The sequence below is a fragment of the Pristiophorus japonicus genome, unplaced genomic scaffold (genome assembly GCF_044704955.1).
Source record: "Pristiophorus japonicus isolate sPriJap1 unplaced genomic scaffold, sPriJap1.hap1 HAP1_SCAFFOLD_321, whole genome shotgun sequence".
Lineage (NCBI taxonomy): Eukaryota > Metazoa > Chordata > Chondrichthyes > Pristiophoridae > Pristiophorus > Pristiophorus japonicus.
Genome location: NW_027253008.1, coordinates 251 through 71,999, shown reverse-complemented (window position 1 = coordinate 71,999; position 71,749 = coordinate 251). Strand labels below are relative to the sequence as shown.

General features: G+C 48.9%; 3 protein-coding genes across 3 annotated transcripts in view; 2 read left to right on the top strand and 1 right to left on the bottom strand.

The window, feature by feature from the left end:
• Positions 1-9,875, top strand: part of LOC139249549 (shootin-1-like) — an 84,583-nt gene extending 74,708 nt beyond the window's left edge. The window contains exons 16-18 of the mRNA XM_070872490.1: positions 4,591-4,659; positions 8,500-8,641; positions 9,386-9,875. Coding sequence (XP_070728591.1) covers positions 4,591-4,659; positions 8,500-8,641; positions 9,386-9,585 — 411 coding nt within the window. The 3' untranslated portion in view covers positions 9,586-9,875. The remainder of the gene's footprint in view (positions 1-4,590; positions 4,660-8,499; positions 8,642-9,385) is intronic.
• Positions 9,876-39,970: 30,095 nt separating this feature from the next.
• Positions 39,971-60,754, top strand: LOC139249550 (ankyrin repeat domain-containing protein 53-like). The gene is made up of 5 exons (XM_070872491.1): positions 39,971-40,108; positions 41,624-41,823; positions 49,215-49,379; positions 57,749-57,869; positions 59,792-60,754. Exons 1-5 carry the CDS (start codon positions 39,971-39,973, stop codon positions 60,752-60,754), a joined length of 1,587 nt encoding a protein of 528 aa, XP_070728592.1.
• A 2,071-nt stretch (positions 60,755-62,825) lies between these two features.
• LOC139249548 (protein TEX261-like) lies at positions 62,826-69,085 on the bottom strand (the record flags this gene model as incomplete). Its single annotated transcript, XM_070872488.1, has 3 exons — positions 62,826-63,346; positions 63,928-64,030; positions 69,018-69,085. Coding segments are annotated over 3 exons (287 nt in total), but the record flags the coding sequence as incomplete, so codon positions are not given.
• Between the last annotated feature and the right edge of the window lie 2,664 nt (positions 69,086-71,749).

Here is a 71,749-nt window from a genome sequence, read left to right as displayed (position 1 = left end):
TGGCCACCTTATACGCATTGGTTTTTAATTTGATACTCTCCTTTATTTCCTTGTTTATCCACGGCTGGTTATCCCTTCTCTTGCTGCCTTTCTTTTTAACTAGAATATATTTTTGTTGAGCACTATGAAAGAGCTCCTTAAAAGTCCTCCACTGTTCCTCAATTGTGCCACCATTTAGTCTGTCTTTCCAGTCTACTTTGGCCAACTCTGCCCTCATCCCACTGTAGTCCCCTTTGTTTAAGCATAGTACGCTCGTTTGAGACACTACTTCCTCACCCTCAATCTGTATTACAAATTCAACCATACTGTGATCACTCACTCCGAGAGGATCTTTTACTCGGACATCGTTTATTATTCCTGTCTCATTACACAGGACCAGATCTAAGATAGCTTGCTTCCTTGTAGGTTCTGTAACATACTGTTCTAAGAAACAATCCCATATGCATTCTATGAATTCCTCCTCAAGGCTACTCCGTGCGATTTGATTTGACCAATCGATATGTAGGTTAAATCCCCCATGATTACTGCCATTCCTTTTTCACATGCCTCTATTATTCTCTTGATTATTGCCCGCCCCACTGCCTCAGGAATCAACCTAGTGAACCTTCAGTGAACTGCCTCCAATGCAAGTATATCCCTCCTTAAATACAGAGACCAAAAAGCAGTACTCCAGGTGTGGCCTCACCAATACCCTGTACAGTTGTAGCAGGACTTCTCTGCTTTTATACTCTATCCCCCTTGCAATAAAGGCCAACATTCCATTTGCCTTCCTGATCACTTGCTGTACCTGCATATTAACTTTTTGTGTTTCATGCACATCGACCCCCAGGTCCCTCTGTACTGCAGCATTTTGCAATTTTTCTCCATTTAAATTATAATTTGTTTTTTTTTTCCAGACACTTTTCCACAATATACTCCGTCTGCCAAATGTTTGCCCACTCACTTAGCCTGTCTATATCCCTTTGCGGATTATTTTTGTCCTCCTCACAATTTGCTTTCCCACCCATCTTTGTATCATCAGCAAACTTGGCTACATTACACTCGTCCAAGTCATTAATATAGATTGTAAATAGTTGAGGACCCAGCACCGATCCCTGTGGAACCCCACTAGTTACCATTTGCCAACCGGAAAATGACCCATTTATCCGACTCTCTGTTTTCTGTTAGTTAGCCAATCCTCTATCCATGCTAATATATTACCCCCAACCCCATGAACTTTTGTCTTGTGCAGTAACCTTTTATGTGGCACTTTAGCAAATGCCTTCTGGAAATCCAAATACACCACATCCACTGGTTCCCCCTTATCCACCCTGCTCGTTACATCCTCAAAGAACTCCAACAAATTTGTCAAACATGATTTATTTTTCATAAAACCATGCTGACTCTGCTTGACTGCATTATGATTTTCCAAATGTCCTGCTACTGCTTCTTTAATAATAGACTCCCAACGACAGATATGAGGCTAACTGGTCTATAGTTTCCTGCTTTCTGTCTCCCTCCTTTTTTAAATAGGGATATTACATTTGAGGTTTTCCAATACGCTGTGACCTCTCCAGAATCCAGGGAATTTTGATAGATTACAACCAATGCATCCATTATCTCTGCAGCAACTTCTTTTAAAACCCTAGGATGCAGGCTATCCGGTTCAAGTGACTTGTCCACCTTTAGTCCCATTATTATATCGAGTACTTTTTCTTTAGTGATAGTGATTGTTTTAAGTTCCCCCCTCCCTATTGCCCCTTGATTATCAATTATTGGGAAGCTTTTTTGTGTCTTTTACTGTGAAGACCGATACAAAATATTTGTTCAATGTCTCTGCCATTTCCCCATTCCCCATTATTAATTCCCCAGCCTCATCCTCTAAGGGACCAACATTTACTTTAGTTGCTCTCTTCCTTTTTATGTACCTGTAGAAACTCTCACTATCTGTTTTTATATTTCTTACTAGTTCACTTTCATAATCCGTCTTCTCTTTCTATTATCTTTTAGTCGTCCTTTGCTGATTTTCCCAATCCTCTGCCCCCCCACTAGTCTTGGCCGCATTCTATGCCTTTGTTTTCAATTTGATACCATCCTTTACTTCCTTAGTTAGCCACGGATGGTTATCCCTTCTCTTAAAGTCTTTCCTTCTCACTGGAATATATTTTTGTTGAGAGTTACGAAATATCTCCTTAAATGTCTGCCACTGCTCATCAACCGTCTTACACTTTAATCTATTTTCCCAGTCCATTTAGCCAACTCTGCCTTCATACCTTTGTAATCACCTTTATTTAAGATCAGGACATTGGTTTGAGACCCAACCATGCTATGATCACTCTTTCCAAGAGGATCCTTTACTATGAGATCATTTATTAATCCTGTCTCATTACACAGTACCAGATCTAAGATAGCCTGCTCCCTGGTTGGTTCCGCAATGTAGTGTTCAAGGAAACTATCCCGGATACACTCTATGAACTCCTCCTCAAGGCTATCCTGGCCAATTTGATTTCTCCAATCAATATGAAGATTAAAATCACCCATGATTATTGCCGTAACTTTCTTACAAGCCTCCATTATTATTTGATTTATACTCCATCCAACAGTCTAGCTACTGTCAGGGGGGGGGGGCCTATAGACTACGCCCACCACTGACTTCTTCCCCTTATTATTCCTTATCTCCACCCAAACTGATTCTACATCTTGATCTTCTGAACCAATATCGTTTCTTACTACTGCCCTGATCTCATCCTTTATTAACAGAGCTACCCACCTCCTTTTCCTTTCTGTCTGTCCTTCCGAATTGTCAAATACCCCTGAATATTCAGTTCCCAGCCTTGGTCACCTTGCAACCACGTCTCTGTAACGACTATCATATTATACCCATTTGTATCTATTTGTGCCAGCAACTCATCTATCTTGTTATGAATGCTGCATGCATTCAGATAAAGAGCTTTTAATTTTTATCTTTTTGCCATTTTTCCCTGCTTTGACCCCAGTTTCAGATACACCTTTATTTTTATACATTCTGTCCCTTCCTCGCACACTCTGGTTATCATCTCCCCCAGTGCTACCCTGCTCGATTGCCTTCTCCTCGCTCTTTGACTTTTTAAATTTCCGCTCACCCGAACCCTCCCCCCACTATTTAGTTGAAAGCCCTCTCTACAGCCCTAGTTATTCGATTTGCCAGGATACCAGTCCCAGCATGGTTCAAACAGGAGGAATCAGTTTCTCCCTACTTGCTCTATCAACGCCCCTCATTTTGAATACCTTTATTGGGTCTCCTCTTAGCCTTCTCTGCCCACATATCCCTGGTATCACTCTGGTAGACCTCCTCTCCAAGGCCTTGACATCCTTCCTAAGGTGTGGTGCCCAGAAGAGACCTCTAATCTCTAAAGGTTTAGCAAGACTTCCTTGTTTTTAGCATTCAGTACTCCTATTTACAGAGTCAACTATTCCATGCGCATTCTTGGCCCACCTTCAAAGACTGGTTCACTGAAGTCCTATAGGGATCTCCCCTAACTCCCCACCGACCCCTGTGAGTCCCTGACCAAAGACCGGCCAAAGTGGAGGAGGAGCATCCGGGAGGGTGCTGAGCACCTCGAGTCTCGTCGCCGAGAGCAAGCAGAAAGCAAGCGCAGGCAGCGGAAGGAGCGTGCGGCAAACCAGACTCCCCACCCACCCTTTCCTTCAACCACTGTCTGTCCCACCTGTGACAGGGATTGTGGCTCTCGTATTGGACTGTTCAGTCACCTGAGAACTCACTGTTAGAGTGGAAGCAAGTCCGAGGGACTGCCTATGACAGGGAACGAAACCTGCTGTCCTTACCTGGACTGGGCCTATATGTGACCCCAGTCACACACCAACATGGTTGACTATTCACTTCCCTCTGAAGTGGCCTCTCAGTTGTTCCAAACTGTTCAGGAAGATGGCCCACCTCCCTCTTCTCTGGGTATCTAGGCGACGGGCAATAAATGCCGGCCTTGCCAGTGAATCCCACATCCGGAGAATATTATAAAAAGGATATAGAGGCACTGGAGAGGGTGCAGAGAAGATTTACAAGGATGATACCAGAAATGCGAGGGTATACATATCAGGAAAGGATGAACAGGCTGGGCCTCTTTTCCCTTGAAAAAAGAAGGCTGAGGGGTGACCTAATAGAGGTCTTTAAAATTATGAGAGGTTTTGACAGAGTGGATACAGAGAATGTTTCCACTTGTGGGGAAGAGCATAACTAGAGGCCATCAATATAAGATAGTCACCAAGAAATCCAATGGGGAATTCAGAGCAAACTTCTTTACCCAGAGAGCGGTGAGAATGTGGGACTCGCTGCCACAGGGAGTGGTTGAAGCGAATAGTATCGATGTATTTAAGGGGAGGCTGGATAAGCATATGGGGAAGAAGGGAATAGAGGGTTATGCCGATAGATTTAGATGAGGAAAGACGGGAGGAGGCTCGAGTGGAGCATATTCGCCGGCACGGACTGGTTGGGCCCAATGGCCTGTTCCTGTGTTGTATAGCCTAAGTAATCCTGTGTAATCCTGTGTAATGGATATTAAAATAACTGTCCTGCCCAGGGTGACTGATGTGCACTCGCTCTGTTCCTGCCCACAGCTCCAGGATCAGAAACCTTGCGACCGTGAGAATGAAGGGAGTGCGGTGGACGGACTCAGAGGGATACTGGTAGGTGGGCAAACGATGGTCGGGGAAGGACTGGCCTGAACCCTCCGCTCCCTCACACCCTGGGAGTTCGGGCAACCACTCGGGCCGACTGGAGGGGCCGAGGGGGGGGGGGGGGGGTGGGGGGAGGGGTACCCGAACTCGAGACCTGTCCGACTTGGCTGGAAGGGGAGCGAGCCTAGAACCAGGGAGTGCAGGCTGACCCCCGGTGAGAATGCTGAACGGGCAACACAGGTTCCAGGGCGCAAAATGGAGGCAGGTTCAAAGCCACCTGCACCAACCTCAAAATGGTTGATGAGTCATGAACCCCCCCTGACCCCCACATGAAACCCCTGACCCCCACAGACTCCAGCATTAACCCCTCTGACCTCCACCTGACCCCCACGGACTGCAGCATGAACCCCCTGACCCCCACCTGACCTCCACAGACTCCAGCATGAACCCCCCTGACCTCCACCTGACCCCCACGGACTCCAGCGTGAACCACCTGACCTCCATCATGAACCCCCTGACCCCCACTTGACCTCCACGGACTCCAGCATGAACCCCCCTGACCCCCACCTGACTCCCACAGACTCCAGTATGAACCCCCCTGACCCCCACAGACTCCAGCATAAACCCCCCTGACCCCCACAGACTCCAGCATAAACCCCCCTGACCCCCACGGACTCCAGCATGAACCCCCCTGATCCCCCCTCTGGGCTCCAGCATGGGATATTCTGGAAAGAAGGGAATGAAAGTCTCCCTGTCTAATGGACTTTCCCTTCTCTGTGAAATAGAAAGACTTGCATTTATATAGCGCCTTTTATGACCACCGGACGCCTCAAAGCGCTTTGCAGCCAATGCAATACCCTTGAAGTGTAGTCACTGTTGCAATGTAGGAATCGCGGCAGCCAATTTCTGCACAGCAAGCTCCCACAAACAGCAATGTGATATTGTCCAGATAATGTTTTTGTGATGTTGATCCAAATAGTGCCATGGGATCTTGTACATCCACCTGAAAGAGCAGACGGGGCCTCGGTTTAATGTCTCATCCGAAAGACTGCACCTCCGACAGTGCGGCACTCCCTCAGCACTGCACTGGGAGTGTCAGCCTAGATTTATGTGCTCGAGTCCCTGCAGTGGGACTTGAACCCACAACCTTCTGACTCAGAGGCGAGGGTGCTGCCCACTGAGCCACTGGAGACTCAATGCACCAATCGAAGAGATGGAGCCAGCCTGTGGCCCCAGGTTGGCGTGCACCACCTCTGGGTCCGGGGTTTCAGGGTTCGAACCCCACTACAGATAGTCGCGGTGAGTGAGCAGCCCCCACTCCCCTCGTAGTATGGGTTGTGGGAGCCCATTAAACACACCAGCCGGATAGGGGCGTCTGCATCGCGGCCTGACGCGCCCGTTAATCCTTCCGCCGTTCTGAGAGTGAGCAGATACAAAAACAGCAACAACCGCCTGCATTTGCATAGTGCCATTGCCGCAGGAAAACGTCCCAAAGTGCTTCACAGGAGTGTGACACCGAGCCACCTAAGCGGATATCAGGGCAGGTGACCAAAAGCTTGGTCAAAGAGGTAGATTTTAAGGAGCGTCTTAAAGGAGGAGAGAGCGAGATGGGTAGGTTCAGGGAGAGAATTCCAGAGCTTGGGACAAGACAGTTGAAGGCACGGCCGCCAATGGTAGGGCGATTAAAATCAAGGACGCTGAAAAGGCCAGGATTGGAGGAGTGCAGAGATCTCGGAGAGTTATGGAGCTGGAGGAGGTTGCAGAGATAGGGAGGGGACGAGTGATTTGAACAGAAAGATGGGCATTTTGAAATCGGAGGGTGTTGCTGGACCGGGAGCCAATGTAAGTGGGAGAGCTGCGGGGGGGGGGGTGATGAGAAATGTTTCCTGGAAAGCTACACGGGCTGTGCAGACACGCAGTGCTCCAGAGAACCCGCGGGGCTGGACCTGTTGGCTTTTCAATGTAAACGCCGTACCTGCGTGAAGCAACGTGTGAGGAGGGCACATAAACCTGCAAAGGGACATTGACCGGCTAAGTGAGTGGGCAAAAATTTGGCAGATGGAGTATAATGTGGGAAAGTGTGAGGTTATCCACTTTGGCAGAAAAAAATCAAAGAGCAAATTATTATTTAAATGGGGAAGGATTGCAAAGTGCTGCAGTACAGCGGGACCTGAGGGTACTTGTGCATGAAACACAAAAGGATATTATACAGGTACAGCAAGTGATCAGGAAGGCCAATGGTATCTTGGCCTTTATTGCAAAGGGGATGGAGTATAAAAGCAGGGAAGTCTTGCTACAGTTATACAGGGTATTGGTGAGGCCACACCTGGAATACTGCGTGCAGGTTTGGTTCCCATGTTTAAGAAAGGATATACTTGCTTTGGAGGCAGTTCAGAGAAGGTTCACTCGGTTGATTCCGGAGATTAGGGGGTTGACTTATGAGGAAAGGTTGAGGAGGTTGGGGCCTCTACTCATTGGAATTCAGAAGAATGAGAGGAGATCTTATTGAAATGAATAAGATTATGAGGGGGCTTGACAAGGTGGATGCAGAGAGGATGTTTCCACTGATGGGGGAGACTAGAACTAGGGGGCATAATCTTAGAATAAGGGGCCGCCCGTTTAAAACAGATGAGGAGGAATTTCTTCTCTCAGAGGGTTGTAAATCTGTGGAATTCACTGCCTCAGAGAGCTGTGGAAGCTGGGACATTGAATAAATTTAAGACAGAGATAGACAGTTTCTTAACCGATAAGGGAATAAGGGTTAAGGGATCGGGCAGGGAAGTGGACCTGAGTCTATGATCGGATCAGCCATGATCGTATTAAATGGTGGAGCAGGCTCGAGGGGCCGAATGGCCGACTCCTGCTCCTATTTCTTATGCTCTTATAAATTTTGAATGTTCCGCACAGGTCATTAAAGGGGCCGTGCTGTGCCGCGAGATTACAGGGGCCATTGGTGATTGGTGAACGGGACTCGGTGCGAGTTAGGACACGGGCAATAGGGTTTTGGATGAGCTCGAGTTTATGGAGGTGGAAGTAGGCAGTTTGGTGATGGAAATGGTATGTGGTCAGAAGCTCACCCCGGGGTCAAGTACACCACCAAGGCTGTGAACAGTGTGGTTCAGCCTCAGGCAGAAGTTGGGGAGAGGGATGGAGTCGGTGGCAGGGGAATGGAGTTTGTGACGGGGACTGAAAACAATGGCTTCGGTCTTCCCAATATTCAATTGGAGGAAATCTCTGCTCCTCCAGAACTGGATGTGGGACAAGCAGTCTGACAATTTAGAGACCATGGAGGGGTCGGGGGAAGTGGTGGTGAGGTAGAGCTGGGTGTCGTCAGTGTACATGTGGAAACTGACGCTGTGTTTCCGGATGATGTCACCGAGGGGCAACATGTAGATGAGGAATAGGAGGGGGCCAAGGATAGATACTTGGGGGACACCAGAGGTAACGATGTGGGGGCGGGGAGAGAAGCCATTGCAGGAGATTCTCTGACTACGGTTAGATGGATAAGAATGGAACCAGGCGAGTGCAGTCCCACCCAGCTGGACGGTGGTGGAGAGGTGTTGGAGGAGGATGGAGTGATCAACTGTGTCAAAGGCTGCAGACAGGTCGAGAAGGACGAGGAGGAGTAGTTTACCACAGTCACGGTCACAAAGGTTGTCACTTGTGACAATGATAAGGGTTGTTTCGGTACTGTGGCAGGGGAGGAAACCTGGTTGCAGGGATTCAAACATGAAGTTGTGGGAAAGATGGGCTCGGATTTGGGAGGACTTTGGATGGCCAGCACTGATGGAAAGGCCTCCCCGCTGGTTTACTTGAGTGTGGTTAACGCAGTGTAAATCCCACTTGTAGAACAGGAGAGGCACCTCAAAGAGCCGGAAATATAGCTGGAAAAGTGAGAAGAAACAGAATGAGTTGGACACCATCTTGCTGCGCCGGAGGAAAGTGTCAGACCTGTCAGCAGGGTCCGGGAGAAAAGGCCCGGAAAATCCAGGTACGGATCACAGAGGGCAGGCCAGAGATACGTAGACAGGGGGCGAGGGGAGAGACAGGGGGCGAGGGGAGAGACAGGGGGCGAGGGGAGGGTCAGGGGGCGAGGGGTGGGACAGGAGGCGAGTGGAGAGACGGGGGGCGAGTGGAGAGACGGGGGGCGAGTGGAGAGACGGGGGGGCGAGTGGAGAGACGGGGGGCGAGTGGAGAGACGGGGGGCGAGTGGAGAGACGGGGGGCGAGTGGAGAGACGGGGGGCGAGTGGAGAGACGGGGGGCGAGTGGAGAGACGGGGGGCGAGTGGAGAGACGGGGGGCGAGTGGAGAGACGGGGGGCGAGTGGAGAGACGGGGGGCGAGTGGCGAGACGGGGGGCGAGTGGAGAGACACAGCGGCGAGGGGAGAGACACGGGGGGCGAGGGGAGAGACACAGCGGCGAGGGGAGAGACACGGGGGGCGAGGGGAGAGACGGGGGGCGAGGGGAGAGACGGGGGGGCGAGGGGAGGGACGGGGGGCGAGGGGAGGGACGGGGGGCGAGGGGAGGGACAGGGGGCGAGGGGAGGGCCAGGGGGCGAGGGGAGGGACAGGGGGCGAGGGGAGGGACAGGGGGCGAGGGGAGGGACAGGGGGCGAGGGGAGGGACAGGGGGCGAGGGGAGAGCCAGGGGGCGAGGGGAGAGCCAGGGGGCGAGGGGAGAGCCAGAGACAGGGATAGACAGATGCCCGTGCTCAGTATATGTTCTCTGTTTCCCAGTACGAGTGCCTGGGGGAGACGGAGCTGAGCCAGTGAGCCCGAGAGGGCCAGGAGCTGCCGAAAGGACCAACCCATGGGCGGGGCTGCGGCGAGCAGGGTGGACACAGCAGAGCAGGAGAACCTCGGACATCACCGCGCTCAACAGGCGCCCGTCTCATGGCACAAGGACCCCAGCATCACCGCCCCTCCCCGGCGAGTGAGGAGGTGGGACCACCCACACACCCGGGGTCTGTATCCCCATCCTTAGCCCACCCAGCCCTCTCCCCACCCCCTCACCCCTCCCACTCTCCCCACCCCCTCCCCCTCTCCCAGCCCCTAGACCCACCCCCTCTCTGTATCCCCACCCCGTCTCCCCAGCCACAGCCCCTCTACCTCTCCCCGGCCCCTCCCCCGGGCCCCCTCCCCCTCTCCCCACCCCTACTCTCCTCCTCCTCTTCCCACTCCCTCTCCCCACCCCCACCCCCTCTCTGTACCCCCACCCCATCCCCTCTCCCTACCCCCTCATCCCGGCCCCTCTACCCACCCCCTCATCCCGGCCTCTCTACCCACCCCCTCATCCCGGCCCCTCTCCCTCTCCCCTGCCCATCTCCCCACCTCCCCTGCCCCTCTCCCCTGCCCCTCTCCCGTCCCCCTCTCCCCACCCCCCTTCTCTCCTCCTCTCCCCACTCCCTCTCCCCACCCCCTCTCTTTACCCCCACCCGACCCCCTCTCCCCACCTCCTCTCCCCACCTCCTCTCCCCACCTCCTCTCCCCACCTCCTCTCCCCACCTCCTCTCCCCTCCCCCTCTCCTCCTCTCCCCACCCCCTCTCTGTACCCCCACCCCACCCCCTCTCCCCTCCCCCTCTCCCCGGCCTCTCTCCCCTCTCCCCACCCCCACCTCCTCTTACCCCGCCCACTCTCCCCAAACCGCCCCCCCCCACTACCTCCATAGCCCCCCCACTCTCTGGGGAGGGGCCGAGTGGACTTGTTGATGGACAAGGACACCAGACATCTGTCAGGAAAAGCAGCAGACGACCGGGAAGCACTGAAGGAGCAGGAAGGCTGGGAGAGACGGACCGTCTCCACACAGGACGATCCACTAGGCTCCCTCCCCAGGTCGAAGAGTCTTTCTGTCATTTCTGTGATGATGGCGGAGCAGAATTGCAAGTGATTGCGCGGTTGGCTCTCGCGTTACCCAGCATTCTGTTTCTTTGCTCTCAAATGGAATAAAGCAGCTTCTGAATGAAATAAACCGAGAGTATCACCGAGTGTTGAATCGAGCGCCTTCAGAGAGAGTGAGTGATTACACATGTTCAATCAGGCCCCATCATCGGGGAGTTACAGTGTCGCACTCCACTTCCCACTACACCCCCTAACCCACCCCCCCATCACACACATCCCCCCCACACCTCAACCCCCCCCACACACCCCCATCCCCCCACACCCCATCCGCCCATCCCCCCACACCCCATCCCCCTGATGCCTCACACCCCCCCAATCCCCCCATATCCCAATAGCCCACCTCCCCCCCCAATGCCCATCCCCAAACTGCCCCATCCCCCCATCATCCACAATCCCCCAACCGCAACCCCTGCCCCAACTCCACAATCCCCCCTATAGGGCTTGAAACATAAGAAATAGGAGCAGGAGTAGGCCATACGGCCCCTCGAGCCTGCTCCGCCATTTAATACGATCATGGCTGATCCCATCATGGACTCAGCTCCACTTCCTGCCCGCTCCCCATAACCCTTTACTCCCTTCTTGCTCAAAAATCTGTCTATCTTCAACTTAAATTTATTCAATGACCCAGCCTCCACCGCTCTCTGGGGCAGAGAATTCCACAGATTTACAACCCTCAAAGAGAAGAAATTCCTCCTCATCTCAGTTTTAAATGGACGGCCCCTTATTCTGGGACTATGTCCCCTAGTTTTAGTTTCCCCTATCAGTGAAAATATCCTCTCTGCATCCACCTTGTCAAGTCCCCTCATTATCTTATAAGTATCAATAAGATCACCTCTCATTCTTCTGAACTCCAATGAGTACAGGCCCAACCTACTCAACCTTTCCTCATAAGTCAACCCCCTCATCTCCGGAATCAACCTAGTGAACCTTCTCTGAACTGCCTCCAATGCAAGTATATCCTTCCTTAAATACGGAGACCAAAACTGTATGCAGTACTCCAGGTGTGGTCTCACCAATATCCTGTACAGTTGTAGCAGGACTTCTCTGCTTTTATACTCTATCCCCCTTGCAATAAAGGCCAATGTTCCATTTGCCTTCCTGATCACTTGCTGTACCTGCATACTAACTTTTAGTGTTTCAGGCACAAGGACCCCCAGGTCTCTCTGTACTGGAGGACTTTGCAATTTTTCTTCATTTAAATTATAATTTGCATTTCTATTTTTTCTGCCAAAGTGGATAACCTCACATTTTCCCACATTATACTCCATCTGCCAAATGTTTGCCCACTCACTTAGCCTGTCTATGTCTTTTTGCAGATTTTTTGTGTCCTCCTCACAACTTGCTTTCCCACCCATCTTTGTATCATCAGCAAACTTGGCCACATTACACTCGGTCCCTTCATCCAAGTCATTAATATAGATTGTAAATAGTTGAGGACCCAGCACCGATCCCTGCGGCACCCCACTAGTCACTGTTTACCAACCGGAAAATGACCCATTTATCCCGACTCTCTGTTTTCTGTCCGTTAGTCAATTTTCTATCCATGCTAATATATTACCCCCAACCCCGTGAGCTTTTATCTTGTGCAGTAACCTCTTATATGGCACCTTACCGATTGCCTTCTGGAAATCCAAATACACCACATCCACTGGTTCCCCCTTATCCACCTGCTCGTTACATCCTCAAAGAACTCCAGCAAATTTGTCAAACATGATTTCTGTTGTAGGCATTAGGCACCTGCTGAATATATCAAAACACGAGGCATTAGGCACCTGCTGAATATATCTAAACTCATATAAGTTTAAAGTGGCCACATATAAAATGGCTGCCCAAGCATGATGGGTACTCAGTTAGTCAAGTAATGAACTGGGGCTGACTGAGCAATGAACGAGCAATGACCTAGTGAGGCCCACAACCAGGAATGCCTTGGATACAAGATAATTATAACGAACCATTATAGTACACTGGTATAATCAGTGACTTCACACAGCCGAGCCCCGAGGAACAGAGATAAGGGGGGAACCTGCCTCACATAACAAGGTAATTAATCAGCCCGAGCTGACAAAAAACGAACATACAGCCCCTGAGGTATCAGGAGAATTCTATTGGGTTAAAGAAACCTATTTGTAATCTATAATCGGTATGATTGGATTGTGTCCAGCCGAAGTGGGCTGAGTAACTGTAAAGAACTATTGTAAAACATATAAATATCGATGAGTTTCTTTGTTCGTCGGAGAGAAATGCCTGGATCCAGTCCTGAGGCTTCCTCCCCGCTAACGAAAATAAAGGCCGCATTGGCGTTGGAACCGACTCTGAGTGTTGAGTGATTCTTCCGAGAAAACATTCACGCTAACAGTGGTGTCACGAACAGGATTTCGGAGTCGCTGATGCTCTTGGAGAAACCGGGTGAGTATACCTTAAACAAGATTTTATAACGGGTGCGGAAGGTGGATGCTGGTTGATCGACACGAGGAGACGGTCCAATATCTCAAACACCTAGCCTGAGCCTGAATTAAGAGGACTTTAGTCCCACGTGACGGCCAGGAACTAAGTAGGTGCCGGGAACACACTTGGACCGTGGGATCGTGATACTAAAAGGCATCTTCCGGACCCAGTAGTGTAATTTGAAATATACCCCGGGGTAGAACCAAGCGATGTACAGCGGCTAACGGAATCCAAACCTGTGAACAGGGTCGGACCAACGGGCAGAGCGGTGGTAGGTAGTCGTTAAGGATACATAGAGCACTATGGGAATTGCTTAAATGCATTTTAAGAATTGTATAAGTTTGTGTAACAGCAGAACTTATGACCTGACAGTAGCCAGGAGACGGTCTACTACAAGTTACGCTAGGTAGAAAGCGGACCTCTGAGAGTAGATTCCTAACGGTTCTAGTCCTACCCAGGAATGGCCACGAAAGCAAGTAACCTCGAGTGGGGACCAGAAGGGTCCCTTACCCGCCACCTGGCGGGAAAACAAAAGAAACTAATCAAGAAAATGATTAGAGCAGGGTGGGATCCTTAGGACCTGCCAGCGAATCAGCGGGAATGGTGGGAGAAGGAAAAGAAAGACAAAGAGGAAAAGGCAGTAGTTTTGATACTGCGAGCCCACATAAAACTAACAGAGGAAGTAAATCAATATGTAAGAAATAAAAAAAACCTGATTATCTTAAGTGAAGTATGGATCCAAGAATAGAGCCGGCCAAAAAAAAAATTAATAAGCTTTGTTGAATGAAGAGAGACGTTTGTGAATGTCTGTCGTTGAGAGTCCTTGTGTGATTTTTTGACTGCGGAATTAATTTTTTTATGTTTTCATGTTTCCGAAAGCCTGGTTAGAAGAGGAATGCAAGTGTCTGTTTATTTTAGCTCCACCCACTTTTCCAAACAGAGTGAAAGTTTTTTTAACCCTTTGTAGTGTTGTCCTGTATGTGGGAAGTTTTAAGACATTTTAAGTTAGAAACGCAGGTGTGGATTTATTTGGATGATAAGTTACGGAGCTAGGAAATGTACAAAGGGTAGGTTTGTTGAGCAAAAGATAAAAAATACATGGTCCCGGTGGTTTAAAAAAAACAGAACTTATTTGACACGCTCACTTACTTGTCGAAAGAAAACATGCAATGATTGATTACATTGGGTTGAAAGACATAAATTTAGTCTCGGAATGAGATAAAGAATGCCTTTTAAAAAAAGCTTCTAGCTCAAAAAAAAAGTTTTAAATAAAGATTGAAATTACAAAGTTTGAATTGGGATTTTAAGATATTCAGAGAAGGCACAGCAAAATACTGAGATGGACTCAAAAAAAATTATTAAATTAAATCTGATCTCTTAAAGAAAAAAGGAGATATAAAACTAAAAGGTTTGGGAACAATCTAGAAATACCTTCAGGGATCAGGTCGAACTCCTGGGCGAGTGGCGAGCTATCTGCGAAGGTGTAAAAGGGACTTTTGAAATATGTTAAAAACAGCAAGCTTTAGCAGGTTAGAAGAGACATTTTAACGACTTTGAAACTGGAGCATTTTGAGATAACGAAAAGCAGCCCTCAAAGCCTAATTGCTGGACTCCATTTTAGTTATGGAGAAAAGAAAAAGACAAAGACGCCACTTTGAAAGTAAACAAATGATTTTAAATTAACAAATTTATGGAGTCACGAGCCCTCCATGTAAAATACAAAACCTAATTTGAAGAAAGGAGATCTGAAAAAAAAAGATGTAACGTACTAAATAAGTGCTGAAAAAAAAAATGTGTTTGTGATGGAAAAAGACATAACTTACTAAATACTAGTTGATGTTTGCTGTGAAAAAGATATTGGTTTAATTAGGAAAAGGAAAAGAAAACAGTGATAATGATTTTAAATTACGAGAAAATTTCACTGCAGTTTGAAAAGATTTCCAAAATGGACGTCGTTTATCAAGAAAAGTCCAGAACAGTCTAAATAAGCAGGAGAGTTTTGAAGATAACGAGGAGAAAAGATCTAAGCTATGCGAACTCAGCACAGAAAGAAAAAACTGGGAATTAGAGAATCTTACTGAATTTTTAAATTCTTATAGAAAATGGAACTGGCACAGATGTTTAGATTTTGTGTTGAGAGAGAAATAAAACACAAGATTTGCCCAGTGAACGGGACCGTAAAAAAAACCGAAATGTTGGAATGTATGAAAATAACGAGAAGAAAAGATCTAAGCTATGCTAACTCAGCACAGAAAGAAAAAATGGAACTGGCACAGAAGTTTAGATTTTGTGCTGAGAGAGAAATTTAAAAAAAAACAAAATTAAATTTCAGTAAACAAAATAGCTATTAAAAATGTGTGGTCTCATTTTAAATCAATTTTTTTTTTAATTCTTTGGCAAGTACTTGAATTAGAAGTTAAGAAAAAATTGGAGTTTAATCTAAAATGCTGTCTTTCCCGATGAGAAGATTTTTATTATGACCACTTTACTAATGATTTATGCTGTTTTAACGGATTCCTAATTTCTAAGCAAGTTTTGAAGGCACAAAGACTTAAAAAAAAAAGAATTTTCCGGATGATTACGTGAAGTCACGTGAAGACATCAGGCTTTCTTACAAACCTGTAAAGGAGTTAACCCTTTCCATTGACAGCTGTTTTATTCTGGACATTATTCATTTGGATTTCTTAAGAAAATAAAGAAGACTCACCTGACAGACAGAGGAAATGGTGGGATATTCAGAATAAAAATAAAACGGAACTAGCTGGTCAAGAGTTAAAAGCTAATATAAACAGGCTGAAAGAGATGTTTTAAAAAACGGGACTAGACGGATAGTGCAGTGCGCAGCCATAGCACCATCACCTGTGGCAATAGAGCCAATGTACCCCACGGTGGATAGGTGTAGTCCACAAACCCAACCTAACGGTAAAGCAGACAGCGATGTTTGGAGGAATAGTGGTGGCATTGGTGTTGATTGGAGTTTGGATAATATTTAGATGGGTCAGCGTGCAGGCTCGAGCACAGCAGGCTCAAACGCAAAACCGACAGCAGCCCAGACAGGGACATGAAGTGATAGAGCTGGTACGACTATAAAGAATATGGTTAACCTAATCCTTACCTTCGATTCCACAGAGTGACAGCGACACAAGTAGACCAGAACCTAACACCTGGTGACGACCAGGCTATCTGTTTAAAATTTTCAGATAAAACACTCACCAAGATGGGACCGCAGTGGTGACTCCGACACTGGGGACTCATGATACTGGGAACCTCAAGACCCACGCAAACACTGGATGATACCAACGGATTGCAGCGCACTCAGGAAATAAACAACTACATGAACTATGGAGTCTTGTTTAATTTAACGGATGGAATGTGCATCCCAGCAGCCAAGGACTGGAGCAAGGACAGGACTTATTTTAATGCATGGTTACAAGTAAATCCTAATAAGAACCAGGTATGTGTACAGTGCTCCACAGGTATAAGGAGCAGCTGCATTAAACGGAGGGATGTCAAAGGGCCCGATGAATGTACTTTCGGCATAATTTGCGCGCCTCCGGGACAATCCCAGCAATCAGTCATCCGCAAAAAGGGAGTGGGGCTGTGTGGGTACTACGAGGAGGTGGGGGCGGCTGCAATATCATTGTATGTATGCTTCTCACCCCCTCGGACACCGCGCCCCATAAGTACCACTACATTGCCCGAGGAACTGCCTTGTCCCATAACTACTAAGGGACCAGAAAATGGGATTGTAATGTACAACGAAGGGGAATTATTGTATGATAATGTTAAACATAAGAACCACTACATTGCCCGAGGAACTGCCTTGTCCCATAACTATTAAGGGACCAGAGAATGGGATTGTAATGTACAACGAAGGGGAATTATTGTATGATAATGTTAAACATGAAATTGTGCCTGTCCTGATCAATATTTCAGGCATCCAGATGCCGGAATACTGTACGGAACAGTCAAGGAAAATGTACAACGTATTAAGTAAAGTTGTAATGTAGCAGGCTGCCGATGCAATGGGTGTCAGTAGATTCCGAGGACAGGGGTCAGCCCCCAGAATAAAGAGGGAAATAGTTAATGATGTTGCTACCGATTTCAATATAGGGACCTCCGTAGTGAACTCGATAGATATACAAGGGTTAAATGAGAGGGTGGAACAGCTTAGAGGGGTGATGAAGGGGTTATTAGAGAGGGTGGAGCAAAACCAGGAAGACCAAGCCAACCTAGGAAAGGAGGGTGCCGAAATCCAGTTGGATGGCATCTCAGTCCTGGAAGCTCACGCCAAAACCATCAATCATCTCATTGATAGAGAAAAAGAAGATACCGGAAAGCAAAGACAGGGGCAACTCTGTCATGCTTATGGTCTGTGGATGGTGGGACAGATCCGCCACAATCTCGACCAGATCCAACGCAGGGAAGTACCCGATTGGATAGACAGTTCACGTTTAGCTCAGTTGGCTAACCAGAGGGGGACACTGGATAATTGTATTCTGAAGGGACTGACCCGAGTATACCCAGCAATTCCAGATTGCCAGATGGGTAAGAATACTGGGATAGGGATAGTCCTGATGATCCCTATAGCCACGTCAGACTCAGGGCCGTTCCCCCTGTACCAACTAGAGAATATCGGAGTAATACGGGAAAACGTCTCCATACGTTACTATCTGACCACCACCTCCGCCGTTCGCCGAAACAACATACTTACCGGGATTTCCCTAACAGAATGCAAGCAAAGGGGGGAGATCACAGTATGCCCTCACCCGGTGGGCCGAGGTGAGCTAGACGAGTGCAGGTTTAACCGAACCGACGGGTGTGTACTAGAAATAGTGCCCGCACACATGCACTTCGCGAGGGCAGGCTACGGAGGGAAGGGGAGATACTGCGTCTCAACCACAGAGCGTTCATACCAGTATAATGACCTGCAGTGCCCGATACCACAGCCGAACTTTTGCTTTACACCACTACGACCTGTCACGATCGGGCAAGTGCATATCACCCAGGTTAGGCACCGGAAGTCCGGAGTTATTGAGGTAACCGATCAGCTCCATGATCATTTGCAGGATTATGACGAGCCAGATCAGGTCCCTATCCCATATCTAACCGAAGTATTACAAGAGTTGAGGCTCAGAGTGGGTCAAACCGTAAAGCTCTACCACCAACTGCAAACTAAAATCAAAGTACTGGAAGAAGATATCGATGTAGACTTACAAAGTCAGAGTTGGTGGAGAAAGGTCTGGGACTGGGGAATAAATGTGAACATCCATCCTTGGATTCGAATAATTTCACACTTACTGGTCGGGATACAATTGATTTTAGTGATAACATGGGGCATAATGGTCTGCCAGGCATGCAGGCACCAAGCACAACGAAGAGGGACCCATGACCGGTCCCCGAATACTAAACAAGCCTGTCTAATAAAGGGGCAGGAGGATTTGGCCTTTGTCAATTTGATTTAAGCAACCGGAACTCCTGAAACCGCGTGACTGGCCAGCACGTTGAGGCAGGGAGTACCAGGCCGTGCACAGAATCTAATAAAAGTAGGGCGGTCGGTTAAAGGGGGACTAGGACTAGTCCCTTGACCGAAAGGAGGGAATTGTTGTAGGCATTAGGCACCTGCTGAATATATCTAAACTCATATAGGTTTAAAGTGGTCACATATAAAATGGCTGCCCAAGCATGATGGGTACTCAGTTAGTCAAGTAATGAACTGGGACTGACCGAGCGATGACCCTGTGAGGCCCACTACCAGGAATGCCTTGGATACAAGATAATTATAACGAACCATTATAGTACACTGGTATAATCAGTGACTTCACACAGCCGAGCCCCGAGGAACAGAGATAAGGGGGGATCCTGCCTCACATAACAAGATCATTAATCAGCCCGAGCTGACAAAAAACGAACATACAGCCCCTGAGATATCAGGGGAATTCTATTGGGTTAAAGAAACCTATATGTAATCTATAATCGATATGATTGAATTGTGTCCAGCCGAAGTGGGCTGAGTAACTGTAAAGAACTATTGTAAAACATATAAATATCGATGAGTTTCTTTGTTCGTCGGAGAGAAGTGCCTGGATCCAGTCCTGAGGCTTCCTCCCCACTAGCGAAAATAAAGGCCGCATCGGCGTTGGAACCGACTCTGAGTGTTGAGTGATTCTTCCGAGAAAACATTCACGCTAACAATTTCCCTTTCATAAAACCATGCTGACTCTGCCTGATTGAATTATGCTTTTCCAAATGTCCTGCTACTGCTTCCTTAATAATGGACTCCAGCATTTTCTCAAAGACAGATGTTAGGCTAACTGGCCTATAGTTTCCTGCTTTCTGTCTCCTTCTTTTTCAAATAGAGGCGTTAAATTTGCAGTTTTCCAATCCGCTGGGATCTCCCCCAGAATCCAGGGAATTTTTGTAGATTACAACAATACCAGTGTAAGGCCCAGGAAATCGAACTCTGTGATTAGCCTTTATGAACATTCTGTATAAAATGCTTAAAACAGGAAAGCTGTAAATATTGACTTCCTGTAAACTAGAAGAACCTTGGAGACTCCTGTTTAAAATGTGTAATGATAATCTGTAGAGAAACCCAAACACAATGGGACGATAAGAAACCCTTTTTGGACATGCAAACACTGATACTGACCAAACCTTTGTAGAAATGTAAAGATCGATACTAAACACAGTGAGGTCCATGATAGAACTAGACTACACAATAGGCCAGGTTCAGAGGTGCAAAATGCGTGCTCACAAAGAAGGTAGATGGTCGATGCACCGAGGAAGGTAGCCATGGAAACAACGCCTGAGAAAAACACACAGACAACGAGAGAGAGCAGGCTGCGGCTGTGAGAGAACGGTCAGTCATCGGAAGTTGCGCTCCATGAAGCTGTCACACCCCATCATCCAGACACCAGACTCCCAAAGCAAGTGCTTTACTCGGAGCACCTTCACGGCAAACGAGCCAAAGGTGGGCAGAGGAAACGTTACAAGGACACCCTCAAAGCCTCCCTGATAAAGTGCAACATCCCCACCGACACCTGGGAGTCCCTGGCCAAAGACCGCCCTAAGTGGAGGGAGTGCATCCGGGAGGGCGCTGAGCACCTCGAGTCTCGTCGCCGAGAGCATGCAGAAACCAAGCGCAGGCAGCGGAAGGAGCGTGCGGCAAACCAGTCCCACCCTCCCTTTCCCTCAACCACTGTCTGTCCCACCTGTGACAGAGTCTGTGGCTCTCGTATTGGACTGTTCAGTCACCAAAGAACTCACTTCAGGAGTGAAAGCAAGTCTTCCTCGATTCCGAGGGACTGCGTATGATGATGAGGTGGTTGAACAGTCCAATACAAGAACCACAGTCTCTGTCACAGGTAGGACTGATAGTTGTTGGAGGAAAGGGAGGGTGGGACTGGTTTGCCGCACGCTCATTCCGCTGCCTGCGCTTGGTTTCTGCATGCTCTCGGTGACGAGACTCGAGGTGCTCAGTGCCCTCCCGGATGCACTTCCTCCACTTAGGGCGGTCTTTGGCCAGGGACTCCCAGGTGTCGGTGGGGATGTTGCACTTTATCAGGGAGGCTTTGAGGGTGTCCTTGAAACATTTCCACTGCCCATCTGTCGGCAAAGACGAGTGGGAACGCGGCTGCTATTAAGGAAGGGTGACCCGGTCAGTCGTCAGAAGACGCGCATCACGACACGTCACCGGACCACTGGGACGATCGTGAGCACGCAGCAAACTGAGGAACTGATAACTGTAACGTAGCTTAGCAGCTCAAGGGGCAGACTGATGGGTGTAATGTTGATAACAGGTTGATCAGTACTCAGTAAAGACTGCCACACACAGTGGGAACTACACTTATTGATGTCTTGTCATTAATTTCCAGAGTCGAACTCTGAGAAGTAACCGGTAGTGTTAACTAATTGTTCACGCCCGCTAGAAATTAATCTGGGAAGAAACCATTATCCTACACCCAATCCCCCAATCCACGCAGACCCCTCCCCAATTTCCCCACCACACCCACAATCTCCCCCCCCCTCCCCCCATCCCCCCCCTCCACAATCTTCCACACGCCTTCCATCCCCATCCCCAGAGCTCTCTACACTGCCCCATCAAACACTCCCAGGGCAGGTACAGCACGGGATTAGTTACAGAGTAAAGCTTTCTCTATACTGTCCCATCAAACACTCCCAGGGCAGGTACAGCACGGGTTAGATACAGAGTAAAGCTCCCTCTACACTGTCCCATCAAACAATCCCAGGGCAGGTACAGCACGGGTTAGATACAGAGTAAATCTCTCTCTACACTGTCCGATCAAACACTCCCAGGGCAGGTACAGCACGGGTTAGATACAGAGTAAATCTCTCTCTACACTGTCCCATCAAACACCCCCAGGGCAGGTACAGCACGGGGTTAGATACCGAGTAAAGCTTCCTCTACACTGTCCTATCAAACACTCCTAGGGCAGGTACAGCACAGGTTAGATACAGAGTAAAGCTCCCTCTACACTGTCCCATCAAACACTCCCAGGGCAGGTACAGCAGGGGTTAGATACAGAGTAAAGCTCCCTCTACACTGTCCCATCAAACACTCCCAGGGCAGGTACAGCACGGGGTTAGATACAGAGTAAAGCTCTCTCTACACTGTCCCATCAAATATTCCCAGGTCAGGTACAGCACGGGGTTAGATACAGAGTAAAGCTCCCTCTGCACTGTCCCATCAAACACTCCCAGGGCAGGTACAGCACAGGGTTAGATACAGAGTAAAGCTCCCTCTACACTGTCCCATCAAACACTCCCAGGGCAGGTACAGCACAGGGTTAGATACAGAGTAAAGCTCCCTCTACACTGTCCCATCAAACACTCTCAGGGCAGGTACAGCACAGGGTTAGATACAGAGTAAATCTCCCTCTACACTGTCCCATCAAACACTCCCAGGGCAGATACAGCACGGAGTTAGATACAGAGTAAAGCTCCCTCTACACTGTCCCATCAAACACTCCCAGGGCAGGTACAGCCTGGGGTTAAATATGACCAAGTATAACCCAGACTAACAGAACACAACTCAATGCAGAAGCGGGTAACACGGGACAGCCCAACTCAGCTGACAGACTGTGACCACACCCCTCACACAAAGGGCTGGGCTTTATTGCACCACTTCCTTTGATGTGTTTGACCGCACACAGTGTAAATACAGAGAGATTGAGCTATGGGCTAAGCTGGTGCGGGCCCGGCCGGCTCCCCAGGCACCGACTGCCCGAGTCTCTCTCAGTGCCTCCACTTCCTGCCCCAGGGAATGGGCTTCACTCGCCGAGCGGCTCGGAACTGAACAGAAACCTCGCCAGGAGCGAAGTGGCAGCAGTTAAGTGCCCGGGAATGGGAGCTGGGAGTGGGGAGTCTCGGCAGGTGGGTCCGGGAACATCTTCATTCCGTCACAGCCAGCATTATCCAGTCTACCCCACTACCTGTCTACCCCACCCTCTGTCTACCCCACTACCTCTCTACCCCACCCTCTGTCTACCCCACCCTCTGTCTACCCCACTACCTGTCTACCCCACCCTCTGTCTACCCCACTACCTGTCTACCCCATCCTCTGTCTACCCCACCCTCTGTCTACCCCATCCTCTGTCTACCCCACTACCTGTCTACCCCATCCTCTGTCTACCCCACTACCTGTCTACCCCATCCTCTGTCTACCCCACTACCTGTCTACCCCATCCTCTGTCTACCCCACTACCTGTCTACCCCATCCTCTGTCTACCCCACCCTCTGTCTACCCCATCCTCTGTCTACCCCACTACCTGTCTACCCCATCCTCTGTCTACCCCACCCTCTGTCTACCCCATCCTCTGTCTACCCCACTACCTGTCTACCCCATCCTCTGTCTACCCCACCCTCTGTCTACCCCATCCTCTGTCTACCCCACTACCTGTCTACCCCATCCTCTGTCTACCCCACTACCTGTCTACCCCATCCTCTGTCTACCCCACTACCTGTCTACCCCACCCTCTGTCTACCCCACTACCTGTCTACCCCACCCTCTGTCTACCCCACTACCTGTCTACCCCATCCTCTGTCTACCCCACCCTCTGTCTACCCCACCCTCTGTCTACCCCACTACCTGTCTACCCCATCCTCTGTCTACCCCACTACCTCTCTACCCCACCCTCTGTTTACCCCACTACCTGTCTACCCCACCCTCTGTCTACCCCACTACCTGTCTACCCCATCCTCTGCCTACCCCACTACCTGTCTACCCCACCCTCTGTCTACCCCACTACCTGTCTACCCCATCCTCTGCCTACCCCACTACCTGTCTACCCCGCCCTCTGTCTACCCCACTACCTGTCTATCTCACCCTCTGACTATCTCACTCTGTCTCTCTCACCCTCTGTCTATCTCACTCTCTCTATCTCACCCTCTGTCTATCTCACCCTCTGTCTATCTCACTCTCTCTATCTCACCCTCTGACTATCTCACTCTGTCTCTCTCACCCTCTGTCTATCTCACCCTCTGTCTATCTCACTCTCTCTATCTCACCCTCTGACTATCTCACTCTGTCTCTCTCACCCTCTGTCTATCTCACCCTCTGTCTCTCTCACCCTCTGTCTATCTCACCCTCTGTCTCTCTCACTCTCTCTATCGCACCCTCTCTCTATCTATCTCAGTCTCTATCTATGTGTCTCAATCTGCCTAGTCCTGTTTCATATTTCAATCCTTGCCCTCTCTGTGTAAGCCACTGTACACTTAAACCTGACAGAATATTTCGGACTCTCTATTTCAGTCTTCCCCTCTCTCCATGCTCTGTATCCCCCCCTCTCTCTGGATATCCGGGATTCTGCTCTTTGTTCTGTCTGTCTCTCGCTCTTGCTGTTTGCTGTTTCCATAGTGATGCGTTCGCCTCTCTGATTTAAAGGGATCGGCGGCAGCGGCAGATCGACAATTACAATCGGTTCAATGATAGTGAGTGAGGAGGGGCAACAGAGGGGGGTGGGGGGGGAGAGCGAGAGGAGGGGCAGAGAGAGAGGGGGGCAGAGAGAGAGAGGGCAGAGAGAGAAATGGGGGCAGAGAGAGAGAGAGGGGGGGGCAGAAAGAGAGAGAGAGAGAGGGGGACAGAGAGAGAGAGAGAGGGGGGGGGGGACAGAGAGAGGGGGGGGACAGAGAGAGAGGGAGGACACAGAGAGAGGGGGGAAGAGAGAGAGGGCAGAGAGAGAAATGGGGGCAGAGAGAGAAAGAGGGGGGGGGCAGAAAGAGAGAGAGAGAGGGGGGGACAGAGAGAGAGAGAGAGAGGGGGGGACAGAGAGAGAGGGGGAACAGAGAGAGAGAAGAGAGAGAGGGAGAGGGAGCAGAGAGAGAGAGAGAGAGGGGGAACAAAGAGAGAGAGAGAGGGGGAACAGAGAGACAGAGAGAGAGGGGGAACACAGAGAGGGAACAGAGAGAGAGAGGGAACAGAGAGAGAGAGAACAGAGAGAGAGAGGTGACAGAGAGAGAGAGAACAGAGAGCGAGAGAGAGGGAGGAGAGAGAGAGAGAGAGGAACAGCGAGAGAGAGGGAACAGCGAGAGAGGGGAAGAACAGAGAACAGAGAAGAGAGAGAGAGAACAGAGAGAGAGAGAGAGAACAGAGGGGGAGGGAGAGAGAGAGGGAACAGAGGGCAAGGGAGAGGAGTGTTGTGTATCTGTAAAGCATGCATTCCTTTGTTCCGCCACCAGGGAGCGCATCCCCTGATGTCCCAAGGGATCCCAGCATCCCTTGGGAGCACTGTATATAAGCCGGCCCCTAAGGCCTGTTCCTCACTCTGGAGTGTCTTAATAAAGACTGAGGTCACTGTTACTTTAACCTCCCTGTGTGCAGTCTCATCTGTGTTAGGAACACAACAACTGGCGATGAGTATACGAATCCAACGCAAAGATGCAGCAAACTGTGGGCATCCTGGAGAAGTTCTCGGAGGGTGAGGACTGGGAATCCTAAGTCGAACAGCTAGACCAGTACTTTGTATCCAACAAGCTGGACGGAGAAGGAAGCGCTGCAAAAAGGAGAGCGGTTCTCCTCACAGTCTGCGGGGCACCGATCTACAGCCTCATGAAGAATCTTCTGGCTCCGGTGAAACCCACAGATAAGTTGTATGAGGAGCTGTGTACACTGGTTCAGGAGCATCTTAACCCGAGGGAGAGCGTACGATGGCGAGGTATCGGTTCTATACGTACCAGCGATCTGAAGGTCAGGAAGTGGCGAGCTACGTCGCCGAGCTAAGGTGACTTGCAGGACAATGTGAGTTTGATGGCTACCTGGAGCAAAGGCTCAGAGACGTTTTTGTACTGGGCATTGGCCACGAGACCATCCTACGAAAACTTTTGACTGTAGAGACACCGACCCTCAGTAAGGCCATTGCAATAGCACAGGCATTTATGTCCACCAGTGATAACACCAAATAAATCTCTCAGCACACAAGTGCTAGCAATGTTCATAAATTAACTGGAACTGTGTTTGCGAGCAGAAATGTACAGGGCAGAAACTACGAGTCTGCAACTGCCAGCAGGCCTCAGGTGACCCAGATGACGCAGAGTCAGCAACAAAGGATGAATGCAAGGCAATTCACATCTTGTTGGCATTGTGGAGGCTTCCATTCAGCCTATTCATGCCGCTTCAAAGGGTATGTTTGCAAGAGCTGTGGAACAATGGGGCACCTCCAACGAGCTTACAAACGCTCTGCAAAACCTGCTAATCACCACATGGCAGAGAAAGATCGGTCCATGGTGGACCAAAGTAATTTCAAGCCTCAGAGAGAGGAGGCAGATGCTAAAGTACACGGGGTGCACACATTTTCGACAAAATGTCCACCTATAATGCTAAATGTAAAACTGAATGGTTTACCCGTAGCCATGGAACTGGATACTGGTGCGAGCCAATCCATCATGAGTAAAAAGATGTTTGAGAGAGTGGAAATCGAGCTGGACAGGCTGCAACACGAGGGCATCAACTCCCCAGTGGAATTCAGCGAGTGGGTCAGCCCGATTGTTCCAGTACTCAAAAGTGATCGCACGGTCAGGATTTGCGCTGATTATTAATCGTTTCTCGCTACAGGACCAATACCCGCTACCGAAGGCAGATGATCTATTTGTGATGCTGGCAGGAGGCAAGACGTTCACCAAGTTCGACCTGACTTCGGCCTACATGATGCAGCAGCTGGAAGAGTCTTCGAAGGGCCTCACCTGCATCAACACGCACAAGGGACTGTTCATCTACAACAGATGCCCGTTTGGAATTCGGTCGGCTGCAGCAATCTTCCAGAGAAACATGGAGAGCCTACTCAAGTCGGTACCACATACGGTGGTTTTTCAGGACGACATATTGGTCACGGGTCGGGACACCGTCGAGCACCTACAAAACCTGGAGGAGGCCCTCCAGCGACTGGATCGCGTAGGGCTGTGGCTGAAGAGGTCCAAATGCGTCTTCATGGCAACAGAAGTGGAGTTTTTGGGGAGAAAGATCGCGGCGGACGGCATTCGGCCCACAGACGCCAAGACAGAGGCTATCAGGAACGTGCCCAGGCCACACAACGTCACAGAGCTGCGGTCGTTCCTAGGACTCCTCAACTATTTTGGTAACTTCCTACCGGGGTTAAGCACCCTCTTAGAGCCCCTACATGTGTTATTGCATAAAGGTGAGAACTGGGTATGGGGAAAAAATGAAGTAATTGCTTTTGAGAAAGCCTGAAACAGTTTATGCTCCAACAAGCTGCTTGTATTGTATAACCTGTGTAAAAGACTTGTGCTAGTATGTGATGCGTCGTCGTACGGAGTCGGGTGTGTATTACAAGCTAACGTTGCGGGGAAGTTACAACCAGTCGCCTATGCCCCCAGGAGCTTATCTAAGGCCGATAGGGTCGACAGCAGGATTGAGAAAGAGGCATTAGCGTGTGTGTTCGGGGTAAAGAAAATGCATCAGTACCTGTTTGGCCTCAAATTTGAGCTGGAAACCGATCACAAGCCCCTAATATCCCTGTTCGCTGAAAACAAGGGGATAAATACTAATGCCTCAGCCCGCATACAAAGGTGGGCACTCGCGCTATCAGCGTATAACTATACCATCCGCCACAGGCCAGGCACCGAGAACTGTGCGGATGCTCTCAGTCAGCTAACATTGCCCACCACGGGGGTGGAAATAGCGCAGCCTGCAAACTTGTTTGATGGTCATGGAAGCGTGTGAAAATGATAAATCACCTGTCACGGGCCGTCAGATTAGGACTTGGACCAGCCAAGATCTGCTGTCATGAGTAAAAAACTGTGTACTGCATGGGAGCTGGGCCAGCATCCCCGTTGAAATGCAAGAGTCAATAGAAACATAGAAACATAGAAAATAGGTGCAGGAGTAGGCCATTCGGCCCTTCGAGCCTGCACCGCCATTCAATGAGTTCATGGCTGATCATGCAACTTCAGTACCCCATTCCTGCTTTCTCACCATACCCCTTGATCTCCTAGTTGTAAGGACTACATCTAACTCCTTTTTGAATATATTTAGTGAATTGACCTCAACAACTTTCTGTGGTAGAGAATTCCACAGGTTCACCACTCTGTGGGTGAAGAAGTTTCTCCTTATCTCGATCCTAAATGGCTTACCCCTTATCCTTAGACTGTGACCCCTGGCTCTGGACTTCCCCAACATTGGGAACATTCTTCCTGCATCTAACCTGTCTAAACCCGTCAGAATTTTAAAAGTTTCTATGAGATCCCCTCTCATTCTTCTGAACTCCAGTGAATACAAGCCCAGTTGATCCAGTCTTTCTTGATATGTCAGTCCCGCCATCCCGGGAATCAGTCTGGTGAACCTTCGCTGCACTCCCTCAATAGCAAGAATGTCCTTCCTCAAGTTAGGACACCAAAACTGTACACAATACTCCAGGTGTGGCCTCACCAAGGCCCTGTACAACTGTAGTAACACCTCCCTGCCCCTGTACTCAAATCTCCTTGCTATGAAGGCAAACATGCCATTTGCTTTCTTAACCGCCTGCTGTACCTGCATGCCAACCTTCAATGACTGATGTACCATGACATCCAAGTCTCGTTGCACCTCCCCTTTTCCTAATCTGTCACCATTCAGATAATAGTCTGTCTCTCTGTTTTTACCTCCAAAGTGGATAACCTCACATTTATCCACATTATACTTCATCTGCCATGCATTTGCCCACTCACCCAACCTATCCAAGTCACTCTGCAGCCTCATGGCATCCTCCTCGCAGCTCACACTGCCACCCAACTTAGTGTCATCAGCAAATTTGGAGAGACTACATTTAATCCCCTCGTCTAAATCATTAATGTACAATGTAAACAGCTGGGGCCCCAGCACAGAACCTTGCGGTACCCCACTAGTCACTGCCTGCCATTCTGAAAAGTACCCATTTACTCCTTCTCTTTGCTTCCTGTCTGACAACCAGTTCTCAATCCATGACAGCACACTACCCCCAATCCCATGTGCTTTAACTTTGCACATTAATCTCTTGTGTGGGACCTTGTCGAAAGCCTTCTGAAAGTCTAAATACACCACATCAACTGGTTCTCCCTTGTCCACTCTACTGGAAACATCCTCAAAAAATTCCAGAAGGTTTGTCAAGCATGATTTCCCTTTCACAAATCCATGCTGACTTGGACCTATCATGTCACCTCTTTCCAAATGCGCTGCTATGACATCCTTAATAATTGATTCCATCATTTTACCCACTACCGATGTCAGACTGACCGGTCTATAATTCCCTGTTTTCTCTCTCCCTCCTTTTTTAAAAAGTGGGGTTACATTGGCTACCCTCCACTCGATAGGAACTGATCCAGAGTCTATGGAATGTTGGAAAATGACTGTCAATGCATCCGTTATTTACAAGGCCACCTCCTTAAGTACTCTGGGATGCAGACCATCAGGCCCTGGGGATTTATCGGCCTTCAATCCCATCAATTTCCTCGACACAATTTCCCGACTAATAAGGATTTCCCTCAGTTCCTCCTCCTTACTAGACCCTCTGACCCCTTTTATATCCGGAAGGTTGTTTGTGTCCTCCTTAGTGAATACCGAACCAAAGTACTTGTTCAATTGGTCTGCCATTTCTTTGTTCCCCGTTATGACTGCCCCTGATTCTGACTGCAGGGGACCTACGTTTGCCTTTACTAATCTTTTTCTCTTTACATATCTATGGAAGCTTTTGCAGTCCATTTTAATGTTCCCTGCAAGCTTCTTCTCGTACTCTATTTTCCCTGCCCTAATCAAACCCTTTGTCCTCCTCTGCTGAGTTCTAAATTTTTCCCTGTCCCTGGGTTCGCTGCTATTTCTGGCCAATTTTATGCCACTTCCTTGGCTTTAATACTATCCCTGATTTCCCTAGATAGCCACGGTTGAGCCACCTTCCCTTTTTTATTTTTATGCCAGACAGGGATGTACAATTGTAGTTCATCCATGCGGTCTCTAAATGTCTGCCATTGCCCATCCATTGTCAATCCCTTAAGTATCATTCGCCAATCTATCCTAGCCAATTCACGCCTCATACCTTCAAAGTTACCCTTCTTTAAGTTCTGGACCATGGTCTCTGAATTAACTGTTTCATTCTCCATCCTAATGCAGAATTCCACCATATTATGGTCACTCTTCCCCAAGGGGCCTCGCACAACGAGATTGCTAATTAATCCTCCCTCATTACACAACACCCAGTCTAAGATAGCCTCCCCCCTAGTTGGTTCCTCGACATATTGGTCTCGAAAACCATCCCTTATGCACTCCAGGAAATCCTCCTCCACTGTATTGCTTCCAGTTTGGTTAGCCCAATCTATGTGCATATTAAAGTCACCCATGATAACTGCTGCACCTTTATTGCATGCACCCCTAATTTCCTGTTTGATGCCCTCCCCAACATCACTACCACTGTTTGGAGGCCTGTACACAACTCCCACTAACATTTTTTGCCCTTTGGTGTTCTGCAGCTCTACCCATATAGATTCCACATCATCCAAGCTAATGTCCTTCCTAACTATTGCATGAATCTCCTCTTTAACCAGCAATGCTACCCCACCTCCTTTTCCTTTTATTCTATCCTTCCTAAATGTTGAATACCCTTGGATGTTGAGTTCCCAGCCCTGATCATCCTGGAGCCACGTCTCTGTCATCCCAATCACATCATATCTGTTAACATCTATTAGCACAGTTAATTCATCCACCTTATTACGGATACTCCTTGCATTAAGACACAAAGCCTTCAGGCTTGTTTTTTTACCACCCTTTGTCCTTTTAGAATTATGATGTAGTGTGGCCCTTTTTGTTTCTTGCCTTTGTTTACTCGGCCTTCCACTATTGCTTTTTACCTTTCTACCATCTGTTTCTGACTCCATATTACTTCGCCCTGTCTCGCTGCATAGGTTCCCATCCCCCTGCCATATTAGTTTAAACACTCCCGATCTGCATGAGCAAATGTTACCCCTAGGACATCAGTTCCAGTCCTGCCCAAGTGCAGACCGTCCCTTTTGTACAGGTCCCACTTCCCCAGAACTGGTTCCAATGTCCCAGCAATTTGAGTCCCTCCCTCTTGCACCACTGCTCAAGCCACGTATTTATTCTAACTATCCTGCTCCCTCTACTCTGATTAGCACGTGGCACTGGTAGCAATCCAGAGATTACTGCCTTTGAGGTCTTACTTTTTAATTTAACTCCGAGCTCCCTAAATTCAACTTGTAGGACCTCTTCCCGCTTCTTACCTATATCGTTGGTACCTACATGTACCACGACAACTGGCTGTTCACCCTCCCTCTCCAGAATGCTCTGCAGCCGCTCCGAGACATCCTTGACCCTTGCACCAGGGAGGCAACATACCATCCTGGAGTCTCGGTTGCGGCCGCAGAAACTCCTAGCCATTCCCCTTACAATAGAGTCCCCTATCACTATAGCTCGCGCACTCTTTTTCCCGCCCTGCTGTACAACAGAACCACCCATGGTGCCATGAACCTGGCTGCTGGTGCCTTCCCTTAGTAAGTCATCTCCCCCAACAGTATCCAAAATGGTATATCTGTTCAAGCCTTTCCAGCGGTGAAAGGACGAGCTGTCCATTCAGGCAGACTGCCTGTTGTGGGGTAACCGCGTAGTACCCAAAAAGGGTAGGGAGACATTCATCTCGGATCTCCACAGCACACACCCGGGTATAGTAATGATGAAAGCGATAGCCAGATACCACATGTGGTGGCCCGGTATCGACTCTGACTTAGAGTTCTGTGTACAGCAATGCAGCGTATGTGCTCAGTTGAGCAACGCGCCCAGAGAGGCACCACTAAGTTTGTGGTCCTGGCCCTCCAGACCATGGTCGAGGATCCATGTCGACTATGCGGGCCCGTTTCTTGGTAAAATGTTCCTGGTGGTGGTGGATGCTTTTTCAAAATGGATTGAACGTGAAATAATGTCGGGAAGCACCGCCACCGCCACCATTGAAAGCCTGAGGGCCATGTTTGCCACCCACGGCCTGCCTGACATACTGGTCAGTGACAACGGGCCATGTTTCACCAGTGCCAAATTTAAAGAATTCATGACCCGCAATGGGATCAAACATGTCACCTCGGCCCCGTTTAAACCAGCCTCCAATGGGCAGGCAGAGCGGGCAGTACAAACCATCAAACAGAGCCTCAAACAAGTCACAGAAGGCTCACTCCAAACCTGCCTGTCCCGAGTACTGCTCAGCTACCGCACGAGACCCCACTCACTCACAGGGGTGCCCCCGGCTGAGCTACTCATTAAAAGGACACTTAAAACCAGACTCTCGCTGGTTCACCCCAACCTGCATGATCAGGTAGAGAGCAGGCGGCAGCAACAAAATGTAAACGATGGTCGCGCCACTGTGTCATGGGAAATTGATCTGAATGACCCTGTGTATTTGCTAAACTATGGACATGGTCCCAAGTGGATTGCGGGCACGGTGATAGCTAAAGAAGGGAGTAGGGTGTTTGTAGTCAAACTAGACAATGGACAAATTTGCAGAAAGCACCTGGACCAAACGAGGCTGCGGTTCACAGACTGCCCTGAACAACCCACAGCAGACACCACCTTTATCGAGCCCACAACACACACCCAAAGGATCAACGACACCACCCCGGACCAGGAAATCGAACCCATCACGCCCAACAGCCCAGCAAGGCCAGGCTCACCCAGCAGTCCTGCAGGGCCAACAACACGCCAGCCCAGCGAGGGCACAGCCAACACATCAGAACAGACATTTGTACCGAGGCGGTCCACCAGGGAAAGAAAGGCTCCCGACCGCCTCACCTTGTAAATAGTTTTCACTTTGACTTTGGGGGGGAGAGTGATGTTGTGTATCTGTAAAGCATGCACTCCCATGTTCCGCCACCAGAGAGCTCATCCCCTGAAGTCCCAAGGGATCCCAGCATCCCTTGGGAGCTCTGTATATAAGCCGGCCCCTAAGGCCTGTTCCTCACTCTGGAGTGTCTTATTAAAGACTGAGGTCACTATTACTTTAACCTCCCTGCGTGCAGTCACATCTGTGTTAGGAACACAATATACAGGGCACAATTTCAATATTTGCAGATGACACAAAACTTGGAAGTGTAGTGAACAGTGAGGAGGGTAGTGATAGACTTCTGGAAGACATAGACAGACCGGTGGAATGGGCGTTCACGTGGCAGATGAAATTTAACACAGAAAGCTGTGAAGTGATACATTTTGGTAGAAAGAACAAGAAGAGGCAATATAAACTAAAGGGTACAATCCTAAAGGAGGTGCATGAACAGGGAGATCGGGGGTATATGTCACAAATCGTTGAAGGTGGCAGGGCAGGTTGAGAAAGTGGATAAATAAACATACGGGATTCTGGGCTTCATAAATAGAGGGATAGAGTATAATGACGTGGAAGTTATGATGAACCTGTATAAAACACTGGTTCAGCCTCAACTGGAGTATTGTGTCCAATTCTGGGCCCCACACTTTAGGAAGGATGTGAAGGCCTTAGAGAGGGTGCAGAATAGATTGACGAGAATGATTCCAGGGATGAGGTACCTCAGTTATGTGGATAGACCGGAGAAGCAGGGGTTGTTCTCCTTGGAGCAGAGAAGGTTGAGAGGAGATTTGATGGAGGTTCAAAATCATGAGGGGACTGGACAGAGTAGAGAGAGAGAAACTGTTCACATTGGTGGAAGGGCCGAGAACCAGAGGACACAGATTTAAGGTGATTGGCAGAAGAACCAAAGGCGATATGAGGAAAAATATTTTTACGCGGCGAGTGGTGAGGATCTGGAATGCACGGCCCGAGAGGGTGGTGGAGGCAGACTCAATCATGGCTTTCAAAAGGGAGTTGGATAAGTACCTGACAGAAAAAAATTGCAGGGCTACAGGGAAAGGGCGGGGTGAGTGGGACTGGCTGAGGTGCTCTTGCAGAGAGCCGGCACGGGCTCGACGGGCCGAATGGTCTCCTCCTGTACTGGATAAGCAGAAATGTTCTCCAATTAAATATTGGGAAGAACGAAGCCATTGTCTTTGCTCCCCACCACTGACTCCATCCCTCTCCCTAGTGTCTGTCTGAGGCTGAACCAAACTGTTCGCAACCTAGGCGTCATATTTTACCCTGAAATGAGCTTCCGGCCACATATTCGCAGCATTACTAAAACCGCCTGTTTCCACCCCCGTAACATCGCCTGTCTCCGCCCCCGGCCCAGCTCATCCGCTGCTGAAACCCTCATCCGTGCCCTTGTTACCTCTAGACTTGATGCACTCCTGGCTAGCCTCCCACATACTACAGTACGTAAACTAGAGGTCATCCAAATCTCTGCTCCCTATGTCCTAACTCGGACCAAGTCCCACTCACCCATCACCCACTGTGCTCGCTGACCTACATTGGCTCCCAGTTAAACAACGTCTCGATCTCAAAATTCTCATCCTGGTTTACAAATCCTCCCTATCTCTGTAATCTCCTCCAGCCCCACAACCCCATAAGATGTCTGCGCTCCTCCAGTTCTGCCCTCTTGAACATCCCTGATTATAATCGCTCAACCATCAGCGACTGTGCCTGTAGCTGCCTGGGCCCCAAACTCTAAAGTTCCCCCCCTAAACCTCTCCGCCTCTCGACCTCTCTTTACTCCTATAAGACGCTCCTTAAAACCGACCTCTTTGACCGAGCTTTTGGTCATCTGCCGTAATTTCTTCTTAAGTGGTTCGGTGTCATATTTATCTGTTATGTCTTATAACACTGCTGTGGAGCGCCTTGGGACGTTTTACTACGTTAACGGCGCTATATAAATACAAGTTGTTGTTGTTGTGCTGTAACACCATTCCACGATTCTATCCTCGTACAGGAAACATAGAAAGTTACAGTTACAGCAAGCAACTGTGAAGGCAAATGGCACGTTGGCCCCTATTGCTAGAGGGTTGGTGCACAAGAGTAAAGGGGGCTGAAATTGGCCACCCCTGGAAAGGGGGCGCTCCCACCCTGTTTCCAGTGTGTTCACCGCCGTGGTGGATGAGGTGGCCTCTTGAGCGAAATTCCGCTCTTTGGCATTGATAATGGGGGCGGGAGCACACTAGAGGGGCGGAAGTTTGAGGGGGTGGGGTGCAGTGTCCACCGCTGTCAGTTATCAGCGTAGCGCTGATGATGTCATCATGGCGCCGTGTCACCGTGGTTCTCCCCTTCACTTAAAGGGGAGAGCCTGCGCGATTTTTAAACTTCGGTCCATTGAGCCACCAGCGGGGGTTTCGGCCGGGCCAGCTGCCTGGCACCCAAGAGGGTGGGGGGAGGAGCCAGGCTGCCTGTTGGTGGCTCGGCAGAACCCAGAGGGCATAACTGTCGGCCTGACCTGGCAGTCGGCCGACAAAAATAAACATGGCGGCAGCAGCAGTGCTTTATGGGAGCCGCACCGCCATTTCAGAAGGCCACAGCCTCGCTGAACCATCGGGGGGGAAGATTTTCTCGGGGGAATTTCGCCGTCGGGGGGTGTACATCGGCGGTGCGCGCTCTGATGACGGATCGGCAGCAGCGGAGCGGTGGGGGCGAGGGGGGAGCTGGTCACCGCTGGGATACAAGGACAGTCAGCACGGATTTGTTACGGGAAGGTCGTGTCTGACTAACCCGATTGAATTTTTTGAGGAGGTAACCAGGAGGGTCGATGAGGGCAGTGCGTACGATGCAGTGTATATGGATTTTAGCAAGGCTTTTGATAAGGTCCCACATGGCAGACTGGTCACAAAAGTAAAAGTCCATGGGATCCAGGGCAAAGTGGCAAGTTGGATCTAAAATTGGCTCAGAGGCAGGAAGCAAAGGGTAATGGTTGGGGTGTTTTTGTGACTGGAAGGATGTTTCCAGTGGGGTTCCGCAGGGCGCAGTGCTGGGTCCCTTGATTTTGTGATATATATCAATGACTTGGACTTGAATGTTGGAGGTATGATTAAGAAGTTTGCAGATGACACTAAAATAGGCCGTGTGCTTTATAATGAAGAAGGAAGCTGTGGGCTGAAGGAAGATATCAATGTTTTGGTCAGGTGGGCAGAACAGTGGCAAATGGAATTCAATCCGGATAAGTGTGAGGTAATGCATTTGGGGAGGGCTAACAAGGCAAGGAAATATACATTAAATGGTAGGACAGTGAGAAGTGCAGAGGAACAAAGGGACCTTGGAGTTGAAGGAATGCAAAATTCACAAGAAACCCCCCCTGTGTTTGAGCTCATTCGAAAGGAAATTTAATTTGGAACTATTTACTGAAAAGTTTGGAACTCTGAAGTGCTTATGGAAGAAACTACGAACTTTAATAGAATTTTGGATTTTAAAAAGACAAACTCAAGGCTGTGGGCGGACCTACGGGACTAGCAAGAGACAGTCTAATTGTGTGAAGCTACCTGGGTGTGAGGACTAAGTTAACCTGTCTGGAAGAATGAGTATTCGAAAATCCTTCCCCCACAAGAGACATTAACATCGCAAAATCACCCAGAGGTAGCTACCCATCAACATGGGTCTGGACAACCATTTCAGCATATACATCACAAAGAGGCCCAATCCAGCCTCTATGCGAAAGACTAAACACAAAAGGACATTGCAATTACCAAACTAATATTTCCATCAGGAAACAGTTTTCGAACATCAACCCACCCAAGACAGATCAACTTTTAACAAGCCCGACAAAATATTACAAAGAAGAAGCAAGCCAGCCAAAATTATACAAAGGATTTTGAAGAGATTTGGCGGCAAGATTAGAACACTGAAATCGTATAACTGACCCCTGTTTTCAACAGAGTTTGGGTGGTTGCTAGGTAGCTACAAGGCTGCTACCACCTCATTGACACTTTGACTGACAGACTAGTATCACACTACGCTGTGTCATCAAGACAAGGAGAGAAACCAACGCGACTGTTGTAAATTAACTTCTCCAGCCTCAAAGTCCTGAAGTCCTGAAGGAAGGAAGAACATCAACATCGCAGCAGCGACCGACCACAAGTCAACGTGGTATCAAGGGAAAAACAACCACGATCGACCAAACTGGAACAAAACTATCAAAAGGACTGTTAAGCATGGTCCCTGCCTGCCCTGGAGTCTAACCTAGCTGGAATTAGGTATTGGGAGGGGGGAGGTATAATTTACTGTAACCCCCTTTGAATGTGTACTGCATGGTTCTTTATTAGAGTGATTATAAGTTTGACTGTGTACCTTTCCTTGTATTGACCTTGTTAGAGTGATTGTAATAAGCCTGCATTACTTTGACTGTAATAAAAACAAAGTTCTTTGCGTCAAGCCAGTGTCCTTTGACTTTTGTCACACCCCCCAAATAAATCCAGAGTACAGAACCCAAGGGAGTGGGAGCGATTCGAACTGCTCAAGTTGGTCAGAAGGGAACCTGACCCCCTCATCGAGACCACCCCCTTACAGAGTGCAGGTCCACAGATCCCTAAAGGTAGCAGGCCAGGTAGATCATAGGTGGTCCCTCGAAACGAGAATGACTTGCTCCCACGCCAAAAAAGGATGAGTTCACAGGTGTTTCAATAAAGGACCCGAACGACATGTTGAAGGGTGGAAGATGCCTGTGCGTGGAGTTTTTTAACGTGGGGTGACCGTTGCACACCAGCCACCACACGGGCTTGACAGAGCTAGGTCTTGGTCCAGTGGCAAGGGTTACCCAGGACAACTGGAGACCAGCTCTGCTGCACGGACCTAGTGCGCGCACACACATCGCAGTGTGGGCTGGGCCCGTGCTGCCCCTGGGCCCCTGGCCCGGAACTCACGCCTCGCCCGGGCCCCGATCACGTCCCTCCACTGTCTCTCGTCGCTCCTTCGCTCCGATCTCGTAACTCCTGCTGTGTCTGCCCACGCTCCAATCACCAACCTGGACCTTGCTGACGTCACTCTTCACTGCCGTCGCCCTCCTGGTGGCCTCCGCGTTACTCCTTGGAGTAGTAGGCCGCCACACTGCTCCCGGGCTGCTCACCACTCCTTTTATGGCCCTGACCTGCTGCTGGTGTTCTCACGCAGGGCGAGGCCTCCAGGCCAGGTAGCTATGGTGGTTAAGAAGGCATATGGAATATTTGCCTTTATTAATCGAGGCATGGAATACAAGAGCAAGAAGGTTATGCTTGAACTGTATAAAACACTGGTTAGGCCACAGCTGGAGTACTGCGTGCAGTTCTGGTCACCACATTACAGGAAAGATGTGATTGCACTAGAGAGGGTGCAGAGGAGATTTACAAGAATGTTGCCTGGACTGGATAATTTTGGCTATGAGGAAAGATTGGATAGGCTGGGTCTGTTTTCTTTGGAACAGAGGAGGCTGAGGGGAGACCTGATTGAGGTGTTTAAAATTATGAGGGGCCTAGATGGAGTGGATCAGTAACCAGGGGACATAGATTTAAAGTAATTGGGGGAAGGTTTCGAGGGGATTTGAGGGGAAATGTCTTCACCCAGAGGGTGGTGGGGGTCTGGAACTCACTGCCTGAAAGGGTGGTAGAGGCAGAAACCCTCACCACATTTAAACAGTACTTGGATGTGCACCTGAAGTGCCGTAACCTACAGGGCTACGGACCTAGAGCTGGACAGTGGGATTAGGCTGGGTAGCTCTTGGTCGGCCGGCACAGACACGATGGGCCGAATGGCCTCCTACCCTGCTGTAAATTCCTATGATTCTATGAATAACAACAAAAGGGAAATAGATATAAAGTTAAGGGAGAGAATTGCAGGTTTAGAGGGAAAGAGCAGATTTATTTGATAGCTCCCTCAAATGGCACAGGGACGATGGACCGAATGACCCCAGTGCTGAATCTATGGTTGCATAAACTTTGGTTGTGTTCCTTGAGTTTGTGGGGCTGAGGGGTGATCTAATCAAGGTCTTTAAAATAATAGAGTCAATAGTGTATAGAGAGAAACTATTTCCTCTGGTAGGGGGAGTCCGGAACAAGGGGGCGTAACCTTAAAATTAGAGCCAGGCCGTTCAGGGTGATGTCAGGAAGCACTTTTTCACACAAAGGGCAGTGGGAATCTGGAACTGTGAGACTAGAACTAGGGGGCATCATCTTAGAATAAGGGGCCGCCCATTTAAAACTGAGATGAGGAGGAATTTCTCCTCTCAGAGGGTTGTAAATCTGTGGAATTCGCTGCCTCAGAGAGCCGGGACATTGAATAAATTTAAGACACAGATAGACAGTTTCTTAACCGATAAGGGAATAAGGGGTTATGGGGAGCGGGCAGGGAAGTGGAGCTCAGCCATGATCTTATTAAATGGTGGAGCAGGCTCGAGGGGCTGTATGGCCTACTCCTGCTCCTATTTCTTATGTTCTTATAAAAGGCGATGGATACTGGGGGTCAGTTGGAGCTTTCAAGACTGAGAGTGACAGATTTTTGTTGGGTAAGGATATATCATCATCGTAGGCAGTTCCTCGAAATCGGGGAAGACTTGCTTCCACTCTAAAAGTGAGTCCGTAGGTGGCTGAACAGTCCAATACACGAACCACAGTCCCTGTCACAGGTGGGACAGACAGTGGTTGAGGGAAGGGGTGGGTGGGACTGGTTTGCCGCACGCTCCTTCCGCTGCCTGCGCTTGTTTTCTGCATGCTCTCGGCGACGAGACTCGAGGTGCTCAGCGCCCTTCCGGATGCACTTCCTCCATTTGCCAAGGCAGGTAGATGGAGTTAAGGTACAAATCAGCCATGATCTAATTGATAATAGTGCACAAACCTCGAGGGGTCGAATGTTCCTGTGTTTCTATCCCTCCATCTTCAGTTTGCCTTCGTCTACCAATTGATCCTCAATCTCTCAGTGTGCATACCTTCATTTTTAACCCTTCACTGCCTATCCATCCATCTGGAGTCTATCCCTTCTCCTATCTCCCTCTTTATCTTCTGATGCTTTCCCACATGGTTAAACGCAAGGATCCTGTTGTATATGCTGGCTATGGATGTACTCTATGTGTAGTCACTGTGAGATTGTATAAGATGGAGACTGGTTTACCTGATGTACTAGCAATAAGGTTTACACTGTGTACATACTATGCTGGCACCACTAGAGGGTGCAACTGGTGGAGACCGGGGGATTCCTGCCCTGGTGGCAGGGCCTTGTATCAAAGGCTGCACACCATGCTGGCACAGCACTCTAGAGTTTGGAATAAAGGACCAAGGTCACTACAGTTCAAGTGCAACACATTGCCTTGAGGAGTCATTCATAAGTACATTATAGACATAACAGGTTCATGTTGTGGCAGTGAAAATTTCTTATGACATCATTAAGAAGCACACACACAAAATGGCTCTTGACCAGAAACAGTCGTCATGTGACCTTGCCACATGACCCTTTATTATTTACATCAGTAGTTGCCCCATTACAGCAGTAGTCCACTGGAGGGAGCTCTATTAGAGTGGCTGAGGGGACACTAACACTGGATGGATGGTCTTGCAGGTGGAGTTCGGAGTAAGCAGGGCCGTGCTGTGCTCGTGTGGCGTGCATTCCCTTTGTTGCTCTGGTGACTCCGGCACATGTCAAGTGAAAGGATACGCCATGGCGACGGGCAAAGTAAAGAAGTGGAATCGCGAGGAGATGCTGAGCGATGAGTTGATGGCTGCCACCCTGGGTGATATCGATTGGCTGCGACTCAGTCTAAGCAAAGCTAAAGGCAAGGTTGCTGTGGACCAAAATGTAAGTGGCACTCGCCTGGTTCCATTCTTATCCATCTAACCGCAGCCAGACAATCACCTGCAATGGCTTCTCTCCCCGCTCCCACATCGTTACCTCTGGTGTCCCCCAAGGATCTATCCTTGGCCCCCTCCTATTTCTCATCTACATGTTGCCCCTCGGTGACATCATCCGGAAACACAGCGTCAGTTTCCACATGTACACTGACAACACCCAGCTCTACCTCACCACCACTTCTCTCCACCCCTCCGCTCCCTCTGACTTGTCACACCGCTTGTCCGACATCCAGTACCGGATCAGCAGGAATTTCCCCCATTGAAATATTGGGAAGATTGAAGGCATTCAGTCCACGCCACAACTCCAGCCCTCTCCCTGGCCACTGTCTGAGCCGGAACCAGGCCGTTCGCAACCTTGGCGTCATATTTGATCATAAGCTGACCTTAAACACCATATCCTCCCGTCACCAGCACCGCCTCAGCCACATCCATAACATCAGCCATCTCCAGCCCGGCCTCAACTCATCTGCTGAAATCCTCATGAGCCAGATAGAGTAAAGCTCCCTCTACACTGTCCCATCAAACACTCCCAGGGCAGGTACAGCACGGGTTAGATACAGAGTAAAGCTCCCTCTACACTGTCCCATCAAACACTCCCAGGGCAGGTACAGCACGGGTTAGATACAGAGTAAAGCTCCCTCTACACTGTCCCATCAAACACTCCCAGGGCAGGTACAGCATGTGGTTAGATACAGAGTAAAGCTCCCTCTACACTGTCCCATCAAACACTCCCAGGGCAGGTACAGCACGGGGTTAGATACAGAGTAAAGCTCCCTCTACACTGTCCCATCAAACACTCCCAGGGCAGGTACAGCACGGGTTAGATACAGAGTAAAGCTCCCTCTACACTGTCCCATCAAACACTCCCAGGGCAGGTACAGCACGGGGTTAGATGCAGAGTAAAGCTCCCTCTACACTGTCCCATCAAACACTCCCAGGGCAGGTACAGCACGGGTTAGATACAGAGTAAAGCTCCCTCTACACTGTCCCATCAAACACTCCCAGGGCAGGTACAGCACGGGGTTAGATACAGAGTAAAGCTCCCTCTACACTGTCCCATCAAACACTCCCAGGGCAGGTACAGCACGGGTTAGATACAGAGTAAAGCTCCCTCTACACTGTCCCATCAAACACTCCCAGGGCAGGTACAGCATGTGGTTAGATACAGAGTAAAGCTCCCTCTACACTGTCCCATCAAACACTCCCAGGGCAGGTACAGCACGGGTTAGATACAGAGTAAAGCTCCCTCTACACTGTCCCATCAAACACTCCCAGGGCAGGTACAGCATGGGTTAGATACAGAGTAAAGCTCCCTCTACACTGTTCCATCACACACTCCCAAAGAAAGCTGCCCCTATATACCACGGTCGGTCGTTCTGTGTGTGCGTGTGGTTTTAGATGTGCTCCGACAGTACTAACCCTGTGTTGTCTCTCCCCGCTGTCCTTCCTCTCGCTGTCTAAGGGTTACAATGCGATGCATTTGGCTGTCCAGAACAAGAGGTTTGAGTGTCTGAAGGTGCTGGTGGAAGATTACCATATGGACGTCAATTTGGCTAACCCAAAGGGCTGGAGCCCCATCCACCTGATCCTCAACAAAGAAGCCAAATTCCGAGCACACAAGTATCTGATGTACCTGCTCAGTATCGGGGCAGATCCAAACATGTAGGTGGCCATGTCTGTTTCACTAACTCAGGAGTCTTGGTGGATAAACATAGTATCTGATGTGGTCTGGAGTTAGCTGATAGGAACATAGCAATCGCTAGATGCCAAAACAGCAAGGTCCATCTAGTATGGATTCCTGCTAGTCACATTGGTGGGGAACGGACATTTTTACTCATAAGGTTATTAAGGTAATTAGAAACATAGAAACATAGAAAATAGGTGCAGGAGTAGGCCGTTCTGCCCTTCGAGCCTGCACCACCATTCAATATGATCATGGCTGATCATTCACCTCAGTATCGCTTTCCCGCTTTCTCTCCATACCCCTTGATCCCTTTAGCCGTAAGGGTCATATCTAACTTCCTCTTGAAATTGACCACTGTTTGAGGCTGAACCGTGTTATACCTGCCCTGGGAGTGTTTGATGGGACAGTGTAGAGGGAGCTTTACTCTGTATCTAACCCCGTGCTGTACCTGCCCTGGAAGTGTTTGATGGGACAGTGTAGAGGGAGCTTTACTCTGTATCTAACCCCGTGCTGTACCTGCCCCGGGAGTGTTTGATGGGACAGTGTAGAGGGAGCTTTACTCTGTATCTAACCCATGCTGTACCTGCCCTGGGATTGTTTGATGGGACAGTGTAGAGGGAGCTTTATGTAAAGTCCTGTCCCCTCAGTACAGATTCACACGAGGCATGGAGTGAAGTCAAGGTCACTCTGGACCTGCACCTTTATTTCACAGCTCTGGAATGCTGCACTTGCCTGAGACCTGTCCTTATATACCTGTCTCTTGCAAGTGCACCCCTGGTGGTAAGGTATGCTGGTGGTTACAGGTCATATCTTATTACAGTCATGTATAGCATGTTAGGATACAGTTATATATAATAATGTAAGATATATGACATCACCCTCCCTCAAGGTCTTATTGCCTTTATAGGTTCAGTCTCTCAGGTGGTCTACGCTCTCGCGTGGAGCGTCTGAGTTGTGGTTCAGTTGTTTGCCTTAGTGTCTGTTTTTCTTTGGGTGTGGTTGCTGGTATCTCGCCTGGGCTGTCTGTTTCGATTGGTGTGATTGTTGTTGACTCGCCTGGGCTGTCTGTTGGGATTGCCCTTTCCTTAGGTTGTTCCCTCTGTCTGTCCACCAGGTGTGGTGCGAGTTCCGCATTGTAGTCTGCCTCTGGTTCCGCAGTGTTGTTGGTAAATCTGCTTTTGACTTGGTCTACATGCCTCCGTCAGGTTTTGCCATTGTCCATTTGTACTACCAGTAGCCTGTTTCCTTCCTTGCCCGTTACTGTCCCTGCAAGCCATTTGGGACCCCTGCCATAGTTTAGTACAAACACTTTGTCCCCTATCTCATTCCATCTCCCCCTCGAATTTCTGTCATGGTACTCAGTCAGCTTACGGCACTTTTCCTCAACGATTTCGTGCATGTCTGGGAGGATTAATGAGAGCCTTGTTTTTAAAGTCCTTTTCATCAACAGTTGCGCGGGGGGGGATCCCAGTCAATGAGTGCGGACGAGATCTGTATGCCAGCAGCAGTCGCGACAGGCGACCCTGCAGCGTGGGACCTTGAATTTTAAGCATGCCTTGTTTAATGATTTGCACTGCTCTCTCCGCCTGGCCGTTGGAGGCCGGCTTGAACGGTGCCGTCTTGACGTGATTTATGCTGTGGTCAATGATAAAATCTTGGAATTCTGCGCTGGTGAAGCACGGACCATTGTCACTGACCAATATGTCAGGGATTCCGTGCATTGAAAACATGGTTGCGAGGCTTTCCACAGTGGTGGAGGTTGTGCTCGAGTTTAAAATGGTGCATTCGATCCACTTTGAAAATGCATCTACAACTACGAGGAACATTTTGCCCATGAATGGGCCCGCATAGTCTACGTGCACCCGCGACCATGGTTTGGTGGGCCAGGGCCAGGGGCTCAGTGGAGCCTCCCGGGGACATTGCTGAGTTGGGCACAAATGGTGCACCTTCGGACGCAGAGCTCCAAGTCCGCATCTATACCAGGCCACCAGACGTGGTATCTGGCTCTGGCCTTCATGAGAACGATCCCCGGGTGCTCGCGGTGGAGCTCCCGGACAAATGCCTCTCTGCCTCGCAGAGGCATGACTACTCGGCTGCCCCACATCAGGCAGTCTGCTTGAAGTGAGAGCTCATGCATGCGCCTGTGAAAGGGTTTTAATTCCTTGGGGCAGGCATCGCGAGCCTCTGCCCAGTCACCGGTTAGGACACATCTTTTTACTAAGGATAACGTGGGGTCGCTGGCCATCCAGGCTCTGATTTGGCGAGCCGTCATGGGTGAACCTGTGGACTCAAAGGCATTGATTGCCATGACTATCTCACAGTCCTGTTCGTCAGACCCTTCCGTGGTCACCAGGGGTAGCCTGTTGAGCACGTCGGCACAGTTGTCTGTGCCTGGTCTGTGCCTTATGGTATAGTCGTAGGACGCCAGCATGAGTGCCCACCGTTGAATTCACGCCGAGACATTGGCGTTTATTGCCTTGCTCTCGATAGGAGGGACGTGAGGGGCTTGTGGTCGGTTTCTAACGTGAACTTGGCCCCGAAAAGGTATTGGTGCATCTTTTTGACACCGTACACGCACGCGAGCGCCTCCTTCTCTACCATTCCGTACCCGCGCTCCGCCCGCGAAAGTGACCTGGAGGCATAAGCTATGGGTTGTAATTCGCCCGCACTATTGACATGTTGCAAAACGCACCCGGCCCCATACGCTGACGCATCGCATGTGAGAACTAGCTTTTTACCTGGGTCAAAGAAAGTCAAAACACTGTTGGAACACAGAAGGTTGCGTGCCTTATTGAAGGCGCGTTCCTGGGCGTCCCCCCAAAACCAATCGCACCCCATCCTGAGTAGCATGTGGAGAGGCTCCAGCAGCATGCTTAAGTTCTGCATAAAGTTCCCAAAGTAATTGAGTAGCCCGAGAAAGGCGTGCAGTTCTGAGACATTCCGGGGCCTGGGTGCCAGGCGAATTTCTTCTGTTTTGGACTCTGTTGGGCGGATTCCATCAGCGGCAATCCTTCTGCCCAAAAATTCAACCTCGGGTGTGAGAAACAGGCACTTGGATTTCTTGACTCGTAGGCCTACCCGATCCAACCGCTTTAGTACTTCCTCCAAATTACGGAGATGGGAGTCGGTGTCCCTGCCTGTGATAAGTATGTCGTCTTGAAATACAACCGTCCCCGGGATGGACTTGAGCAGACTTTCCATGTTGCGCTGGAGTATGGCAGCTGCCGACCTGATGCCGAATGGGCATCGATTGTACATGAAAAGACCTCGATGTGTGTTGATGGTGGTGAGTAGCTTCGATTCCTCGGTCAATTCTTGCATCAAATACGCAGATGTGAGGTCTAATTTTGAGAAAAGTTTACCTCCAGCCAATGTGGCAAATAAATCCTCCGCTCTGGGCAACGGGTACTGGTCCTGTAGGGAGACTCTGTTTATGGTAGATTTGTAGTCCCCACAGATTCGCACGGATCCATCAGGCTTCATGACTGGGACGATGGGACTTGCCCAGTCGCTAAATTCCACAGGTGATATAATGCCTTCCCGCAGAAGCCTGTCTAGTTCGTGTTCAATCTTTTCCCTCATCACATAGGGTACAGCTCTGGCCTTGTGATGGACCGGTCTAGCATCCTGTGTGATGTAGATTTTGACTTTGGCCCCTTTGAAAGTGCCCACACCTGGCTGAAAGAGATGTTCAAATCGCTTTATAACTGTTGAGCAGGAGGTCCGTTCCTCTAATGACATGGCATGGACATCATCCCATTTCCAGTTTAGTTTTGCCAGCCAGCTTCTCCCCAGCAGTGCTGTGGGGTCTCCGGGGACAATCCACAGGGGAAGTCGGTTCACTGTCCCTTTGTGTGTGACAGAGAGCATGGCGCTGCCGAGGACTGGTACGATTTCTTTGGTATAGGTCCTTAGTTTGGTGTCGACCCTTGTGAGTTTTGGTCTGTCTCTTTTATGTGGCCACAGTTGTTCAAATTGTTGAGCCCCCATGAGAGATTGACTCGCTCCCGTATCCAGCTCCATGTTGACAGATATCCCGTTGAGTAGGACCCTCATCATTATAGGAGGCGTCCTGTTGTAGGAGCAGCGGCCATTGATCGTGTTGACCCGCTGTACATCGGTATCCCGGGTACTGTCCCCACCATCTTCTGGTCCGCTTTCCGACCCATCCGATTCGTATACCAGCCGAGCTGCCGTTTTTTTGCACATGCGGGCCAAATGCCCCGTATATTCACAATTTCTGTCAACAGCCTGCTGAAATCGACATCCCCTTGCCGAGTGCCCACCCCCACACCTCCAGCATAGACCTGTTCCATTGCTCAAAGTGTTCCCAAAGAATGAGCTGCGTCTGGCTGATCTCTCTTGAGCTTCTCTCAGTTTGTAGTTGATTGCTCGCATTGTGGGTTGATGAGGTGTGAACGGCCGTTCCTGTGGCCCTTGATGGCTTCTGCCTGCTGTCGAGAGCCTGTTCTCCCGGTTTTGTCTGTGTGTGGGGGTAGCAGCTTGTTTAGTGCTGTGAACTTCTTGTTCCGATATTTCGTTAGTTGTCGTACCTGCATTGTAAATCAACCTCGTTTCTTCTTCCCCTACCAAGAATGTCTGTGCAACCAGTGCTGCTGCCTCTAAGGTCAGGTTCTTGGTCTCTATGAGCTTTCGGAATATGCCTGCGTGGCCTATTCCTTCAATGAAAAAGTCTCTCAGCATTTCTCTCCTCAGTTCATCGGAGAACTCACATAAACTAGCCACCCTCCGAAGTTCCGCCACGAAGTCGGGTATGCTCTGGCCCACACAGCGTCTGTAGTTGTAGAACCTGTGTCTGGCCATGTGTAGGCTGCTTGCTGGCTTCAGGTGGTCTCTTACCAGTGTGCTCAATTCTTCAAACGACTTGCTTGCTGGTTTCTCGGGTGCCAACAGATCCTTCATTAAAGCGTATGTTTTCGAGCCACAGCTGGTCAAGAGATGGGCTCTTCTCTTGTCTGCCTTATCGTCGCCTAACCAGTCTTTGGTTACAAAGCTTTGCTGGAGCCTTACTATAAAGTCCTCCCAATTGTCTCCCGCATTGTACTTTTCATCTGATCTGTTGTTCGCCATTCTGTGGATTCTGTAATCCCGTAACTCGTCGCCACTGTAAAGTCCTGTACCCTCAGTACAGATTCACACGAGGCATGTAGTGAAGTCAAGGTCACTCTGGACCTGCACCTTTATTTCACAGCTCTGGAATGCTGCACTTGCCTGAGACCTGTCCTTATATACCTGTCTCTTGCAAGTGCACCCCTGGTGGTAAGGTATGTTGGTGGTTACAGGTCATATCTTATTACAGTCATGTGTAGCATGTTAGGAAACAGTTATATATAATAATGTAAGATACATGACACTTTACTCTGTATCTAACCCATGCTGTACCTGCCCTGGGAGTGTTTGATGGGACAGTGTAGAGGGAGCTTTACTCTGTATCTAACCCTGCTGTACCTGCCCTGGGAGTGTTTACATAGGATTACGTGGGATATAAGGCACAGAAACCGGCCATGTGGCCCAACCAGTCCGTGCCGGCGTTTATGCTCCAATCGAGCCTCCTCCCGTCTTTCCTCATCTAAATCTATCGGCATAACCCTCTATTCCCTTCTCCCCCATATGCTTGTCCAATTTCTCCTTAAATGCATCGATACTATTCGCCTCAACCCCTCCCTGTGGCAGTGAGTTCCACATTCTCACCGCTCTCTGGGTAAAGAAGTTTTTTTCTGAATTCCCTTGTGGATTTCTTGGTGACTATCTTATACTGATGGCCTCTAGTTGTGCTCTTCCCTACAAGTGGAAACACTCTCTGTATCCACTCTATCAAAACCTTTCATAATTTTAAAGACCTCTATTAGGTCAACCCTCAGCCTTCTTTTTTCAAGGGACCCAGCCTGTTCATCCTTTCATCCTGTTTGATGGGACAGTGTAAATATTGGATAGGCTGCAGGTTGTTTTCTTTGGAACAGAGGAGGCTGAGGGGAGATTTAATTGCGGCGTATAAAATTATGAGGGGCCTGTTTCCCTTAGCAGAGGGGTCAATAACCAGGGGACATAGATTTAAAGTAATTGGGGGGTGGTTTAGAGTTTTATTCCCCAGAGGGTGGTGGGAGTCTGGAACTCACTGCCTGAAAGGGTGGTAGAGGCAGAAACCCTCACCACATTTAAACACTACCTGGATGTGCACCTGAAGTGCCGTAACCTACAGGGCTACGGACCGAGAGCTGGAGAGTGGGATTTGGCTGGGTAACTCTTTTTCGGCCGACGCAGACATGATGGGCCGAAATGGCCTCCTTCTGTGGCATAAATTTCTATGATTCTATGAATTAGCAAAAGAACCGGAGGAGAGATGAGGAGAAATTGTTTTACGCAACGAGTTGTTGTGATCTGGAACGCGCTGCCTGAAAGGGCGATGGGAGCAGATTCAATCATAACTTTCAGAAAGGGTTTTGGATAAATACTTGAAGGAAATAAAATGGCAGGGATATGGGGAAAGAGCGGGGGGAGTAGGACTATCTGAGTTACTCTTCAATAAAGCCGGCACAGACTCGATGGGCCGAATGGCCTCCTTCTGTGCTGTACTGTTCCATGATTCTATGTATAAAATAATAACTATTATTAACAATAATAAACGAAAGACATGCATTTATATAGTGCCTTTCACGACCACTGTGCATTTCAAAGCACCTTACAGCCAATAAAGTACTTTTGAGGTGCAGCCACTGTTGTAATGTTGAAAAAGCGGAAGCCAATTTGCGCACAGCAAGCTCCCACAAACATCAATATGATAATGACCAGATAATCTGTTTGTTTAGTGAAATTGGTTGAATTAAATGTGTGGGTAGAGTCCATGATAGGGGAGAGTGTACATGGGCTGTGGGAGGGGATTAAATGGGTGGGGAGAGTGTACCTGATAGGGGAGAGTGTACATGGGCTGTGGGAAGGGAGAATGTACATGGGCTGTGGGAGGGGATTAAATGGGTGGGGAGAGTGTACCTGATAGGGGAGAGTGTACATGGGCTGTGGGAGGGAATTAAATGGGTGGGGAGAGTGTACCTGATAGGGGAGAGTGTACATGGGCTGTGGGAGGGGATTAAATGGGTGCGGAGAGTCTGTGATAGGGGGGAGTGTACATGGGCTGTGGGAGGGGATTAAATGGGTGCGGAGAGTCTGTGATAGGGGGGAGTGTACATGGGCTGTGGGAGGGGATTCAATGGGTGCGGAGAGTCTGTGATAGGGGGGAGTGTACACATGGACGGAGAAGGTGGAAGCAATGAATTGGCCTTTTCTAATTCTCACGTTCTTACAGTGAACTATTCGCAAGCTCCATTATTGATGGCCCTTCCTTGTTGTGCAGACAGACAGTCGAAGGGTTGACCCCACTCCATCAGGCAGCTGAACTCGGTTTACTACAGTGCATCATCACTCTGGTAGAAGCAGGAGCGACGGTGACGGTCAAAGATGCAAGAGGACATCGACCGATTGACCTGGCCAAAATCTGGGGTCACCGTGTGTGTGCAAGGTTAGTCATCATAGGCGGTCCCTCAAACGAGGATGACTTGCTTCCACGAGAGTTCACAGATGTTTCAATGAAGGACCCGATGTTCCGGATCCCGAACTACATCCTGAAGGGTGGAAGGTGCCTGTGCGTGGATTTTTTTAACGTGGGGTGACCATTGCACATCAGCCACCACACGGGCTTGGCAGAGCTAGGTCTTGGTCCAGTGGTTAACCAGGATGACTGGAGACCTGCTCTGCTGCACGCACACATATCGCAGTGTGGGCTGGCCCGTGCTGGCCCTGGGCCCTGGGCCTCTCCTGGGCCCCGGTCACATCCCTCTACAGTCTCTCGCCGCTCCTTCGCCCCGACCTCCCCGCTCCTGCTGTACCTGCCCATGCTTCAATCACCAACCTGGACCTTGGTGATGTCCCTCTTCTCTGCCATTGCTCTCCTGCTCCAGCTCGTGCTGCTCCCTGGAGTGGTACCCCACCACACTGCTCCTTCCGCTCCCCGGCCTGCTCCCATGGTGTTCACAGGCCGGGGGCCGCACAGCCTGCTGGGCTAGGCCGCCACGTTGCTCCTTCCTCTCCCCGGAGCACCATTGGAGCAGGCCGGGGAGTGGAAGTTCTAGATTACCCCATGAGGGGTAACATCTTCTCTGCATCCACCTTGTCGAGCCTCCTCAGAATCTTATATGTTTCAATAAGATCGCCTCTCATTCTTCTAAACTCCAATGAGTAAAGGCCCAACCTGCTCAACCTTTCTTCATAAGTCAACCCCCTCATCTCAGGAATCAACCGTGTGAACCTTCTCTGAACTGCCTCCAATGCAAGTATATCCTTCCTTAAATACGGAGACCAAAACTGTACGTAGTATTCATCCATTCTGGAGATGAGGGGGTTTACTTATGAGGAAAGGTTGAGTAGGTTGGGCCTCTACTCATTGGAATTCAGAAGAATGAGAGGTGATCTTATTGAAACGTATAAGATTATGAGGGGGCTTGACAAGGTGGATGCAGAGAGGATGTTTCCACTGATGGGGGAGACTAGAACTAGGGGGCACGATCTTAGAATAAGGGGCCGCCCATTTAAAACTAGATGAGGAGGAATTTCTTCTCTGAGGGTTGTAAATCTGTGGAATTCACTGCCTCAGAGAGCTGTGGAAGCTGGGACATTGAATAAATTTACGACAGAGATAGACAGAGAAATTTAAGAATTGGATAGCAAGAATCGAGAAAGCGACTCTGTTAGGCAGATGAAACAAGGCTTAGTAAGTAGTAAGCAAGGAGGTCTTCCTGTGCTGAATGGTATATATACTTTAATGCAAGGAGTATAGCGAATAAGGTGGATGAGCTAAGAGCACAGGTAGACACTTGGGAGTATGACATTATAGCCATTACAGAAACAGAAAGAGGGGCAGGTTTGGCAGATCAATATTCCTGGTTATAGGATTTTTAGACAAGATAGAGAGGGGGGTAAAAAGGGGGTCGGGGTCGTGGTATTGATTAAAGAAACTATGACAGCGGTGAGGAGGGATGATATGTTAGAGGGATCATCAAATGAGGCCATATGGGTCGAATTGAAAAATAAAAAAGGGGCGATCACACTGCTGGGCATGTATTATTGACCCCCAAACAGTTGGAGGGAGATAAATGAGCAAATATGTAGGAAAATTGCTGCAAAGTCCAAAAACCATAGAGTAGTAATATTGGGGGATTTTAACTATCCAAATATTGATTTTTCTATAGTTGTTGAGGCCAGTTCGTTAGACATATTCAAAAGGGAGTTAGATGTGGCCCTTACGGCTAAAGGGGTCAAGGGGTATGGAGAGAAAGCAGGAAAGGGGTACTGAGGTGAATGATCAGCCATGATCATATTGAATGGTGGTGCAGGCTCGAAGGGCCGAATGGCCTACTCCTGCATCTACGTTTCTATAGTGTGAAGGTTATAGAGGGTGCGGAATTCTTGAAATGCATTCAAGAGAACTTTTTTAGTCAGTATGTTACAAGCCCAACACGAGAGGGGGAGGTCTTGGATTTAGTTTTGGGGAATGAAGCTGGGCAGGTTGAAGGGGTATTAGTGGGAGAGCATTTGGGTACCAGCGACCATAATTCAGTCAGATTCAAGTTGGTTATGGATAAGGACAAGGATAGGCCTGGAATAAAAGTTCCAAATTGGGGAAAAGCTAATTTTTCCAAGTTAAGGAGTGATTTGGCCATAGTGGACTGGAAATAGCTACTTGTGTGTAAATCAGTGTCGGAACAGCGGGAGGCATTCAAGGAGGAGATCCGGAAGGCTCAGGCCAAACATGTGCCCGTAAAGAAAAAGGTTGGGAATAATAATTCTAGAGCGCCCTGGCTGTCTAGGGACTTATAGGGGAGGATAAAGAAAAAAAGGGACGCTTTCTCATATACCAAACGACTAGAATCTTTAGCGGAATATAGAAAGTTAAGAGGCAAAATTAAAAAGGATATTAGGAATGCTAAGAGAGAGCACGAGAAATTCTTGGCTAATAAAATTAAGGAAAACCCTAAGATGTTCTATAAATATATTAAGAGTAAGAGGGTAACTAAAGAAAGGGTGGGGCCTATTAGAGACCATGAGGGTAATCTTTGTGTGGAGGCAGAAGATGTTGGTGGTTCTTAATGAATACTTTGCATCTGTTTTCACAAAGGAAAAGGACAATGCAAATACCGCTATCGAGGAGGAGTGTGATATTCTGGATGAAATAAATATAGTGAGAGAGGAAGCATTAAGGGGTTTAGCAGCTTTGAAAGTGGATAAGTCCCCAGGCCCGGATGAAATGCATCCCAGGCTGTTGGGCAAAGTAAAAGAGGAAATAGCAGAGGCCTTGACCATCATTTTTCAGTCCCCTTTGGATTTGGGCATGGTGCTGGAGGATTGGAGGACTGCTAATGTTAAGAAGGGAGAAAGGGACAGGCCGAGTAAATACCCGTCAGCCTAACCTCAGTGGTGGGAAAATTATTGGAAAAAATACTGAAAGACAGGATAAATCTACATTCGGAAAGGCAAGGATTAATTAGGGACAGTCAGCATGGATTTGTTAAGGGAAGATCGTGTTTGACTAACCTGATTGAATTTTTTGAGGAGGTAACCAGGTGGGTCGATGAGGGTAGAGCGTATGATGTAGTATATATGGACTTTAGCAAAGCTTTTGATAAGGTCCCACAATGTAGACTGATCAGGAAGGTTAAAGCCCATGGGATCCAGGGCAAAGTGGCAAGTTGTATCCAAAATTGGCTTGGAGGTAGGAAGAAACATAGAAAATAGGTGCAGGAGTAGGCCATTCGGCCCTTCGAGCCTGCACCATCATTCAATATGATCATGGCTGATCATGCAACTTCAGTACCCATTCCTGCTTTCTCTCCCTACCCCTTGATCCCTTTAGCTGTAAGGGCCACATCTAACTCCCTTTTGACTATATCTAACGAACTGGCCTCAACAACTCTCTGTGATAGAGAATTCCACATGCTCACAATTCTCTGAGTGAAGAAGTTTCTCCTCATCTCAGTCCTAAATGGCCTGCCCCTTATCCTTAGACTGTGACCCCTGGTTCTGGACTTCCCCAACATTGGGAACATTCTTCCTGCATCTAACCTGTTCAATCCCGTCAGAATTTTATATGTTTCTATGAGATCCCCTCTCATTCTTCTAAATTCCAGTTAGTATAAGCCTAGTCGATCCAGTCCACCAAAGGGTAATGGTTGATGGATGTTTTTGTGACTGGAAGGATGTTTCCAGTGGGGTTCCACAGGGCTCAGTGCCGGGTTCCTTGCTTTGTGTGGTACATATCAACAATTTAGATTTGAATATAGGGAGTATGATTAAGAAGTTTGCAGACGACACTAAAATTGGTTGTGTGGTTGATAATGAAGAGGAAAATCATAGGCTGCAGGAGGATATCAATCTACTGGTCAGGTGGGCAGAGCAGTGGCAAATGGAATTTAATTCAGAGAAGTGTGAGGTGATGCACTTTAGGAGGGCTAATAAGGAAAGGGTATACACATTAAGCAGGAGGCCACTTAATAGTGTAGATGAACAAAGGGACCTTGGAGTGCTTGTCCACAGATCCCTGAAAGTAGCAGGCCAGGTGGATAAGGTGGTTAAGAAGGCCTGCGGAATGCTTGCCTTTATTGGCCAAGGCATAGAATACAAGAGCAGGGAGGTTATGCTTAAATTGTATAATACACTGGTTCGGCCACAGCTGGAGTACTGCGTGCAGTTCTGGTCGCCGTATTATAGGAAGGTCGTGATTGCACTGGAGAGGGTGCAAAGGAGATTTACTAGGATGCTGCCTGGAATGGAGAATCTTAGTTATGAGGACAGATTGGATAGGCTGGGTTTGTTCTCATTGGAACAGAGGAGGTTGAGAGGAGACCTCATTGAGGTGTACAAAATATTGATGGGCCTGGACATAGTGGATAGTAAGGGTCTATTTCCATTGGTGGAGGGGTCTATTATGAGGGGGCATAGTTTAAGGTGGTTGGTGGAAGGTTTAGAGGGGATTTGAGGGGGGTCTTCTTTACGCAGAGGGTTGTGGGGATCTGGAACTCGCTGCCTGGAAGAGTGGTGGATGCAGAAACCCTCACCACTTTTAAGAGATGGTTGGATGGGCGCTTAAAGTGCAGTAACCTGCAGGGTTACGGACCGAGAGCTGGTAATTGGGATTAGACTGGATAACCTTTTGTTGGCCGACGCAGTATTACTGGTAAGTACTGCAGGCCAGGCTGTGATCTCCAATACTAGTGTCGATCGCCTGGATGGGTTGGAGAGGAATTTTCCCAGATTTCTTTTCTCCCTAAATTGGCCTGGGTTTTTATCTGGTTTTTGCCTCTCCCGGACGGTCTGCACCTGGGCAGAATCGGAACCAATGTCCTCGAGGGAGTGTTTGCTAGTGCTGTTGGGGAGGAGTTAAACTAATATGGCAGGGGGTTGGGAACCAATGCAGGGAGATAGAGGGAAACAAAAAGGAGGCAAAAACAAAAGACAGAAAAGAGATGAGGAAAAGTGGAGGGCAGAGAAACCCAAGGCAAAGAACAAAAAGGGCCATTGTACAGCAAAATTCTAAAAGGACAGAGGGTGTTAAAAAAACAAGCCTAAAGGCTTTGTGTCTTAATGCAAGGAGTATCCGCAATAAGGTGGATGAATTAACTGTGCAAATAGATGTTAACAAATATGATGTGATTGGGATTACGGAGACGTGGCTCTAGGATGATCAGGGCTGGGAACTCAACATCCAGGGGTATTCAACATTCAGGAAGAATAGAATAAAAGGAAAAGGAGGTGGGGTAGCATTGCTGGTTAAGGAGGAGATTAAGGCAATAGTTAGGAAGGACATTAGCTTGGATGATGTGGAATCTATATGGGTAGAGCTGCAGAACACAAAGGGCAAAAAACGTTAGTGGGAGTTGTGTACAGACCTCCAAACAGTAGTAGTGATGTTGGGGAGGGCATCAAACATGAAATTAGGGGTGCGTGCAATAAAGGTGCAGCAGTTATAATGGGTGACTTTAATATGCACATAGATTGGGCTAACCAAACTGGAAGCAATACGGTGGAGGAGGATTTTCTGGAGTGCATAAGGGATGGTTTTTTAGACCAATATGTCGAGGAACCAACTAGGGGGGAGGCCATCTTAGACTGGGTGTTATGTAATGAGAGAGGATTAATTAACAATCTCGTTGTGCGAGGCCCCTTGGGGAAGAGTGACCATAATATGGTGGAATTCTGCATTGGGATGGAGAATGAAACAGTTAATTCAGAGACCATGGTCCAGAACTTAAAGAAGGCTAACTTTGAAGGTATGAGGCGTGAATTGGCTGGGATGGATTGGCGAATGATACTTAAGGGGTTGACTGTGGATGGGCAATGGCAGACATTTAGAGACCGCATGGATGAACTACAACAATTGTACATTCCTCTCTGGCATAAAAATAAAAAAGGGAAGGTGGCTCAACCGTGGCTATCAAGGGAAATCAGGGATAGTAGTAAAGCCAAGGAAGTGGCATACAAATTGGCCAGAAATAGCAGCGAACCTGGAGACTGGGAGAAATTTAGAACTCAGCAGAGGAGGACAAAGGGTTTGATTAGGGCAGGGAAAATGGAGTATGAGAAGAAGCTTGCAGGGAACATTAAGACGGATTGCAAAAGTTTCTATAGATATGTAAAGAGAAAAAGGTTAGTAAAGACAAACGTAGGTCCCCTGCAGTCAGAATCAGGGGAAGTCATAACGGGGAACAAAGAAATGGCGGACCAATTGAACAAGTACTTTGGTTCGGTATTCACGAAGGAGGACACGAACAACCTTCCGGTTATAAAGGGGGTCGGGGGGTCTAGTAAGGAGGAGGAACTGAGGGAAATCCTTATTAGCCGGGAAATTGTGTTGGGGAAATTGATGGGATTGAAGGCCGATAAATCCCCAGGGCCTGATGGACTGCATCCCAGAGTACTTAAGGAGGTGGCCTTGGAAATAGTGGATGCGTTGACAGTCATTTTCCAACATTCCATTGACTCTGGATCAGTTCCTATGGAGTGGAAGGTAGCCAATGTAACCCCACTTTTTAAAAAAGGAGGGAGAGAGAAAACAGGGAATTATAGACCCATCGGTAGTGGGTAAAATGATGGAATCAATTATTAAGGATGTCATAGCAGTGCATTTGGAAAGAGGTGACATGATAGGTCCAAGTCAGCATGGATTTGTGAAAGGGAAATCATGCTTGACAAATCTTCTGGAATTTTTTGAGGATGTTTCCAGTAGAGTGGATAAGGGAGAACCAGTTGATGTGGTATATTTGGACTTTCAGAAGGCGTTCGACAAGGTCCCACACAAGAGATTGATGTGCAAAGTTAGAGCACATGGGATTGGGGGTAGTGTACTGACATGGATTGAGAACTGGTTGTCAGACAGGAAGCAAAGAGTAGGAGTAAATGGGTACTTTTCAGAATGGCAGGCAGTGACTAGTGGGGTACCGCAAGGTTCTGTGCTGGGGCCCCAGCTGTTTACACTGTACATTAATGATTTAGATGAGGGGATTAAATGTGGTATCTCCAAATTTGCGGATGACACTAAGTTGGGTGGCAGTGTGAGCTGCGAGGAGGATGCTGTGAGGCTGCAGAGCGACTTGGATAGGTTAGGTGAGTGGGCAAATGCATGGTGTATGAAGTATAATGTGGATAAATGTGAGGTTATCCACTTTGGTGGTAAAAACAGAGAGACAGACTATTATCTGAATGGTGACAGATTAGGAAAAGGGGAGGTGCAAAGAGACCTGGGTGTCATGGTACATCAGTCATTGAAGGTTGGCATGCAGGTGCAGCAGGCGGTTAAGAAAGCAAATGGCATGTTGGCCTTCATAGCGAGGGGATTTGAGTACAGGGGCAGGGAGGTGTTGCTACAGTTGTACAGGGCATTAGTGAGGCCACACCTGGAGTATTGTGTACAGTTTTGGTCTCCTAACCTGAGGAAGGACATTCTTGCTATTGAGGGAGTGCAGCGAAGGTTCACCAGACTGATTCCCGGGATGGCGGGACTGACCTATCAAGAAAGACTGGATCAGCTGGGCTTGTATTCACTGGAGTTCAGAAGAATGAGAGGGGACCTCATAGAAACGTTTAAAATTCTGACGGGGTTAGACAGGTTAGATGCAGGAAGAATGTTCCCAATGTTGGGGAAGTCCAGAACCAGAGGTCACAGTCTAAGGATAAGGGGTAAGCCATTTAGGACCGAGATGCGGAGGAACTTCTTCACCCAGAGAGTGGTGAACCTGTGGAATTCTCTACCACAGAAAGTTGTTGAGGCCAATTCACTAAATATATTCAAAAAGGAGTTAGATGAGGTCCTTACTACTAGGGGGATCAAGGGGTATGGCGAGAAAGCAGGAATGGGGTACTGAAGTTGAATGTTCAGCCATGAACTCATTGAATGGCGGTGCAGGCTAGAAGGGCCGAATGGCCTACTTCTGCACCTATTTTCTATGTTTCTATGTTTCTATGTTTCTATGAGATCACATTGCTCCGGTTGGGGTGGAGTGTAGAATGTTTCAGTATAAGGTGTGTCGCAGTTGTGTGGGGCGGACTGGGTGCTCTTTACATTTCCGCCATTGTTCATTGTTCATAGGTTTATATGTAACCTTCAGGGCTGCTGACCGAGGGCCGTGCGGCTCTTTGTTGGCTGGCATGGACACAACGGGCCGAAATGTCCTCTTTCAGCGCTGTAATTTCTATGTTTCTATAGACAGTTTTTTAACCGATAAGGGAATAAGGGGTTATGGATGCGGGCAGGGAAGTGGAGCTGAGTCCATGATCAGATCAGCCATGTTCGTATTGAATGGCCGTATGGCCAACTCCTGCTCCTATTTCTTATGTTCCCAGGTATTTGTTGAATGTCGTGTGGCAGGCGAACCGGACGGAGTTTACGAAGCAAATGCAGAAGCTGCGTAACCTGAAGCTAGTCTTGTTGAAGGACGAGAAACGGCTGCACAAACTCCGACAGGTAAAGTGACCACTGGGCAGAGAGGCAACGATGACGGGGCTCCGCTGGTCAGACTGTGATGGTCCTCCTGGGCTGGGCTTGGGTCTCGCTTCTCGCTTCCCCACCCCAGGCCGGCTTTGAAAATAACCCGGCAACCCAACGGCTTGTATTTTATAAAACATCGTTAGTGCAGATAGAAATCCTCGGGGGAGGGGGAAAAAGACACAGGCAAAAGGGAGATCCGTGCAGTGGGGGAGGGGAGGAGGTGGGGAAAGATTAGGAGGAGTGGCCAAAACCTTGGCCGAAAAGATGGGTTCTGTGGTTTCCATGGGTGGAGAGGGGAAGTGAGAGAGGCTTCTGGGCCATCGGAACAGGAGGAGGCCATTGACACCCTCCAGCCTGTACTGCCATTTGATTCGATCACGGCTGATCTGTAACTTAATTCCATCGACCCGCCTTGGCTCTGTAACCCTTAATTCCCTTACCTAACAAAAATTGATCAATCTCAGTTTTGTGATTTTCAATTTACCCCCGACCTCAACAGCTTTTAGGGGGAAGAGAGTTCCAGATTCCCACTGCCCTTTATGTGAAGTGCATCCTGACATCACCCTGAACGGCCTGGCTCTAGTTTTAAGGTTACGCCCCCTTGTTCTAGACTCCCCCCACCAGAGGAAATAGGTTCTCTCGATCGACCCCATCAACGGCTTTAATCATCTTAAACACCGCGATCCGATCACTACCTTAATCATCTTTATTTGATGAAGTATTGATTATTTATTAGCTTATGCAACCTGTCCGCGCTTCTCGCAATGGCATAATTGTAGTGAACCTGGGCTGCCCCCCTCCGAGGCCAATATAACCTTCCTGAGGGGCGGGGCCCAGGACTGAGCGCAGTTACTCCAGACGGGGTCTGACCAGAGCTCTGTACAACTGGAACATAACTTCCAGCCCCTGGTATTCCACACCCCGAGGTAAAGGCCAACATTCCATGAGCCTTTTGAATTATTTGTTGTACCCGTCCACTGGCTTCAGTGATTTCTGTACTTGGGGCCCGTAATCTCTCGGCTCCTCACCATGTAGAAAATACTCTGATCGATCTTTCTTGGGTTCGAGTGACCATACGTCCCCGGACGAGGTACTGCCCACACAAACAGTGTCCCCCTGGAAAAATTCCCTGTTCTGGAAACTCTCATCCCAAACGCCCCCACCCCGGAATAAAACGCTGTGTGTTTAAATGGAAAATAATTTCAGTCAATAGACGAGAACTCTGGCCTACCGATTGAGGGAAATACATTTAAAATGTTACCCCCGCCCCCCCCATGAGTTATCTCCAAAAGCAGAGCATGGCGATGAGTGAGCGCAGGTGTGACTGATGGTTCAAGATCCTGGGGGGGGGGGGGGGGGCGGGAACCTGCTGGAGGCCACGCCCATCGTGACATCAAACCATGGCAACTGATGGCAGAACTGACCAATCAGAGCAGGGGGAAATTGTGCTGCGCCGACGTCGGAAATAAGTTAGAAGAATAGAGCGCGGGCAGAGACGGGATTATCCGCGGTGAGCTGGAGGGCTAGCCGGGTGGTGTATTTCTGAGAGAATGGAGCAAAGGCAGCGTGCCAAATTTAAGAAAGTAAGTTTATTTATCCGGTAACTTTTTTTTTTAAAGTACTTGAATATGTGGTGTTGTTAAGGTGCTTCAGTCTAAATCTTTAATCCTTATTCCATGTGATTGATGCCCCGCCCACGACCTTTCACGCTCCAAGAAGGAAGTGGGAGTGCTTGCTTTAGTGCCCAAATACCTTCCCGGAGCGCAGAAGCCAACATTTGGTCAGAGCGGGGAAGCATTAGCGCCTGGCGCTAAGTTACCGCCCGCAAACGGGGCGGTAAACGAATTTCTCCCCCCCGAAACGTATCAAAGTGTTGTTAATGATTTGTGTTGATGCAGGAAGAGAAGGACTACTTGAACAAGGAGTCCTACGCGCTGTGGCTGGAGAGGAAGAACCTGTCCGATATAGTGAGGACATCTTCCAGCTTCCTCAAGCCGCGCAGCACGGCCGTCCAACTGCTGCTCGAGCAGCTGAGGGAGTCGGTGAAGAGCGACGTGGCCAGCGGCGGCCGGGAGACGCTCAGAGTCGTGCCGTTTGCCGAGCCCAAGCGCCCCTGCCGATCGCAGGCGGGTCCGGGGGATGCGCGGGCCAGGCTGCAGGGGCAGTGGGGTTGGAAGGAGCGAAGGGTCCCGGGCTGGCACACCCTGACCTGCACCGTGCCCTCCGCCTGCGACGCCAAGCCCGCCTGGAATGGCAGCACCAATCCGGCTATGCCCCCCGTGACGGACATCGCCCGGCAGGTGAAGGCCGAACCGCAAGCCGGCCCGGAGGTCCTGGTCCAGCACCACGACTTTGGGCTATTCCGGGAGCTGGTGCTGGACTGGGCCGGACGTCCCGCGCTGAGGGCCAAGGTGGGGGAGGCGGGCTTGGAGCCCCTGCCCACCCTGCCCTTCGACGTCCTGAGCAGGGAGCTGTTCCCGGACTCCAGCTACCACAGGATACGGATACCCGAGGAATTCACGCCGGTGCACGTCATCGACCTGCCCAAGAAGCGCCGGCCGCTCGGGGCAAAGTCAGAGGTCGAGCTGGGCCTGCGCGAGTGGGCGGAGCCAGGCGAGCCCTGCCTCACCCCTCCCAGCACGTGCTCAACACGCCCGCCAGCTCCCAGCGTAAGTGCCGGAGGGACGCCCGAGCCTTCGGACAATCAGCATTTATCCGAAAGTCGGACAAGGAGTCAAGATCTCTCCATTCCCGCGCCCGAGGCATTAGATTGTGGCTCCAACCCCCACTCCGGAGGCTCAAACTTCATGAACCAGGCCGATGCTCGCAGGGCAGTGCTGAGCAAGTGCTGCGCTCTCTGAGGGGCCATCTTTCAGGTGACATGCCAAACCAAAGCCCCGCTGCCTCTCGGGTGGATGTAAAATATCCCATGGCATTATTCAAAGAAGAGCAGGGGAGTTCTCAATGGTGTCCTGGCCAATATTAATCACTCAATCAACATCACTATAACAAATGATCTCATTGGCAGTGCACAATGATGGACTCACGGACTCTATCCACCCACTGAATCCCCTCCCACAGCCCATGGACACTCTCCCCTATCACTGACTCTCCCCACCCACTGAATCCCCTCCCACAGCCCATGGACACTCTCCCCTATCACTGACTCTACTCTGACGGGAAGGCCCAGTATCCTTCATCCGGAGTCTCGGCTGGTGTTGAACCGAAGTGTCTGAAATAAAGGTCAAGCCTCGCCAATCTCCAGGCAGAGTACCGATTCCCCTCACACTCGACACGATTTGGACCCATGTTACAGTGGTGACTCAAGTGCCAGCCATATCCCTGGCAGAGTCCGGCCTGTATTTGAACTGTGCCCCAAAGGTGAATCATAGGAGGCCACTCGGCCCATCGTGTTGGTGCTGGTCGAAAAAGAGCTCATCCCACTTTCCAGCTCTCGGTCCGGAGCCCGGTCGGTTAAGGCTCTAAGTGCACAGCCAAGTACTGTTTAAATGTGGTGAGGGTTTCTGCCTCTACCACCCTCTCAGGCAGTGAGTTCCAGACCCCCACCACCCTCTGGGTGAAATTGTTTTTCCTCATCTCCCCTCTAAACCTTCTACCAATTACTTTAAATCTATGCCCCCTGGTTGTTGATCCCTCTGCTAAGGGAACTAGGTCCTTCCTATCCACTCTATCAAACGCCTCGTAATTTTATACAGCTCAATTAGGTCTTCCCTCAGCCGCCTGTTTCAAAGAAAACAAACCCAACCTATCGAATTTGTCCTCATAGCTAAAATTCTCCAGTCCAGGCAACATCCTCGTAAATCTCCTCTCCAGTGCAATCACATTTTTCCTGTAATGTGGTGACCAGAACTGCATGCAGTACTCCAGCTGCGGCCCAACCAGTTCAAGCATAACCTCCCTGTCTTAACACTGAACGCACCAACTGTGCAAAGCAGTGGATTATTCTCCTCAGTTCTCACAGATAAAACCTGTACCTGTTTATTCTGTCCTTCAAAGAAACGGGAGGTGAATTAAAATACACGCCACAGGTCACACATCCTTAAAGAGGGTGTCTTTCCATTCTGCACTCTTTTGGATCAAAATATATTGTTGCTGAGTTTGCTGATCCATGTAAGAAGGAGACAAGGTCAGCCAGGGCTCTTGTTGCTGCTCACTGCCCAGTAACCCCTCCCATGGTTCTCAGAATGCCAGCTGGTGGTACCTCCCACAGTGCAACATTCTGCCAACACACTCCGTCTGGGCTCTTGAATGAATCATAACCCCCCCACTGCGTATATGATACTGATGTTAATCCAGCTCCCTCACACTGTCACTCAGTAACCCCTCTCTCCCAGCGCCCTGTGTTACTGACTGTATCTGTACTGATGTTAATCCCGCTCCCTCACATTGTCACTCAGTAACCCCTCTCACCCAGCACCCTGTGTTACTGACTGTATCTGTACTGATGTTAATCCAGCTCCCCCACACTGTCACTCAGTAACCCCTCTCCCCCAGCGCCCTGTGTTACTGACTGTATCTGTACTGATGTTAATCCCACTCCCTCACATTGTCACTCAGTAACCCCTCTCACCCAGCACCCTGTGTTACTGACTGTATCTGTACTGATGTTAATCCAGCTCCCCCACACTGTCACTCAGTAACCCCTCTCCCCCAGCACCGTGTGTTACTGACTGTATCTCTACTGATGTTAATCCACCTCCCTCACACTGTCACTCAGTAACCCCTCTCCCCCAGCACCCTGTGTTACTGACTGTATCTCTACTGATGTTAATCCAGATTCCGTGTAGTATTAGCCTCAGCACAACACATTGCAAGATCTGCCGATTTGACAAACAGAAAGTGCGCGCGGAGGTTGTTTTGAACGGAGCGGTGGGGGAGAGTCACCGCCCATAAGCAGAACTGAAGTGAAAGTTGCGTTAAACTGAGCAAGGTTTACTGGAAGCATCAATGACCATGTACAGCAATCATCCACTCCATTATAAAATGGAAACGTTTACATTTAATACATCGCGTGGGGAGCTCCAATGGGGCCCCTCCAAATGGAACAAGATTTGTTTTCTGTCATGTGTTTAAAGTCCTTCTAAATTCCAAAATCTGTGCAAAAATAATGCATTTAAAATCACCTTCCGCCAGAAATTCCTTCAGGGAGGAGGGTCCAAGTAAAGAAAAAAAAATCAAACATTAATTCCAGATTGAAGTCCAAAGCAGAGCTCATCATCCTCCGTGTTATTCAGTTTCTCGGTCTCTCTGCTCCCTCCCCTCCTCCACCCTCTGTCAGTTCTGTTACTGCTCATCAACGGATACACTCGGTGGCTGTCAGTACATCTTCTGTCGACTGGGCAGGATTGCCTCTTTCATGAAGGTGAAGATTACCAGGATACCCGATCGCTTACTCCTCTTACCCTTCGTGAAGTAATTCGACACAACGTCATCTGTGGAAAATCAAGGAAACCATAAGCAAACCAATCAACCCACAAAACTAACTATTCATCTCAAACCAATCCACCAACCACAATTCAACCTGTGAACTAATCCACCAAACCATAAACTAACTATTCAACCCATAAACCAATCCACCAAGTTACTATTCAATCCATGAACCAATCGACCAAACTATAAACTAACCATTCAACCCATAAACCAATCCACCGACTAACCATTCAACCAATGAACCAATCAATCAATCCACCAACTAACCATTCGACTCATAAACCAATCCACCAAGTTACCATTCAACCCATGGACCAATCGACCAAACTATAAACTAACCATTCAACTCATAAACCAATCCATCAACTAACCATTCAACCCATGAACCAATCGACCAAATTATTAGCTAATCAATCAACTCATAAACCAATCCACCGACTAACCATTCAACCAATGAACCAATCGATCAATCCACCAACTAACCATTCGATTCATAAACCAATCCACCAAGTTACCATTCAACCCATGAACCGATCCACCAAACCACAAACACGTGTTTAAGGACGGGGGTCCTGGCACTCACCTCCGTGCTGAATTGTGGACGGAAGGACGTTCTCTCCGGCGGAGAGTGACACAAAGAAGGAGAAGGGGGTTATCCACAGGCACAGTGTGAAGTAAGCTAGAACCTGGACAGAACACGGCAGAATGAGATGATTGAGTAACCAGAGTATTAACCTGGTAACCAAATGAGTGAGCGAATAACCAACGAGAGAGGTTCCCAATCCCAGGTATAAACCCTCCATTGTTGCTTTTCCAATGTCAAGGTGACTAGAATCAAACAGGCACAGGAAAAAGCCCCCGGTCCATTTGCTCCCCACCATCTGGCAGCAATTCCTCACCCTGGACTTCACTCAATCGCCCAACCTCCTGACAGAGGCAAAGCGGCCACAGATGGGCCTCCGTGATCTCCAAAAACTGCCCCAACACTAACTGGCATTGAGCAAAACATATCTTCATCGTCGCTGGATCAAAATCCTGGGACTCCCTGCCTAACAGCGCAATGGGAGCACCTTCACCACACTGACTGCAGTGGTTCAAGAAGGTGGCGGCTCACCAACCCAAAGGCAAATAGGGATGGGCAATAAATGCCAGCCTTGCCAACGGCGCCCACATCCCAACAGAATACGACAAGCCCTCTCGCTTACCCTCTGCGAGCGGAGGAGCATGTTTGGAATTCAGACTCCGAGAACTCCACACCTGGAACGAACGACTGCCCATTAGTGTCAAACGGTCGGTCGATAGTCTGGGCCGAAAGACCGCTCGCCCATCCCGGGCGTGCCGGGATTCCGGATCGGCGCTCTTGGTGCACGAAGCTCCAGGACATACTGGTAGCATTACCCGCCACACTGCCTGTCTCCGCAGAGACAGAGTCTCGCCGCTTGGACTCCACTGTGCATTTACCAACATTCTCTGTGCAGCTTATTAGGGTGCAGCAGTGTAGTGGTGATGTCAACGGAATGGTAATCCAGAGAGCGTGAGTTTCAAATCCCACCACGGCAGTTTGAAAATTTGAATTCAGTTTTAATAAAAGGCTGGTGTCAGTAACAATGACCATGAAGCTGTTGGATTGTTTTAAAACCCAACTGGTTCACCAATGTACATTAGAACATAAGAACATAAGAAATAGGAGCAGGAGTAGGCCATACGGCCCCTCGAGCCTACTCCGCCATTTAATAAGATCATGGCTGATCCAATCATGGACTCGGCTCCACTTCCCTGCCCGCTCCCCATAACCCCTTATTCCCTTATCGTTTAAGAAACTGTCTATCTCTGTCTTAATTTTATTCAATGTCCCAGCTTCCACAGCTCTGAGGCAGCGAATTCCACAGACTGATGTACCATGACACCCAGGTCTCGTTCCACCTCCCCTTTTCCTAATCTGCTGCCATTCAGATAACATTCTGCCTTCGTGTTTTTGCCACCAAAGTGGATAACCTCACATTTATCCACATTATACTGCATCTGCCATGCATTTGCCCGCTCAACTAACATGCCCACTCACCCTGCAGCCTCTTAGCATCCTCCTCACAGCTCACACCGCCACCCAGCTTAGTGTCATCTGCAAACTTGGAGATATTACATTCAATTCCTTCATCTAAATCATTAATGTATATTGTAAATAGCTGGGGTCCCAGCACTGAGCCCTGCGGCAACCCACTAGTCACTGCCTCCAATTCTGAAAAGGACCCGTTTATCCTGACTCTCTGCTCTGCTTCCTGTCTGCCAACCAGTTCTCTATCCATGTCAGTACATTACCTCCAGTACGATGTGCTTTAATTTTGCACACCAATCTCGTGTGGGACCTTGTCAAAAGCCTTTTGAAAGACCAAATACACATCTACTGGTTCTCCCTTGAGAAAGGACTAATTAGCAATCTTGTTGGGGAAGAGTGACCATAATATGGTAGAATTCTTTATTAAGATGGAGAGTGACACAGTTAATTTGGAAACCAGGATCCTGAACTTAACGAAAGGTAACTTCGACGGTATGAGGCGTGAATTGGCTAGAATAGACCGGCAAAGGATACTTAAAGGATTGACGGTGGATAAGCAATGGCAAACATTTAAAGTTCACATGGATGAACTACAGCAATTGTACATTACTGTCTGAAGACAAAATAAAACGGGGAAGGTGGCTCAATCATGGCTAACAAGGGAAGTTAAGGATAGTGTTAAAGCCAAGGAAAAGACATATAAATTGGCCAGTAAAAGCAGCAAACTTGAGGACTGAGAGAAATGTAGAATCCAGCAGATGAGGACAGTGTTTAATTAGGAGGGGGAAAATAGAGTATGAGAAGAAGCTTACTGCAAAAGTTCTACAGATATGTGCAGAGAAAGAGATTAGTGAAGACAAATTAGTGCAGTCAGAATCAGGTGAATTTATAATGGGGAACAGAGAAATGGCAGACCAATTGAACAAATACTTTGGTTCTGTCTTCACAAAGGAAGACACGAATAACCTTCCGGAAAAACTAGGGGACAGAGGATCTAGCGAGAAATAAGAACTGAAGGAAATCCTTATTAGTCAGGAAATTGTGTTAGGGAAATTGATGGGATTGAAGGCCGATAATTCCCCAGGGCCTGATAGTCTGCATCCCAGAGTACTTAAGGAAGTGGCCCTAGAAATAGTGGATGCATTGGTGATCATTTTCCAACAGTCTATCGACTTTGGATCAGTTCCTATGGAATGGAGGGTAGCTAATGTAACACCACTTTTTTAAAAAAAAGGAGAGAGAAAACGGGTAATTATAGATTGGTTAGCCTGACATCAGTAGTGGGGAAAATGTTGGAATCAATTATTAAAGATGAAATAGCAGCGCATTTGGAAAGCAGTGACAGGATCGGTCCAAGTCAGCATGGATTTATGAAAGGGAAATCATGCTTGACAAATCTTCTAGAATTTTTTGAGGATGTAACTGGTAGAGTGGACAAGGGAGAACCAGTGGATGTGGTGTATTTGATCTTTCAAAAAGCTTTTGACAAGGTCCCACACAAGAGATTGGTGTGCAAAATTAAAGCACATGGTATTTGGGGTAATGTACTGACGTGGATAGAGAACTGGTTGGCAGACAGGAAGCAGAGAGTCGGGATAAACGGGTCCTTTTCAGAATGGCAGGCAGTGACTAATGGGGTGCCGCAGGGCTCAGTGCTGGGACACCAGCTATTTACAATATACATCAATGATTTAGATGAAGGAATTGAGTGTAATATCTCCAAGTTTGCAGATGACACTAAGCTGGGTGGCGGTGTGAGCTGTGAGGAGGACGCTAAGAGGCTGCAGGGTGACTTGGACAGGTTAGGTGAGTGGGCAAATGCATGGCAGATGCAGTATAATGTGGATAAATGTGAAGTTATCCACTTTGGTGGCAAAAATGTGAAGGCAGAATATTATCTGAATGGTGGCAGATTAGGGTGTCATGGTACATCAGTCATTGAAAGTTGGCATGCAGCTACAGCAGGCGGTGAAGGAGGCAAATGGTATGTTGGCCTTCATAGCTCGGGGTTTTGAGTATAGGAGCAGGGAGATCTTATTGTAGTTGTACAGGGCCTTGGTGAGGCCTCACCTGGAATATTGTGTTCCGTTTTGGTCTCCTAATCTGAGGAAGGACGTTCTTGCTATTGAGGGAGTGCAGCGAAGGTTCACCAGACTGATTCCCAGAATGGCAGGATTGACATGAGACACTGGATCGACTGGGCCTGTGTTCACTGGAGTTTAGAAGAATGAGAGGGGATCTCAAAGAAACATATAAAATTCTGACGGGACTGGACAGGTTAGATGCAGGAAAAATGGTCCCGATGTTGGGGAAGTCCAGAACCAGGGGTCACAGTCTAAGGATAAGGAGTAAGCCATTTAGGACTGAGATGAGGAGAAACTTCCTCACTCAGAGAGTTGTTAACCTGTGGAATTATCTACCACAGAAAGTTGTTGATGCCAGTTCGTTAGATGTATTCAAGAGGGAGTTAGATATGGCCATTATGACTAAAGGGATCAAGGGTTATTGAGAGAAAGCAGTAAAGGGGTACTGAGGTGAATGATCAGCCATGATCTTATTGAATGGTGGTGCAGGCTCGAAAGGCCGAATGGCCTACTCCTGCACCTATTTTCCATGTTTCTATGATAAGATCACCTCTCATTCTTCTGAATTCCAATGAGTAGCGGCCCAACCTGCTCAACCTTTCCTCATAATTCAATCGCCTCATCTCCAGAATCAACCTAGTGACCGACCCTTCTCTGAACTGCCTCCAATGCAAGTATATCTTTCTTAAATATGGAAACCAAAACTGCACGCAGTATTCCAGGTGTGGCCTCACCGACCCCCTGTATAGCTGTAGCAAGACTTCCCTGCTTTTATACTCCATCCGCTTTGCAATAAAGGCCAAGATTCCATTGGCCTTCCTGATCACTTGCTGTACCTGCATACTGACCTTTTGTGTTTCATGCACAAGTACCCCCAGGTCCTGCTGTACTGCAGCACTTTGCAATCTTTCTCCATTTAAATAACTTGCTCTTTGATTTTTTCTGCCCAGGTGCATAACCTCACACTTTCCAATTCGGGAAGGAAACCTGTTGTCCCTACCCAGTCTGGGCCTGTACATCACTCCAGTGTTATACCAATGATGTCGAGTGAAGACGCTCAGTCGTTTCACACTCAGGGCAACTAGAGATGGCCAATAAATGTCGATGATGCCTATGTGCTGAAAATTCATTTTTAAATATTCCATAGTTTGGTTAGTTGTTGGGTGAAATATTCCTCCTCAACTGACCCCCTAACTTCACCATTTCTAACTTGCGAGATTTGCCCGAATAAATCTCTCTCAATTCCCGTCACAACCGAGAAGCTTCAACTAGGTCATGACATTCGGACACAGTTAAGGAAAGCCACTGCGCTCAGTGAGTTGGCGTGTGGCGAGGGGGTGTCTGCGAGCGTCGCCCTACCCCCCCACCCCCCCCCCCCCCAACAATCCACCACCCCCCATCGCCCCAAGATACTCGGTGGTCTCCACTCCATCGGAGCGGTCCACAGGGGAAACAGTGTCCACTCCTTTCAGGCTCTTCACACAGAGCAGCTCAACACACCTCTCACACGCAGCCACCCACGGCACCCTGGCTTACCTCAGTGAAGGGGTAGTATTCTTCTGCAAAGTGCTGAAATGCCAGGTAATGGTTATAGACTACCAGTGCTGTGGGAAACAAGTAAAACCCCCGTCAACCGACACACACAGGGCACACCAGTTACATTAAATATTATACATGTCCACAGAATCATCCGTTCACTGGGGTACAGTACTGGTGGGTACAGGTCTGTCACTGTATAACAATGGGGTACAGTACTGGTGGGTACAGGTCTGTCACTGTATAACACTGGGGTACAGTACTGGTGGGTACAGGTCTGTCACTGTATAACACTGGGGTACAGTACTGGTGGGTACAGGTCTGTCACTGTATAACACTGGGGTACAGTACTGGTGGGTACAGGTCTGTCACTGTATAACACTGAGGTACAATACTGGTGGGTACAGGTCTGTCACTGCATAACACTGGGGTACAGTACTGGTGGGTACAGGTCTGTCACTGTATAACACTGGCGTACAGTACTGGTGGGTACAGGTCTGTCACTGTATAACACTGGGGTACAGGTCTGTCACTATATAACACGGGTACAGTACTGATGGGTACAGGTCAGTCACCGTATAACTGGGGTACAGTACTGGTGGGTACAGGTCTGTCACCGTATAACTGGGGTACAGTACTGGTGGGTACAGGTCTGTCACTGTATAACACTGGGGTACAGTACTGGTGGGTACAGGTCTGTCACTGTATATCACTGGGGTACAGTACTGGTGGGTACAGGTCTGTCACTGTATAACACTGGGGTACAGTACTGGTGGGTACAGGTCCATCAGTGTATAACACTGCGGTACAGTGGAGGGCAGGGGGGAGCGGGGAGGGAGGAACGGGGAGGGGGAGCGGGGAGCGGAAACATAGAAAATAGGTGCAGGAGTAGGCCATTCGGCCCTTCGAGCCTGCACCGCCATTCAATAAGATCATGGCTGATCATTTCTTCAGTACCCCTTTCCTACTTTATTTCCATACCCCTTGATCCTTTTAGCCGTAAGTGCCATATCTAACTCGCTCTTAAATATATCCAATGAACTGGCCTCAACAACTCTCTGCAGTAGGGAATTCCACAGGTTAACAACTCTCTGAGTGAAGAACGTTCTCCTCATCTCAGTCCTAAATGGCTTACCCCCTTATCCTTAGATTGTGTCACCTGGTTCTGGACTTCCCCAACATCGGGAACATTCTTCCTGCATCTAACCTGTCCAATCCCGTCAGAATTTTATATGTTTCCATGAGATCCCCTCTCATCCTTCTAAACTCCAGTGAATACAGGCCCTGTTGATCCAGTCTCTCCTCATATGTCAGTCCTACCATCCCTGGAATCAGTCTGGTGAACCTTCGCTGCACTCCCTCAATAGCAAGAACGTCCTTCCTCAGAACACAATATTCGAGGTGAGGCCTCACCAAGGCCCTGTACAATTGCAGTAACATCTCCCTGCTCCTATACTCAAATCCTCTCGCTATGAAGGCCAACATGCCATTTGCCTTCTTCACCACCTGCTGTACCTGCATGCCACCTTTCAATGACTGATGTACCATGACACCCAGATCTCGTTCCACCTCCCCTTTTCCTAATCTGTCGCCATTCAGATAATATTCTGCCTTCGTGTTCTTGACACTAAAGTGGATAACCTCACATTTATCCACATTATACTGCATCTGCCATGCATTTGCCCACTCACTTAACCTGTCCAAGTCACCCTGCAGCCTCTTAGCATCCTCCTCACAGCTCACACTGCCACGCAGCTTAGTGTTATCTGCAAACTTGGAGATATTACACTCAATTCTTTCATCTAAATCATTAATGTATATTGAAAATAGCTGGGGTCCCAGCACTGAGACCTGCGGCACCCCACTAGTCACTGCCTGCCATTCCGTTTATCCCGACTCTTTGCTTCCTGTCTGCCAATCAATTCTCCATCCACGTCAGGACATTACCCCCAATACGATGTGCTTTAATTTTGCACAATTGTCAAAAGCCTTTTGAAAGTCCAAATACACCAAATCCACTGGTTCTCCCTTGTCCCACTCTACTAGTTACATCCTCAAAAAAAGCATGATTTCCTCTTCATAAATCCATGCTGACTTGGACCGATCCTGTCACTGCTTTCCAAATGCGCTGCTATTTCATCCTTAATAATTGATTCCAACATTTTCCCCACTACTGATGTCAGGCTAACCAGTCTATAATTACCTGCTTTCTCTCTCCCTCCTTTTTAAAAAATGGTGTGACATTAGCTACCCTCCAGTCCATGGGAACTGATCCAGAGTCGATAAGACTGCTGGAAAATGATCACCAATGCATCCACTATTTCTAAGGTCACTTCCTTAAGTACTCTAGGATGCAGACTGTCAGGCCCTGGGGATTTATCGGCCTTCAATCCCATCAATTTCCCCAACACAATTTCCTGCCTAATACGGAGGGGAGCAAGGAGGGGGAGGGGGAGAGAAACGGGAGGAGGGGAGGGGGGGGGGGGGAAGAGCGTTAGTAGGGTAGAGGGGGGAGAGGAAGAGGGGGGAGAGAGGGGTGGGAAGAGGGGGGGGAGAGGGGAGAGGAGAGGAGAGGAGAGGGGGGGAGGGGGAGAGGAGAGGGGGGGGAGTCGAGTGGGGGGGGAGTCGAGTGGGGGGGGAGTCGAGTGGGGGGGGAGTCGAGTGGGGGGGGAGTCGAGTGGGGGGGGGAGTCGAGTGGGGGGGGAGTCGAGTGGGGGGGGAGTCGAGTGGGG

Excerpts from the sequence above, each read along its gene's own strand:
- LOC139249550 (XM_070872491.1), top strand. The coding sequence starts at position 39,971 with ATGGCGACGGGCAAAGTAAAGAAGTGGAATCGCGAGGAGATGCTGAGC. Across the intron at positions 41,824-49,214 it reads ATCGGGGCAGATCCAAACAT|ACAGACAGTCGAAGGGTTGA; the intron begins GTAGGTGGCCAT and ends CTTGTTGTGCAG. Across the intron at positions 49,380-57,748 it reads GGTCACCGTGTGTGTGCAAG|GTATTTGTTGAATGTCGTGT; the intron begins GTTAGTCATCAT and ends TTATGTTCCCAG.